The sequence below is a fragment of the Rousettus aegyptiacus genome, unplaced genomic scaffold (assembly GCF_014176215.1).
Source record: "Rousettus aegyptiacus isolate mRouAeg1 unplaced genomic scaffold, mRouAeg1.p scaffold_m13_p_6, whole genome shotgun sequence".
NCBI lineage: Eukaryota > Metazoa > Chordata > Mammalia > Chiroptera > Pteropodidae > Rousettus > Rousettus aegyptiacus.
The window spans coordinates 66,931,452-67,003,540 of NW_023416309.1; the positions used below are offsets into that span (position 1 = coordinate 66,931,452).

General features: G+C 39.5%; 1 protein-coding gene and 1 pseudogene across 2 annotated transcripts; one reads left to right on the top strand and one right to left on the bottom strand.

Moving 5' to 3' along the window:
• The first annotated feature begins 1,280 nt into the window (after nucleotides 1–1,280).
• LOC107519068 (Golgi apparatus membrane protein TVP23 homolog B) lies at nucleotides 1,281–21,072 on the top strand. 2 transcript variants are annotated; one of them, XM_016161314.2, is made up of 7 exons: nucleotides 1,281–1,415; nucleotides 5,266–5,348; nucleotides 6,501–6,645; nucleotides 11,553–11,642; nucleotides 12,755–12,886; nucleotides 18,459–18,587; nucleotides 19,901–21,072. In XM_016161314.2, the coding sequence occupies exons 1-7, from the start codon at nucleotides 1,404–1,406 to the stop codon at nucleotides 19,925–19,927; spliced, it is 618 nt and encodes a 205-aa protein (XP_016016800.1). In that variant the 5' UTR covers nucleotides 1,281–1,403; the 3' UTR covers nucleotides 19,928–21,072. The 2 variants fall into 2 exon arrangements, with proteins under 2 accessions (XP_016016800.1, XP_016016809.1); XM_016161323.2 differs by lacking the exon at nucleotides 1,281–1,415 and adding an exon at nucleotides 1,679–1,791.
• Nucleotides 21,073–52,939: 31,867 nt separating this feature from the next.
• On the bottom strand, nucleotides 52,940–53,058 carry LOC118604673 (annotated as a pseudogene).
• Nucleotides 53,059–72,089: the final 19,031 nt, after the last annotated feature.

The window sequence follows — 72,089 nt, forward strand, 5'->3', positions numbered from 1 at the left end:
TGAGAAAAACCTCCATACATTTGGTGACCAGAAGTGAAGTGCTTTATGTGTAGTAAAGAAGACACACAGTAGAGAAGCACAGTAGGGAAGGACTGTTTTTTGTCTTTTTTTTTTTTCCTACACAGGAGATAAACTGAGAGTTTTCTATACACATGGAAATGAATTCAAATAGAATGCAAAACAAAACCAACAAAAAAGAAAACCCCACAACTCACACACTGGATGGGCCACCAAAAATATGGCATGGGCAGCCTAGGTCACCTGTTCCAAGCCGCCGTTTTCATTTCCAAGTGCAAGAATACAATTGTTTCCCATGCTTTCTCTCCTTTGAGAAATTTTTCATTATTAATATATTAGGTTTAAAGTAGCATTGGCAAAGAGCCATGTAAAAAAAAATCGTAATTTTAATAGAATCTCCTCAATTAAGGAAATATGCTAATATACAGTATTCCATGAACCTTCCACGGCAGTTCGATGTAGGCCAGTGCAGGCAGGATGTTGTTATAATTGGTTTCAAAGATGATTTACAGTTCCTGAATTTCAGGTTCTTCAAATGGGCAAGGTCACACCATTAGCAACTAAACTTAAAACAGTAATAAGAATACCATCTCCTATTTACTAGGTCCTTAACCAGTAAGATGCTATTATCATCCTCACTTTACAAAAGAGGAAAGACTTCCACAGAGGTTTGATAACTGGTAAGTGGAGGAAGCGGGGTTCAAATCCAAAAGCTTAAACTCCAGGGCCTACGCTCTCAACCTCTCTGTTCCTTAAGAGTTTCCCGGTGTCTTGCACAATTATACTGTCCATTGTTTACTTGAGTTCTCCTGCTTTGCTATTAATAACTTTTACACCTTCGCAGGCGCACATTTTTTTCAATGTAACACTGTAAAGGAAAACGTTGTAAAACAAAAATGCAATATGAAATAATAAAGCCCCAACCCCGCCCTTAGGACGTTGGTGCGGGGAGAAATAACATCTCTTAGGTAGCAACAACATCTCTACGTGACAAGCCACGAAGCTTGCAACCTAAATCCAATCGCCGCACTGGGCTCCTTTCCCATCTGGTTTTTCTCTCTGGCTAGGACTAGCTCCCGCCCCAGTCTGCGCACCTAGCCCAGCTCCCTGGGCGCCCCGCCCACTTTCTCGCCTCGCCCGGTCCCGGTCCGCATAATACAGCTCACCGGGATAGCCCGGACCAGGCGCTCGCCCCGCCCCCACGCTGTCCCCGCCGCTGCGCTGGCTTCTCCCGCAAGGCGCCTGGAAGCGGAAGCGTGGACGTGTGGGGGCTTGTACTTTGGCTCCTCCTGGCCTCTGGAGACCTTCCCGTGTCAGTTCCCGTCCCCGCCTTGCTGCTGTCGCGCTGACGTGGCTCCCGGAAGTGGGGCTGGCTCAAGGCCGCCATGTTTCAGCAGGTGAGGGGCTGTGCCGCGGGGTGAGGGCGGCGGTGGCTGGGGTCTCGGCCCGGAGGATGGGCGGGGCGCGAGTCGGGCGTCTGGGGCCGTCATGTCCGCGTCCCGGCTCGCTACGGGTGTCCGAGGAGGAGCGGAAGAGGCGGGGGTTGGAGGAACGCAGGCCGTTCGTAGCCCGGGGCCTGGACGCCGTGAACCCTCCGGTGGCGCGAGACCCAGCTGTGCTGAGGGAAAACAGCTTCCGGGTGTGGAAAAGCGCATTGTCTACAAACGCGGAGCGCCCGGGGCCGGGCTGCAGAAACGCTGTCCTATATGAAATTGCGCTGGTCTTTCTCAACCATTCCTGAACAGCCGAGGGGTAACACCCTGACATTTAGGGGTGCGCTGCGATTATGTCGTAATAGGAGACACTGCCAGGCCCTTGTATTCGTTTCTGTTGTCAGACTAACATTGAATTGGTGGCGGTTAGTGGCTAACCACATCTGTGCCCTTAGTCCTTTTAAAAAAACTTTTACTGTTTATAATGCGCATTCACTTAGATCGTCATAGATGTGTGTGTGTGTGTGTGTGTGTGTGTGTGTGTGTGTGTGTGTGTGTATTATTGATTTGTATGGCTCAGGCACTGTTTTAGGCCTTGGGATAGGGCTGTGAACAGTACAGTTTTCTTGCCCTGAATTGTCGGGTATATTGTAGGGTGCTGAGGGATGGGAGTTTGTCGAGGGGTTGGAGTGGGAAGATATAATAAGTTACGTAACTAAAGATATTTTCAGATAATGATAGCAAAGAAAAGGTGGTGTAATAGCAAGTATCTGAGAATAGGGCAACCTTAGGATTTATGGTCAGGAAAAACCACTCAGGAGGTGACTTGAATGGACAAAATCCAGGGATGGTTAAATTAGGCTTTCTCAACCTGCACCCAGGCTGAAGGAGGCTGGAAACACACACATACACACACACACACACACACACACACACACACACACACACACACACACACCCCACCCCCCGTACTGTTCCCACCTTAAGTTTGTGATCATGGACCTCAAGTGAGCCCTTCATACTGCCAGGCACTCATTACTACATTTCCATTGTTCCCCCACTCTCACCCTCCTGGGCCACTAATAATACCTCTCTCCTCAAACTGTTAACATTTCTCCCTTATCTTCAGTTAGCTTGTTTCGCGGAAAATGGGAGCCATCAGAAGAAAATTCACACCACCTGCCATCCTCATCTTTGCCCATAATTCTCCTATACTCTTCCTCTCTTTTATAATAATTGAACTATCTGTGCTCCATTCCTAGGCTGTGCCCTCTTCTTATGCACTGATTTCCATCTCATCTGGTTTGCTGGAAGGCATTGACCCAGCAATTCTCCCTTCTCTTGGCATCATTTTTATCCCTTTTTGTAAGCTTGGTTACACAGCATAGAAATGTGCTCTAATTGCTCCTACTTTAAAAACTTCACATGCCCTTTTGCTATCATCCCATTCTTTGCTTGTTAAGAGACCTGTCTACACTTATCTCAATTCTTCTATTCTTTCTTCTGTCTATTCTAGTTCAGCTTTCTCTTTCCTTCCTCTGCCATATTGAAATGCTCTCATTGAGGTCATTGATGACTTGTTAGAAATACAGTAGTCACTTTTCAGTTTTCATCTTACTTGTGAGCAGCGTTTGACATAGTTGATTGGATCCTTCTCCTGGAAACATTTTCTTTTTCTGGTTTTCAGGATACCACCCTCTTTCCTGGTTCACCTCCTACTCCATAGCACCCCCACTGCTTATTCCTCCCAGATCTTTTTGACCTCTAAATATTGGGATGCCCAGAGTCTGTCTTTGGCATCTTCATCCTTTTAGGTGCTAGGGACTAAAAGTTTGGAATCTTCTTTGACTCCTTTTCTCCTAACCCACATTCAACTCATCAGCACATCTTTTCAGTTCTACCATAAAATATGTTTGTTATCTGGCTGCTTTTCACCCCTTCCACAGCATTCACTTTAGACCAAACCATTACTATTTGGATTCCTTACTGGATTAGCCTCCTGACCAGATTTGTGCCTTTGTCTTTTCCCTCTTGCCCTCTTATGTTTTCTCTCCAGATTCTTAATACAGTAGCCAGAACTTTCCTTTAAACACATTTCACACCTTCTCTAATTCTGACCCTTCTGTGTTCCTCTTATAAGGATCATTGTGATTACATTATTGGGACCACATAGATAATCCAGGATAATTTTCCGATCTCAAGATACTTAATAACTTCTGCATTTTTTTTTTTTTCCCAAGTAAATTTACCTATTCACAAGATCCAGGGATTAGAGCCTGGATGACTTTGGTGGAGTGAGAGGAAGCATTAGTGTACCTACCGCACTAAATAGAGGGAGACGGCCTGAGACAAGTGCTTAGAGGTGGACCAGGACCAGATCCTGATATGTCATGATAAGGAGTCTGTTTTTCAGCCAAAGTGCTATGGGTTTTAAGTAGGGGAAGGCACCTCAGGTAATTCTAGCCTGTAGCCAAGGCTGTGAGAACCACTGGTCTCAGATTGGAATTCCTTTTACCTTTCAAGCATTAGTTCCTACTTCACTTCTCCCACCTTTCACTTACTCTGTAGGCTCTCTGGCCATTCCTTGTACATACTTTGCACATTCTCACTTCTTTCCCTTTGAAAATATACCTAGTCAAGGGACTAGAGTGAGCAGGAGGCCTCCTTGCTCTGTCAAGGTCCAGCTGTTAAACTCTCCTTCAGGAAGCTTCTCCAGAGCCCTTTCTTTTCCTGTGCTCCCATTTGTACTGGCACTGATCTCAATTTGCCTTGTGTTATAGGTGATTGCCTCCTTTTGTGTTCATGCATACCTTCAACAAATATTTTACTGCCTTGCCTGACACTTCTAGACACTAGGGTTTATTATAGTGTAATGACAGACTGTGCCTTATAGTAGCTTAGAGTTTGGATGGAGATAGGAGTAGATGTACAATAAGAATATCCTGAGATAATTGTTCAAATGGAGATTTGTTCAAGTGTTATGGGAACAGGGGAAATAGTATTTATCATAAATTTATCATAGGAAAATGGAGTGACATAGTTTCCATGACAGGAGGATTACAAAGTGGATAATGAGAGGATGATGTAGAGCTGAGGGCGAGACTAGAGATAAAATCAGGGGCTGGTGAGGGGCTGGCACTAGTAAAAGTATAAAAAGCAGATTCATGTGGTTGAGGCAGAAGGTTAATTGCAGTGAGTTGAGGTGTAAACCACTCTTAGAAACCTAAAGTCGTGAAAGGAAGAAACATTATGGGAAGGAAAGTAGAAGATACAAGGGGAGATTCAGGATCAGGGTTTAAAAAAAATCTTCGTGCAATAAAGAACACTTGAAAAAGTTTATATACTGATTAGAAACATCCAATAGAAAGCTTTGATCATATAAGAAAGTGTAAATAAAGGGAAAATTGATGAACAGGCCCCAGAGGAGGCAGGAAAAGAAGTGATTCCAAGTAGTTGGTTTTGCTTTGGATAAAAAGAAAGTTATGAGAAGGGGTCGGGGAAAGAAGTATGCAGTCAGATGATTCTGTAAAGGAGCCCCAAACATTGAGTTTATCTCTGATAGCCTCAGCATTCTCTGTGACTTTGCAGCAGCAGCATCTGTACGCTGGTGGTTTTCTCACAGGGCTCAGCAGCTTGGGTATTGATAGATGACCACACGGGGGTAAAGGAACTATACGTGCCCTTTTCCTAGGTTATGAATTCCATTTGTGACCATATCCCCTCTCCCATTTTGACTAACATGGTGCCTTGTGTGTAGTTGGCATGCACATACTGAATTTCATTTTGCTTCATGGATGTTTAATTTTCCTATTAGGACAGTAATGATGACACTGAAGATGTTGCATTGTTTGATACAGAAGAAGAAACAGCTAATAGACCAAAAAAATCCAAAATCAGGTATGAGGATACATTTTAAGAATTGCGTTAGTGTCTAGTGCTGTTCTGGTGCCAGCGGTTCTAATTCAAGGCACAGTAGTTGTGATATACTTGTGAATATTGTATATTGCTAGTGTGATCTAAAGATCTGAGACAAAGATGACAATTCATATTTTCTTTGTGAATAATTGGTATGTGGAATTTTACTCAGAGTTTTCAAATCTGCAAATCCAGTTATGTGAACATTGGTGTGTTAATTCTAGCTACTGTTTACCAAGAATGCACTGTTTCTTTAGTTTCTATAGATAAATTGCATTTTGATTTATTGTGCAAATTTCAGAATTGCATTTTTTTGTATGAACATGAAAATATCAAGCCAAAGATATTTCTATTCCAAATTTAGTTCTCTCTAAAAAAATTCACTTAATGAAATCAAATTCTATATAAACCTTAAAAACATTATACTGAGAGACACCAGTCACAAAAGACCACATATTGTACAATCTTCTTAACCTTAAATATCCAGGATAGGCAAATCTCTAGAGGCAGAAAGTACATTAATGGTTGCCTAGGGCTAGAGAGGGGTGGAGTTTGGGTAAATGGGTAGTGACCGCCCGAGGGGTAAGGGTTTCCTTTGGAGGTAATGAAAAGTTCTAAAATTGATTGTATGATTCTGTGAATACACCAAAAACTATTGAATTATATACTTTAAATAGGTGAATTTTGCATGGTATATGGATTAATCTCAATAAAGATGTTAAAAACAACAACAACTCTACTTGATGGTTGCTTTGTCTTAAGCCTGAAGTGATTTCTGAGGGCCTACAAATTCTTTTGTTATGATTTTTGGACGTACAAGAATAGGATTTAACCCTAAGAGTATGGTTTCCTTATTCCTTCAAGCTTGGTAAAGTTTCTTATATATTTTGTGAAAGTTTATGTTCAACGAATTGTTAAAGTCATGTTTTCATAGTGTATTTGCTATGACAGCAGGGCCTAGTCAAAGAATGGGACTTAGGAACAAAGAGGTAGCAGATTGCTGCCTCTTCAAATCATCTCTTTTATTTTGACCAAACTGCATGATTATGCTGTGGCTGAAGCATCTTTCATCTACATCTGCAGTACCAGTGTAAAATGTAATTGTATTTCTTTTATTATGTTCTTGGTTTTCAGACACCCAGTGGCATCATTTTTCCATTTATTCTTTCGAGTCAGTGCAATTGTAGTTTATCTTCTCTGTGAATTGTTCAGCAGCAGCTTTATTGCCTGTATGGTGACAATTATCTTGTTGTTGTCATGTGACTTTTGGGCAGTCAAGGTAGGTTTAATTGTTTATATTTTGAAATCATATTTAATATGTTGGGATTGAATGATGTAAGACAGTAAAAAAAATGACAGCATTTTGGATTGACATTAGTTTATCTTTTTGTTACCTTAGGCCTCATCTGGGTTAGAACACCAGGTATATTTAGATTGCGTATAGGTTATTACATTACACACTTGTCTGTGCCTTATGTCTGTGCGTAGATCAGCTTTAAAATTAAATAAAATGTGACAAGCAGCTAAAGATCCTATATATACTTCTAATTCACATCACTGGTTTCGCTTCAGGGTCACCTCCAGCTGTGTTGTGTACGATTTCTAGATAAGACCCCAAGATAGTTTGTCTGCACATACTTAAGGAGTACCCACCATTTGCAAAGGCTCTTATGTGTGCTCTAGGGTAGTATTTTTCAACTAGGGCCAATTTTGTCCCTCAGGGGACATTTATCAATGTCTGAAGACATTTTTGGTTATCATGACTGAAATGGGGAAGTGTCTTTTGGCATCTAGTGAGTAGAGGCCAGGGATGCTGCTAAACATCATATGATACACAGATAGGAGAGTCCCCCACAACAAAGAATTATCTAGTCTCAAATGTCAGTACTGCTGAGGTCGAGAAACCCTGTTGTAAGGGATAGAAAGGAGTGTAAGAAATGCTTTCAAACTTAAAGGCATTGATGAGTAAAAAGGTAGATAGGTACATAGATAGATACATAGATAGATGGACATGCGATAAAGTCATTATATTAATATAGTATTAATATAGACTCTAGGTGGTAGATATATGGGTGTTCACTGTAAAACTTTACTCCTGTGTGTTTAGGAATTTTCATAGTAAAATGGGAAAATATCAGAGGCCAGAAAAAAGCAAAAGCTGGTTAATTTCGGAATTTCAGAGACGTGTATGTTAATTCAAAGACCAGGAAGATGTTACAAATCTATTCACACCATCAACTTAGCCATTTTTAGATTTTTCGATTCTTACAGATATCATAAGTGGTTGGCTTGGTGGTGACTATTTTCCATAGGCCACAAAATGCTGAGAATGAAGATTACAAAGGTCTGTTTTCTTTAGGCTTTTCTTTTGTACAGTCTTGGCTTATTTTTCCCTGAAATTCTTCTTTTGCTTTATACTCTGAAGTGTTTACCATATCTTAGTCACAGTTTTGTTTTGAGGAAAGCTTTCTTTTTGTTGTTCATATAATTTCTGTTTAGCCGAATAGAATACAGCCTTCGGTTAGTTCTTCTTGGTAATTTCCAAACTCTTATAATTAAATAATTAAATCCTGGATTTAGCATTTTAAAAAATGTGGCCAAAAAGTATATTTTCTGATAAGCTGGGTTTTTTTTTTCTTTTTTTTAAATGATAGTTTAAAAACTATCACCTTTTTATCTTGGTTAAATTACTTATAGATATCGAAACAATTGAGATATGAAGCAAAATTAAAGTCAAGTTGAGGAAATTATTAAATAAACTTGGGAAAAGGCGTAGCTAGGGTTCTGAACCTAGTTAGAATAGAGATGTGTCATAATTTTTATAAATCTTAATGCGGTTATCAAGAGAAGAGATAATTATTAAAAAATAAACAATATAAAATTATTTTAAACAATTAAAAAAAACCCCTATATGGGGCTTTTGTTTTATTCCTTCCCCTGACAGGTAGAGTCAAAAAGGTTAAATAATGGCTTAAAAAATTTAGTGGTAATTATTAGTAAAATTTAAAATAAGTTGTCTTCCACACTAGAGAAGATAGGAGCAACTAAAACAGTTCATACAGCAAGAGAAGAAAATGAAATATGTTGGAAGCTTAAATTTCACAAGGCATAGTACAAAGTGATGGAAGTAGTAGCAAATTATAACAGTAAATGTAATTTGATTAAACTCTTTTATACGATAGGAAGTCTAAGATTGGATCAAAAATCAAAAGTCCAACCAAAATGTTCTAACTAAAATTGTGACATTAGAAAAAGTAAAAAAAAAGCAAAGATAACATCAGACCAATTCAAACAGAAAGAAACTTGGCACTATAATATCATTAGACAAAATAGAAATGATGGTAAGACAGCAGTCAATGGAATAAAAAAGATCATTTTATGAATCACAGTGAGGCTCATTCACAGAATGACATTACACAAAACTATGTATAGTAAAAAACTAGAGACACTAGAAGATGGAGGGAACATTATTGTGATAGACGTTTAACACTGTCCTTGACAGATCAAAGCTACAAGAAATAAAGTCTAAAGGATCTGAATGAAATAACAAGGTCACTGTAATGGCAGTATTTGGAACTTTGTATGTAAAGAGGTAATTTAGTACCTTCTTGTTCAGTTCCTGTTCAGCAGCATTTACAAAACGTTCAGCAACATTAACAAAAATTGATTAAATATCACTAGTAATCAAATTCAAATAAATTGCTCAAAGCAGCTACGTTTTCTAGTCCAGTGCAACAAAACTAGAAATTATAAATAATGGTTTGTCAAACTGGAATTACGAAAGCCAGCCTGCCAAATATTTTGGCTTAAAAAGGAAACAAAAACTGTAAATAATAGATTATACACACCTAATAACAGTGATCTTTTACACTCAAACTTTTGGAATGTGTCTAAAGCTGAATTAAGAGGAAAAACAATAGACTTAAAGGCTTTTATTATTAGAGGTCTAGAAGTTTCGAAAACAACAATAAGCTTGAGAGAAGTTAGGAAAATACACTAATATTGACAAAAGCTGAAAGTAAGGAATTGGAAAATGGAAAAATAGAAGAGTTTGAAATATTCTAAGGGATGTTATTTGAAAATGCCAATAAACTAGACCTCTGGCTAATCTTGGTCTTTGCCAGCTCTTATTTTTTATTTAGCATTTCTTTAAATGTTAGCATTTCTACAAAATGAATTTTGGTTTTTAAGGTATCTTCTTTTATTCTTCTGTATTCCTTTCCTAAGCAGTATCATCTGTGCTTCTGATTTCAGTTGCTTATCTCTAAGCCTGGTTGACTCCCAGATCTCTTATCCATCTGTCTTAACATTTTTACATTGCTGTCTTCAAGAGACCTCAAATTCAGCATGTATAAAATACTCCTTGTCATCTTAACAGCCCCCAAGTGCTGCTCTTCCATCAGTGTTCCTTTTTGCATGGCCTGAAATCACTATTTTTTTACTTGAGCAAACCAGAAATATATGAGTTGCTTTCTATCCTACATCCAGTTAATCACAAGGTCCCATAAATCCATAGATTTTACATTCTCCTTGAGAACTTTCAGGCCTACTTTTCTACCTGGAGTGTTATCATTCTCTCATTATTTTAACACAGGGATTCCTTTTTGGGCCATGGACTCCTTTTCATAGTCTCTTGAAGCTGTGACTAATATTTTTAAAAACACAAAAGCAAGTACATAAGATTATAAAGGAAATCAGTTATACTGAAATATAACAAAAACATTGAAAAGGCAAATTCCTGATTTAGTGATATCTATTTTATTAATGCATTGAATTGCAAAATCTAGCAGCAGGTCTAATTATTTCGAAAGCATCAATGAGCATTAACAATATTTTATGATAACTAACAAGTATAGTATAATATGAAAAATCTTTTTATTGTGACAAAATCACAGGTACTCTTAATTCTACTGTGGTTGATTGTATACATCCATAATTTAAAGATAAGCTAAATTTTAGCCATAAGTTAGTGAAAATAAAGATAAATTTTTTTCCCCATCCAAGTTCACAGTATTCCTGAATTTATTAGTGGACACCACTAATTAAAAATTTCCTGCATTATTGATTCCTACCTATTCTTTAAATTTCATTCTAAATGTTAATTCCTCAGGAAGACTTTTTCTCATTCCTGACTAGATCATATTTCTCTGTTAGATTCTTAAGGCATCCCATACTTCTCCCTCACAGTACTTGTCATGGTTGATAGTGGTACATATGCACATTATTTGACTGCCTCTCTTATACACAACACTTGAAGCTCCATGAGGTCAGGGAATGTTTCTGCTATCACCATTTTATTACCAGCACATAGTAAGTGTTCAACAAATATTTGTTGAGTAACATTAGGAAATCTACCAATGTAATTTGGTAACTTTAGTAAGAGGAAAAGAGCTTGGGATATTTGAGGTACTGAGTGAAGGCCAGTACCTGTAACCACTGTCTTAGTCAGTTTGGGCAGCTGTAAAAACACCATAGACTGGTGGGTTATAAACTACAGGAATTTATTTTCCAAGTTTTGTAGCCTGGAAATCTAAGATCAGGGTGCCAGCATGATTGGCTTCTGGTGAGGATCCTCTTCCAGGCTCCAGACTGCCAACTTCTCCTCGTATCCTCACATGGTGGAAAGCAGAGAAAAGTCGAAAACTCTCTCTTCACTCTTAAAAGGGCACTAATCCCATTTGTGAGAGTTCTACCCTCATGACTTCATCTAATCCTAATCACCTCCCAAAGGCCCCATCTCCTGACATCAATGGTGGGGGTTAGAGTTTCAACATTTTAATTCTGGGGGACACAAACATTCAGTCCATCACAACCATTTTTACAGATATACAGTTTTAAAATAAATATAGCTGTAATCAAGATAGATAAGAACAAGTCACAGTAGCTAAACAGCAAGGGGTTTAAGAGCATGTTAGAGAACTAGAGAAAGGACAAGAGTTCAATAGGGAAAAGAGAACGATAATGTTTAAGGATATGCTTACTCTGTCACCTCCACCTCTGCTGGTCCTACTATTGCCATTTTGTTTAATCTTTTGTCCAGGCTGGTATGTCATGGTCTTTAACTAAATATTGTGGAGGTAAAGCTGATGTTATTTTGTTTGTGAAATGGTACAATGAGATATGACCTATGGTAGATCTTTTAGATAATGTTATTAAAATGTGTGTTTATATATTAATCTTTGCTAGAATGTCACAGGTAGACTAATGGTTGGCCTACGTTGGTGGAATCATATTGATGAAGATGGAAAAAGCCATTGGGTGTTTGAGTCCAGGAAGGTAAATTGCAACCCCCTTTTTTTAAAGTGTCATTCAGTAAATTATGTGTAGATTAGGTTTGAATATTTAAGGATGCAATATTCAAGATTAAAAGTACTACCCCAAAACACTTGGCATGTAAACCAGGTGGTCTTCTAAAATTTACTACATTTTTTGACAAGTTCAGACTGGAAACAAGCATGTACAGGAAAGAATCCTCAGAGAGTACACTTTGGATCAGAGCTTACATAGTGTGCTAAGCTGCCTGTCAGGGGCTGCTGGGAAAGGATCTCTTTCTGATGGCTTAATGTTGCCTGGCCTAATATAAGTGCTTCCAATAGCTTGTTCTGTCCTTGCTTGCCACGGTCCTCTTCTGTTTCGGGGCTAGAAAAAGAAATAGAAGGATTGCAGCTGGATAGAATATGAATTCATCCAAGTAGTCTATTTTTAAATTATGTCTTCAGGAGCCCTACGGGACCCTGGTCTCTTTGGGGTTAGCTGCTCATCAATAGTGGACTTCAGTTTCCTTGTGGAAATCAGTGTGGGAAGCAGAGGACAAAATTCCTGGAGATGGTACCAACGAAATTGGCTTCTGCTTGAAAGGGCCTTGACAAGTACTCAGAAAGCAGCATTTATATTATAAAATCTACCTTGGAAACAACTTACCACCTTTTTAAATTCCTGGGTTTTGCTAAGACATTGTGATCATTGTCCAGAATCGCTAAATTCCATTTTTTTCCTCTGGATCCTGGCTTGACCTTTTTGGATGATCCTCATCCAGGAAGGTATCATTCAAAGCTTCCTTATGAATAAGCAGGATCTAAGTGCAAGAAAAATTGAATAGAAGCCCATCAGAGACAACCCTTAAACTGCCTACTCTTGATTTAAAACAAAATGTATTAAAACCAGTTCCTAAATTTACAATAGTGGTAGTACTAGATCTACTGTTATTTGGCAGGGGGCGGGAGGGGCGGTGGCAGGGGTATTCTAACCTTAGGGCTTGGGCGGTCTGTATTTATTTGAATTTGAGGGTAAGGTGTTTTTTAAAAATGGTAAATTTTTTACTGATAGGTATCACAAAATGTTGGTTATTAAATTCATGTTTTTTTGTTTGTTTGTTTGTTTTTTTGTAGGTGTCCCCTGAAGAGAATAAAACTGTTTCAGAGGCTGAATCAAGAATCTTTTGGTTAGGACTTATTGCTTGTCCAGTGCTGTGGGTGATATTTGCCTTCAGTGCTCTCTTCTCCTTCAGAGTGAAGTGGTTGGTGAGTATCAATGTGGAACTATTGAATAATCAATCCATTAAGATGTCTGATGGATAATCATAATAAGCAGCTATCTTTGTTAACATCAGGGATTTATCTTGAATAGGCAGCTTCATTTTGTATTTTCCAAATTCAGCTTCTCAACTCTATTTAAGTCCTGGCAAGCAGAGTCCCATTAAAGACCCCGCCCATTTCATCAGTTCTCCAGGTGCCTAGCAGAATTTTGATTTAGCCCACCTATAGAGATTACCATATTCCACTCACAGAGATTACCATATTTATCACATTATTATCTTGTTGTGTAGGGATGTTCAATAAACTCCAGACAAACATGTTTAGTTTAATTTGTAACTAACAGAGTGGTCTTTCTGAAAATACTGGTTGTTGACCTGTTCTGGCCATCTATTGCTTATATAGAAAATCTTCCCAAAATTTAGTGGCTTAAAACATCACTAGTCATTTTATGATCTCATAGTTTCTCTGGTTCAGGAGCTTGGAAAGGGCTTGTCTGGAGGTCTGGCTTTGGATCTTATGTAGTTACAGTCAGACAACTGCCACTGTGGCTGGAGTGGCTGGCTGGGGGCTGGTTGGGCATTTCCTCTTTATGAGATCTTGAGGCCTCCCACACAGTCACAACACATGGCTAGTTTGGGCTTCCTCATTGCCTGGTGGCTTCATGGCATTTAGACTGCTTTACTTGGATGGTCACAGCTCCAATTAAGAGTGTTTAAGCTCACAACCTTAATTACTTTTTTATATCTTTATTAGTTTGCTCAGGCTACCATAACAAAGTACCATAGACTGGGTGGCTTAGACAACAGAAATTTATTTTCTCACAATTCTGGAGCCTGGAAGGTTGTTGGCAGGGCTGGTTTCTTCTGAAGCTTCTCTCCTTAGCTTGTAGATGACCATCTTCTCCCTGCGTTTTCATATGGTCTTCCGACTGGTTTGTCTATATCCTGATTTCCTCTCCTTATAAGGACATTAATTGTTTTGGATTAGGGCCCACCCTAGTGACTGCATTTTATTTTAATTACCTCTTTAAAGACACCATCTCTAAATGCAGTCACGTTTTGGGGTACTGGGGTTAGGACTTTACATATAAACTTTTTGGAGAACAGAATTCAGCCTATTATAACAGCCTCAGAAGTCACTGTATTACTTTGCCACCTATCCATATTCAAGGGAATGGGAATTGAGCCCTACACTAGTGGTCCTCAGCCTTTATGGCACCAGTTGACCTGTGCTTCTATGAGAATCTAATGCCTGATAATCTGAGGTGGAGCTGAGGTGGTGATGCTAGTGCTGGGGAGCTGCTGCAAATATACATGAAGCTTCGCTCGCTTACCTGCCACTCACCTCCTATTTTGCAGCCTGATTTCTAACAAACATGGACCAGTACTGGCCCCAGGGTTGGGGAACCCAGTTTTACACCTTGATTAGCGGGTGGAAAGAAGTGTAAGAAGGTTTTAGAAGAACATGTAGAACAGGAGATATTGTTGCTACCACCTTTGGAAAATATAATCAGTCACTTGACACAAGCTATGAGTCTTATTCTTTTAATAGTTGAATTTGTCTTATTTAACTGTTGATATTCAGATATATTTTAGCCTAAATTATGTTTTTTCCCCTATTTTTAATATTTCCTTGTCTCTGTAAATAGGTTCTCTTTTTCTTTGTGTGTACACATGTATAAATATTTTCCTCTTATGAGTTGGAAGGTTTATTGTCTATTTTTAGTTTTCCTACTAGTTATCTTTATTACATACTAGTATCATACTCTCTTTCATGAATTAGGAAATCTATTTAATATCTGTTGATTTCCTGCTATGAAAGATGGTAAAATTAACACTTGTGCTTCCTCCCTGCTTTCACTTCTGAATTTTTGTTGTATAGTCGACCCTCGATTAACGTGGGGGTTAAGGATGCCAACCCCCCATGTAGTTGAAAAACTATATATAACTTTTGACTTTCCCCAAACTTTACTATGTAGTCTTATTTTAGTTATTTTAAGTAATATACTTAAACCTGTTTATTGACTTACAGACTGTTTAGCAAGGAAATGAAATACTATTATTTCCTCTTTAGTTTCTTCCTTTTCTATTGCCTGAGTTTTGTTTGTTCCAGTATTATTTTTGTTGTCAAGATTTATAACAATTACCTTTTGAAATGGTATTTCTTATTGGTTGTTCAGTCTTTGATCTATAGTATTTTAGAGTATATTGATATAGTCTTTTTATTGCAGCTTTTTTTTTACCGCCTGGTTGGCTAAATATTGTTGTTGGGTGATTTTTTTCAAAAAACTTATAGGTGTTATTTTTCTTTTTGGCTCTGCCATGTTTAAGTATATGAGCCTATTGACTATTTTTGAATGACAACTTGGCTAGGTTGATATTTTGGGGTCACAGCTTCTTTCAGCATTTAGAGGATTATTATTACTTTATAATTTTCTTACATGGAATTTTGCAGAGAAAAAATTTTTTTTTCTTGTAGTTTTAAAATGTAACCAGAATGTTTTTGTGTTTATCTTTTTCTATATTGATTTTTCTGGCAACTGTATGCCCCTGTAGTATGCAGATGCATGTTTTGCTTTGAATCAGGAAAATTGTCTTCTATAAACTCTTTAAATTTATTTATGTTCTATTTTTTGGCTTCTCTAATTCTGAGGTATCAGTTATCTCTGTTGGATCATTTTTATCTGTTCTCATCTACCACTTTTAATTGCTTCGCTTTCTCATCTTTTTCCTTTTTATTTTTTCATTCAGCAGATATTTTTAAGAGTCTGCCATATGCCAGAGCTGTTTCAGTTCTGGGGCCAGATAAACAAGATAACTTTTCTGATAGTGCTTATGCTATAGTGGAACAGAGTGTAGACAGACAGTAGATAGGAGAAGGTGGGGAGCAGGGAGGATATTAGAAAGGTAATGATACAAGGTGAGGGAGTGGAGAGTGCAAGGGAGAGAACAGTGGGTTACTTTAGGTTGGATGGTCAGCAAAGGCCTCTCTATTTCCTTAACTCTGCCAGCTCCATTTTCATCTTCTGTTGTGTTATCCCACTTTTATTCTCTTCGAATTCTCATCTTTAGATTCTTCTGTAGGGTGAAGTATTCCCAGGAATGCTTTTACTTTGGTGGATTATATTTCATTGTAGATTTTTCACCTATCTTTTGCATACTGTGTTCATTTCCTATTTTTGTTTTTTGCTATAGTTTTACATAGATGCCTTTCCCATTCTCCCTAATTTTGCTCTTGCTTACAGTGGCAGCTCTGTTTGGACCTTCTTTTTATGCTGGTTTAGTGTGAGTGAGTTCCCCTTGACTGCCTTCTCGTGTTGTCTGAGATATCTGGGCTCTGCTATGAGCTAGAGTTTGAATGCTGTCTTTGGCGGCCTGAGGAGGAGAATGTAGCTAGGCCTCTAGCTGCCATGGCTGACTTGCTGGAGTTTTTGCCATCTTTTCTTTAGTGGAGTTCTTGTCTCCTGGTTGGGTGTGTTCTCTATTCTTATTATATTCTCCTGCTTTATATTTTGCATGAGAATCTGGAGCCTTAGCATCCATGTGGGAGAGTCAACCCAGTCTTTCTTTAGCGGTGTTTTCTCTAAAACAGAGCAGGGAAGGTTATGTGAAAGATGGTTTAGGCTCCTAAGACCACAGGGTGGGAAGGTGGCATCACTCAGGCACTCCATGAGTCTCTCCCCACCCTTAAAAACCTCTTAAGGTCTTCAGCTTGATGATTGGGTATACTCCCTCTCCCCCTATCCCACCAGGGAGGCATCACCATGGCAAGCTGCTGGGATTTTCCTACCTCTGTTGGGTTTTTATTGGTTGGGAGGGACTTCCACTCTCATGTTTGTTTCTGCATTTTTTCTTAGAGCTATCTGTGTCCTCTAACTTGTGAGTTGTAAGGGTGATGGTTATTAGTGAAATTTCCCTTAGAACTTCTTTGGAGAGTTAGGAGCTGTGTAGAGCGACACCAAGCTGGCTCTTTCTCTGAAGACCAGCCTTTTTTTTTTTAAATCTATTGGTGCCAGCTTATTTGCCTTAAAAGAAAGTCTGTTTGCTCTTTTTATCTTAGGGGGAGGAAAATCTTGATAAATAGCTTCTTTACACCATTGTAAACCAGAAGTCTGCTTGTTTTAACTTATAAATTTGTTTGTTACCATTGAATACCATTGATGCCTCAGCAGTACCCATGCTTAGTCTGCCAATTTAGGTGCCTCTGGCTTGTGGGTACATACATATCAAGGAGTGTCCCAATTTGAGCAGCATGGGAAGTTGAAAGAAATTGACTTAAATAAAAACATAGTTTTGTGTTTATTTAGGTAACTAAGAACCTTATATAATTCTAATGTGTTTATTTTTATGAAATGTAAGTTTAGAACAGAAAGTACAAGTCTACTTTCTTTGCTAGGGATTTGAACCTATTCCTTAGTTAAACATATAAATCCTGTCATTTGCTTAAAATCAGCTGTACAGCTTGTTAGGAAAGTAAATCTCGATTAGAAAAAGATACTCTGTTTAGCTGACTTGTTTTTTACAGATATAAATGTTTTCCAGGTAATCCTTTAAATAACAGATGAGTTGAGTTTTTTTTAAAGAATAGGTTAGCAAACTATGATGTACAGGCTAGATCCAGCCCAACACCTGTTTTTATCAATTTTTGTTGGAACATACCTTTGCCTATTTTTTGACATATTGTCTGTTGCTGCTTTTGGGCTAGAATGGCAGAGTTGAATATTTGCAAGAGAGACCATATGGCCCACAAAGCCTAAAATGTTTATCTGGCCTTTTACAGAAAAACTTTGCCAACACCTGTTCTAGAATATTTAACCATAGGATCCCCCCGTGTTGTCCTGATTATCTTTATGTCTATAGCATTTAAAGAGTAGGCTTGAATTTCTTATTCTCAATCCTTAATGATCTTAGCAGGATCGCTTATAGGATTTCTGATGTAGCCACAAGGTAGAAACTCTGCCAAAGGACATTTCCTCCTAGTGATCTGCCCCCCCCCAACCCCCCACTTCACTCCACGACTCCACCTCACTCTGTCCCACCTCCACCTCACTCACAGAAGACATACACCTGATCATTGCTGCCTGGAGGCACTATTTGCTTTCCCAGAAGCTACTGGACACACACGAGTTAGCATAGATAGATTCACCTCTGCATGCTCAGTTTATTGAACTTGATCTAGCTCTTGATCATTCTTGTGTAATTCTTAAATAACATTTGAGCCTCTTGGGTCTCATTTACTTTTTTTTTATATCTTTACTCACAGACCAATGGAAACTATTAGAGAGAATGGTCCCTCTACTCATCCCCAGGGGCTAGCATGGTGCCTGGCATATATCATATGTGTTTAATAAATATTTGTTAGGTGGGTGATGTAGAGCCTTGTGCAGAGCATGTGTTAAGTCTATTCTGGCAAATGAAGGACTTTTATTGGCACAACCCCCAATTTGCAAAGTCATTTTCCTTCTTTCCTGTGACAGTCTGCCTTATGTCATTTATGGCATAGAGAAAGGTCAGTCAGTTTTAGGCCAGTAATCATTGATTATTTATCTCTTTCGCAGGCAGTGGTTACTATGGGTGTGGTGCTACAAGGTGCCAATCTCTATGGCTACATCAGGTGCAAAGTGGGCAGCAGAAAGAATTTAACCAGTATGGCCACATCTTATCTTGGAAAACAGTTTTTAAGACAGGTAAGTTTTCTCATTGTGAGGGTAATTTTGATGTGGTCAGTGACTAATGCAATGATTTCTAACTCTTGTAGAGTTTAATTTTTATGAAATACTTAAAAGTTTTTTAAGGTACATATTTATTTAGATATGAGATGATGATAAAATTAATTACTTTTCAGAGGCTTCGAGGGCATTTCAGATATGTATTGTCAGTGTCCTGAAATTATTTTAAAACCAGAGAGATAAACAATCATTGACAATAATTTATTTTTAAAAATTAAAAAAATTACGTTTAGTTCAATTGCTTTCCATTAGTTCTGGTGGCTCTAACAATTTTGAAGAGATGTTGTATGGTTTTTAGGATTTATACTAAGAACAAGTAGAAATCAAATAAGACTTATATAATTAAAGATTGTTTTAAAATACTCATTTTTTTTTAGAATGGATTTTACTACAGTTCTCCAATGTGAAGATTTAAATTAGATTTTTAAAGGTATAAGTAATATTCATAGGCATATAGTTATTGGTTAAATGTCTTGGAAAAATTGATTAATGTCTGTGTTTTCATGCAGTAGGTTGGGCAAGTAGTAGTATACTGGACAGTGGTTCTCAAACTTGAACGTGCGTCAGAATCACCTAGAGGGGTAAAACACAGATTGCTGGGTCCCACTCCCAGAGTTCCTTATTCAGTTCATCTGAATTTACATGTCTAACATATTCCTGGGAGTGCTGATTTTGTTGGTCCAAGTACTGCATTTAGATAACTAAATCCCTGACAGATTGACTACTCAAGTATGCATAGTTAATAAGTGGTATAAAACTGGGCTTATCCCAGCTCTTCTCTCCTGAAATTCATTGTTCTTTCCATATACCGTATAGTTTCTCTTGTATAAAAGATAAATAGACAAAATGGATACTCTTGATGAAGGGACATGGTTCTCCTCCTGAGGGGTTTTTCACAGTTCCAATATACTTTTATTGTAGTGCACCTTATGTTAGTTGTCAAGTGTGTGCTTAATAGGTTTTTCTTTAGGATTTTCAGAGTTTTTAAGTAGAGATAGACATTGTATATGGGTGAAACTGAATGTTGAGCCTGACGTAATGTGGATAGGGTTAGTAGACTTATGTGGCACCTGGTGATGCTCTGCTAAAATGAGACTGACTTGTTAGATATTTGGGTGGATCCATTGATTTACTTCTTCTGCATGTTCATAATTTTTACTATAATTGGGCCACTGAATGTAAGTTAACATTGTAGCTGGCTCTGTTTGCAAATATGGAATGTTTTTCTAGTGTTTGAAGTCTAGTTTTTTTAAGTTCTCACTTTTTTGCAGAACACTGGAGACGATCAAAGTTCCTGAAGAGGGAGAGAAAGCCTGTGCGTTCTGTTACGTTGGGGAACAACTGAAGAGATTCTTGGCTCTGAACCTTTAGAACTCAGTACACATGTTGCAGAGAGGAGTGTTGGGTTTGTTTTTCCATTTTTAAATTTACTTAAGAAAAAAAGGAATCGTAGTTTTCATATTAAGTTTTACTTTCTAGCATTTGGGACTTCGTATAGCCAGAAACATTGTCAAAATTTGGTTAATGGTGTACATATGTGTATGCACCATCATGTAACATCCATATACCCCAAATTAATGAAAGTGTTTGTGTTCATGTACACACATAATGGAGACCTTTGCATTTTGATCCATAGAACAAAGAAGGACGTTCTCAAAACTGTTTGTTTACATATTATTCCTGTAGATTATTTTCAGAAGAAAGTTTTGCTTCCCTGGTGAGAGTGAGTACTTTGGCTTATGTATAAGTTAGAAATTGTTAATTTTACAACTTAATATGTACTTCATGATAAAATTTCTTAGGCATTCACAAGCAGGTAAAAATCAAATTCGGGTCAGTGGATGAACTAGTTTCTAAAATTTTGTTTATTTTTATTTGTAACAAGCCATATATTTAAGGTTCAATTAATATAAATGGATTTTCATAGTTTATGTTTAGAGGATACCTAGAGATTCCTGCTGTTCTATTTATTTTTTTGGAAAGGGTAGCCAGATTTTGCTTTGAAACTTCCAGAAAGAGCTTCAGTGGTCCTTGGCCTAATGAAATATATCTTTTATCATGAAAAAAGTATTATTCTTATGTCACAATGAGAATAATCATTTAAATACTTGGTATAGTAAATGCCTGAAAGACATTTTATTTTATGAATCTATTTTTTCTCTTGCTGTAATGGGGATATTGTATGTAAATCATGCATTTGTATAAATAATATTTCTTAAAAAGCGATCGATATATGTAATGGTCTACAAACTGTTATAGACATTTATAAATTCTGCTGTACCATAAGGTTTGTTGGAATCTTAATCAACAGATTATTTCGTGAATGTATTTATACACTGTTAAATTTTTTAAAAAATGTTTTGTTCAATTGATTGTCTTTTTTGGAGGAATAGCTTTGAAGGTTCATAACTTTATATTTGTATAAAACTTTACTTACAAAGCATTTTGACGTGTAGTCTCATTTGATCCTCACAACAAACTTGTTTTGTGTGACACCTGTTTGCATATGATGAAATGGAACCTCAGGTTATTGAGTGATTTGCCCAATGAAACAGATTACGGAAAGGCCCATCAGGTTGTATTACTGTTTTTAGAAGAAATATTTATCTCTAATGTCTTCCTTTATTAAGAATCACTAATTTATTAAGTCTGTAATTTATTAAATGCTTGGTTGCCATTTTACTTATGCTTATCTGGTGAGGAAAACCGATGTTACATGAAGACATTTAATTTGAAAGATTTAACCTAAATCTTTAGAGTTGAGAGTCTAACAGGGACCACACTGGTTGTAGGTTTTGATGTAACTATGTTGTTATTTGAACCTGCAATCCTAAAAACCAGATATGAATTGAATTTTAGAATATGTGTGTGACAGGATTTACCACTTATCTTCCAATATCTATTTTTCTCTTCTGTGTGTTTCTCACTTATTAGCTGGGACATGGAACAAAGACAGCTTTTCCAAGATTTTCTTGCCGCAGCTTAGTGGGATCATGTGACTGATTTCTGGCCACTGGGTACACTTCCAGTATTCCTAAAAGGATGAGCATACCCATCCTATTCCTCTTTTTCCTTCCTGCTAGCTAAAATATGGAGATAGATGGGATTGAGCCAGCCATCTTGGAATGGGGTGGAAGCCTCATTTTGTGAATAGCAGAGAAATAAGGTAGAGATTGTCTGAGTCACCTCTGATGGGGATAGCAGCCCTGAACTGCCTATCTGAATTTTTAAGTGAGAAACTTCTATCTTGTTTAAGTGTTACTGTTTTGGCTTTTCTGTTTCTATAGCCTAACTGAATTCTTATCAATACAGTATATTTGTAATATCCCCCATAATTATTTCCATTAGTGTAGTATTTAAGATTTAATAGTTCAGTAATACATATTCGGCTGTGCTAACTTTTGCCATAGCGCAGTGATTTTCATACTAGTGAAACTTTTTCTTCTACATCTTCTGTCTATATCTATAATAAAGCAGAGCTGCTCTAGTGGAAACAGGGTTGGAGGATCTGGAATCACCTTCTCAGCCTTAATTACCGATTTTCAAGCAGACTGCTGAGCCTCCTTGTAAACCACTGCTAGGAAAAGTGAAACTAAACTCCATCCTGGTTTTGAAGAACGTAGTCTCATATTGTATGTTAAATACACTTTTCAATTAGATATTCTTTTGATTTTATTTTTAAGTCTTGTGGGAAGCAGGAAGCACTCCTTAAACCTTTGTATTGTTCTGAAGAAGAACGGAAGAAGCATATTTCCATAAGTTATAATTTAGTGCCAAGAAAAAAATATAATATGTAATTTTCCCCCACTATGATTAATATTAAAAAAAAAAAAAGTGCTCACAGTCAGAAAATCATGGTCAGAAATCCATTCTCAATGCTGCCCAGAAACAAAGATTTTCAACTGCTTAGTCTTTGTATTTTGGGGTATTTACTTCCATACCTCTAAATAATATGCATAATTGTGCTTACAGTTGACTTATCAACTTTATAATTAGCTGTTGACTTCCCGCTATGAAAAATGAAAGTTCAACTCAACCCCTTCTCCCCACATATAGTTTGAACACTGTTTTTGTCAAACAGGTTGTAATATTTAAAGCTTAACATAAACCTCCATTTTTAAATCAGTTATCTGTTGTGATTGTGAATTTCCTCTGTTAGTAATTTGTTCAACTAAGTACCAGAAAATCCTGCAAATAATAGTGGCTTAAACAAAAAAAGAGTTTGTATGTTTTTCTACAATTCAAGTCTGAAATTAGGCAATTGCTGGTGTTGATGCAGTTACTAAACAGTTCTTTAGAAAGCTGATTTTTGTCCCTGTGCTCATTGCCTCAGGGTTACAAGATGACCTTCACAGCTGAAGATGACTCATTTACTTTTTAAAATTAATTGGGGTGACATTGGTTAATAAAATTTTATAGGTTTCAAGTGTACATTTTTATAATACATCACCTTTATATTGCATTGTGTGTTCACTCAAAGTCAGATCTTCCGTCACCATATATTTGACCCCCTTTACCATTTTCTACCTCTCTCCTCCCCCCTTTCCCTCTGGTAACTACTATACTGTTACAATTCATCAATTTTTAAGGAAGGAAGAAGAATGGAGGCTTTGGTTGCATCTGTTCCCTCGTATCAGAAAAGCAAAAGCATCTCAGAAATGACAGGAAACTTTTTACTTCTATTTCATTAGCCAAAATGGTGTCACTCAGGGGTAAGGAAGTCTCTGAGAAAGCAGGTTATTAAGGTAGGCTGCCTTGAATAAAAGAGATTTTGTTACCAGGGAAAAAAGAAAGATAGGCATCTAGCGTGCTTCTCGTGGGGGCTTTCTGTAGAGGACACCAGCTGCTGTGGTGGCTAATGCGCTTGGCATCATTTCTATAGTAAATGAAATAGCCTTTGATCTAGATAGCTTTTTAAAGTCCACTTTTGATGCAGAGCCATTAGAGTACAACTTAGGAAGATAGTTATGTGAGGACGTAGGCTGATGTACTCTTATATTTGTATCCTTACTTTAATGTGATTTGGGGGTGGGATTTAGAATATTCAGAGTAGTGGTTCTCATGGGGATGGCACCAAGGGAGGGTGCTTTTGTAATTTGGAGAAGGAGGGGTTGGTTAACACAATGATTGGTTATTTTAGTGGGTGGAGCCTAGGGATGCCAGGCACTTGTAGAGCGTAGGGCAGGACCAAAAATTGTCTTGCATTTCTGATAGCTTCCATATTCCATGAATAGTTACGTACGTGAAAATCCTGTTTATAATGAGAAAGGAAAAGCAACCCCTGACAGCCATTAGCTGGAAGCTGACCTGGCTATAATAGCTAGGCTATGGTGTTTTCCTGTTGGATATAAACAATTTTATGCAACACCAACATCCGACAAGGCCACTCTGAACATGAGAGAGCAAGACAAAAATAAGGAAACTGCGATCATGATAGAGCATAGAAACAAGAATACTGTGCAAACCACAAAATATGACCAAACATCCCCCTCTTGACTTAACATGAGTGCTGCTGCTTTACTCTATATATACAGCTTTAGACCATTCTGTTCTTCTTACCTTATAGATTAAAATGAAAATATTCACTCATAGACTTGCTTTACTTTCTGAAAGCACCCAATCCAGAGTAAAATTATGGCTCATAGAACCCCTCTTGAAATCATCTAACAGGCCCAAATCTTATAATAAGCCCTTTTATAGCACCCTTATCCTGAGATACTCCATGGTGTGTGATATCCCTTGTGCAAAAAGTGCTGACAAACCCAACTTCGTTCAGTCATGTGTCTTCCTCATCGTCTCTACCTGGTGAGCATTGACAATAATTATCTGAGCCTGGACTATTAGTTTCATTTTACATTTAAAAACTTCATTTTACATTTGTTGTTGCAGATTTGCAATATTTATTGAAAAATGCAACTATCATGTGAAGGGAGGTTGTACTCTTTATTCGGTACTTTACTAAGAGCATTTCACCATTTTGAAAGCTGTTCCTAGTGGCAAAATTGAGTTGAAAGTCAAAACTGCTGTAGCTGCATTAGTCTGCATTTGTAATGGCCATATTCCTGGTAATTATATATGTACATATGCAAGCATCTGATTATTGTGTTTTCAGTAGTTGTGGCCACTTATGTTTATATTGAATTACGTATTTCCGTAAGTTGTTTCCTTTTATTTTTCCTGTATATTATAGTTAGACATCATATCGATTTAAAAAAATGCCTGAGATAAGTTGTATTGTCTATTCATCTATACATTTTTTAGAATAATAAAAAGTGTTTAAGAATATTTGTAATAAAAAGTGGCTGTGGGTCTGAAGGTGCCAGGAGCATTGGTCTGCAGTTATTGGTGGGCAATCTGTCCCTTAGGCCCTCTTCGCTCAAATGGAGCTAGAAAGCTGGTAGATTTGAGCTTGTACTATGGTGTTCTAATATTCTGTGCTCTTACTGAAGGTGGTGGATTCCATAGACTTTAGAAACTAGTGCTGACATTCTGCTACGAAATTTGAGAAGCCAAACGATTTTCTCATTTGGACAGTATGTTATAGGTGGAATGTCTGATGTTTTAAGTGAATTCAGTATATGCTGCTTACATTAATTTGAGAGGAACCCTTTGTGTCCTACTTTCTACTTAAAGAAATCCTGGAGAAACATTTCAAGAATGGTAGAGTAAGGATCTCCAAAGATATGATCCTTCATAAAAGCAATGAGAACACTGGCAGAAATTGTCAGAATCAACTTTTTCAAACTAGAAATTAACCAAAGGATTGCAGCAATCTGAGGAATGTGTATTTAAGAAAAATGGTTGAATCTCGGTAAGAACAATAATCTTTGTGGTGGTTTAACTTGTCCTGATCCCATCTTCATCTTCCCAGCTCTATGGAAACCTTGAAAATCAACAGCTTTGAACCACAGTAGCTGTGAAAAACAGCAGCCTAGCAGCTACTGGAATAGTTTGGAATTTCCCCAGATATATTTGGAGTTAATACAAGAAGCCCCATACTCAGAGAGTAGACACTATCTGATTTTTCTGGCAGCTCCCTAGAAAATTCCCAATCATAGGGTTTATCTTTATTAAACCTGACTCAGTGAAAAAAAAGCACTATCCTCAGGTTGTTTGTTGAAAACAATCAGTGGCAATTGTTTAAATAGCACAGCTCTCTGAGATGGTGATACTGGTTGGGGTAAACAAGATATTGGTAAAAAAAAAAAAAAAAAAAAAAAAACTTAAAAAGATGGAAAGTGAGATCCATAGGAGGCTTTAAAATCCCCAACATATTCCTAGGAGTGTAGAAAGCCACATGCATGTGCAGGGATGCTTGCCCAGGAAAAGACTTGAAAAGGCCCTAATCTCTCAGCTCTGGATGATCTTGAGGCTCTGCATAAACAGGAAATAAGGTTTAGGTAGAGTCAGTAAACTTCTGGTCTTGAAGATGTGCCCCAATCACATGAGCCCTTCAGCAAAGGATGGGAGACTTACTGTTTCAGGCACTTAAGGAAATACCTATCTAATTATTAGCTGAAGTCTAAGCTAATTGAGTAGAGAGTTAAGTGACTGCACATGACAAAGGATAGCCTTTAGGGAATTAGTACAGGAAAGTCACTAAAATATCCTGCAGCAACAACAAACCTTAAAGGGAGGGGGCAACGAACCTGACTGCCAGAATTGCCACCTTATAGTTTTAAATCGTGGAGTTTTCAATAAAAAATTAGACAATGAAAGAAACAAGAAAGTACAACTCATGCAAAGGGAAAAAAGTCAACAGAAATGATTCTTGATGAAGCCCCAGTCATTTAGAAATTTAGACTTTAAAGTCAACTCTCTTAAATATATTCAAAGAGCCTAAGGAAACCATGGACAAAGAACTAAAAAATTAGGAAAATGATTTATGAACAAAATGAGTAAAGAGATAAAAATTACAAAAAGGGGCCAAATAGAAATTTTGGAACACAACAATTGACATGAAAACATTACTAGAGGAGTTCCACAGATTTGAGCAGTCAAATAAGAGTCAGAAAACTTGAAAATAGGAAAATTTGTAATTATCCAGTTGGAGGAGCAGAAAGATAAAAGAATAAAGAAGAATGAACAGAGCCTTTGGGGCCTGTGGGACACCATCAAGTGTGACAATATATACATTAAGGGGGTCCCAGAAGGAGAATGGAGAAAAGATAGAATATTTGAAGAATTAATGGCTAGAAACCTCTCAAATTTTATAAAAGACTTGAAGAAAGAACAATTTACACACCCAAGAAACAACAGATTCTAACTAGGAAAACTCAAAGAGATCCACATCTAAACATATAGTCAAACTGTCAAAAGCCAATGACAGAGAATACTGAAAGCAATAAGAGAATACAACCCATCACATATAAAGGACACTCAAGATTAAAAGCTTGCTTTTCATGAGGAACCATGTAGTCAGAAAGCTGTAAAATGACTTATTATATATAGACTTTAAGACAAAATGTTAAAAGCGATAAGGATATTATATATTGATGAAATGGTCAATCCATTAGGAAGACATAACAATTAAAAACATATTTTTACTTGACAAAAAGAGCCCCAAAATACATGAAACAAAAGCTGAGAGGATTGAAGGGAGAAATAGACCATCAATTATTATTACTAAATGATTCACTATTATTTATTAGTGATTAAGTGAGATAGTTATGTAAAATATTCAGCATAGCCCTAGGCACATGGTAATTAGAACAACTTATTTAGAAAGAAAAACTTAGTTGCTCTCGTAGTGAAGAGTGATGTGGTCAGGAAATCTAATAATAGTAGTTGGAGACTTCAATATCTCACTTTTAATAATGGGTAGCCGAACTAGGCAGAACAACAAGGAAAGAGAGGATTCAATACAGCTACAAACCAACAGATCTAATAGACATCTATAAAGTACTCCACCCAGTAACAACAGAATACATGTCTTACTCAAGTTCATATGAATATTCTTAAGGATAGACTATATGTTAGGCCATAAACCGTCTTCGATAAATATAAAAAAGATTATAAGTATACAAAGTATGTTCTCTGACCACAATGGAATTAAAGTAAAAATCAACAACATAAGGAAATTTGAGAAAGTAACAAATATGTGGAAATTAAACAACACATTGAAATAACCAAGGGTCAAGGAGGAAATCACAAGGAAAATTAGAAAAACTTTGAGATTCATGAAAATGAAACCACGAAATACCAACACTTATGGGATGCGGCCAAAACAGTGATTAGAGGGAAATTTATAACTTAAACCTCTATTAAAAAACAGAACTCTCATTTATTGCTCATGGGGATGCAAAATAGTACAGCTATGTTAGAAGACAGTTCGGCGGGCTCTTAACAGAACTAACATACTCTAACCATATAATCTAACAGTTGTGCTCCTTGGTACTTATTTAAGTGAAATGAAACTTATGTCTACACAAAAACTTGCACATGGATGTTTACAACAGCTTTATTCATAATTATCAAACTGGAAGCAACCAAGATGTCTTTTAGTAGGTGAGTGAATAAATTGTGGTACATCCAGAATGAGGATTATTATTTAGCACTAAAAAGAAATGAGCTGTCAAGCCATTAAAAAAACTCTAAATGCATATTACTATTTGAAAGAAGCCAGTCAGAAAAGGATGCATATTGTATACTTTTGACTATATGACATTCTGGAAAAGGCAAAACTTGGAGACAATAAATTTTATCAGTGGTTGGTAAGAATTGGGGTGGAGGAAGGATGAATAGGAGGAGCACAAAGGATTTTTAGGGCAGTGAAAATGTTCTGTATGATACTATAATGGTGGATACATGTTATACATCTGTCCAAACTCAATAGAATGTGCAACACCAAAAATGAACCGTAAGGTAAACTATGAACTTAGCGTGATTATGTGTCAGGGTAGGTTCATTTGATTGCAACAAATGTGGAGGATGTTGATAAAGGAGAGCCTATGCATGTGTAGGGAGTATATTTTTGTATCTTCTGCTTGATTTTGCTATGAATCTAAAACTTCTCTAAAAAGTAGTTTTAAAAAAAATCCAAAAGAGATTTCAAATCAATAGTCTAATCTTTCATCTTTTGAAACTATAGAAAGAACAAAATAAACCCAAAGTAAACAGAAGGAAGGAACTGACTAGGAAAAAAAGACTAAAATTACTAAAATCAGGAATGAAAGAGGGAACATCACTACTGAGAAAAAGCAATTCTTACTGAATACTTTTGTAAAGTGAATGGTTTTCTCAATAGACTGTAAAGCATTTTGCACATATTTGTGGTGTTAACATTCCGCTATGTAAGTTTTCAAATATTGTGCTTTCTCCTAAAAGTACTTTAAGTGACTTATTACATATTTACAACATTCTTAGAATGCAGGAGATATTGTATGCAGGAAAATGTAGTCATGAAGAACTTGTGTTTGAGTCAGGCTGACTTGGGCTCTGGATCCAGTTCCATGTCCTGATTTTGACATTGAAAGCCACTTATCCTATTTTTACAGATGAGGCAATAAGCTGAGAGTAGTCATAAGTGAGATAACCTACCGCTTTTTGGGTAGAGGGAGAGGAATGGGGAGAAGGGATTCATAAAGATTAAATAAGATAGATAAGCCATGTAAAAGCATTTGGCATAGTCCCAAGCACATGGTAAGCACTAGATAATGGTAACTTATTTAGAAAGGAAAACAGTTGCTTAGCTAAAGGTAGAGCCATCCAGAAATCTAACCCCTTGTCAAGTAGCTTTTCTTTCATTTAGATTCACATCCAACATATGGCATGGAAAATTTAAAAGGAGCAAAGCAGTCAGTTGCAGGAGAGCTGATTCTTTTTCATTTTATATTTTGCCTTAGAACAAGTTACAGACTATAAGATTATGAGCTGGTAACTCGCTATAGTGTTCATTTATAATTTAATACATTAGACACATCCTGTTATTTATGTTTTTCAAGTAGTTGTTGAAATCCAACAATGCTATAGATCAGTCTTCATACCTGTAAACATTTATTTTAGGATGTTGCCTTTCCTTGCAGGCCTTCTCTTTTTGCTTGTAACTTGCGCATCTTCCACTAGATGGCAATACACTAACATAAAATGGAAATGAAGCAACCGTATTGCAGCACCTAATTCACTTGGTCTCATGAGAAATGATGGTTTTCCTGGAAAATTAGCTTGTAAGTAGTGAGTTAACACTAAATCCATGTATCCTGTTGTGCAATTAATTAAAATTAGTGCTGATGAATGAACAGTGGCTGAATGAATAAGCACAATAATGTATTTAGTATCTATAATGTATCAGACACTGAAGCAGGTACTACAGACACAGAATGTAGGAACTAGCTGTGATATGTGTCTGCCCTCCTCATATCATCAAATACACTCACCTTCATTGAACAAATGAGAACTCTGAAGATAAGAGGGTGAATAGATTTCCCAGGATCATACGATTAGAGAGTGGTGAAGCCAGGACTTATTGATGGTGAGGGAAAAAGATGACTTTGAATTTAAGATATGTTGGTTTGAAGCCAATGTGCCAGAATGTAATGGAAACCTTGAATTTTACTCTAGGCTTGGGTCAAGGTATAAATTTGAGAGGCATCCCTGCAGAACAGAGCTGAAGCTGTAACAGTGTATGGGGCTGTCTATGCAAAAGTGTCTGTTAAAGAGCAAACAGCTGAAATGTAATCCCCAAGGAACAAAGTGACAGGGCAGAGGGTTAAGGATACATGCACTGGAATGTAAATCCTGGCTCCATACTTATTGGCTGTGTGTTCTTGGGCAAAGAACTTAACCTCTTTGACCCCTTGCAATAACCCTATGAGGGAGATGCTGTATGTAAAGTGCATACAGATGATAAACTGAGGCTTCGAGAATGTAGGAATTGACCCAAAGTTATGGTGCATCTCCTACACAATGGATCCAAAATTCAAATCTGGGAGTCTGACTTAGGCTTCCCCAGTCATAACACTTAGGACCCTGTCTAGCAATTCCTCTGAATGTGTGAATCTCCTTGGATCAGTCAGAGTTCTCCAGAGAAACAGAACCAGTAGGGGAGAGAAATATATATTTATATATCTATACCTATATATCAGTGGGATATGTTCCTTAACCCTTTTCCCATTTAGAATAAAAAAGTGTGACTTACTGCCAGAGTTAATTTACTGTCACGTGTAGGAATGCTACGTTTTCTGGGATTTGACATTTTCAGCGATTAAGAATTATGTTTTGTAAATGGAAATACCACTACTTAGAAACGATGCTATAAATAGAATGTCATTTGTTACTGAAGACTATCGATATACTAGAGCAATGCAAACATAATAATAAAAGTGAGATATTTTGTGGCAAACTGTGGGGGTGAGGTTAGGACTGTAACCCTCAAGCTATCTCGGGTAAACACTGCAGCTGCAAGCGCCACTGGCGAGCATTCTTGGGGCAAATGGGAAATGAGTTAAAATAAATCTCTTTATATATGTATATGTATACTTAGTATGTATACACACACATACATGAAGAGATTTATTTCAAAGAACTGGCTTATGCAGCCGTGGGAGCTGGCAGGCCCTATTCAGTAGGGGAGAACAGCATGTTCAGACTCTCAGGAAGGCATGTCACAGTTTCCTTAGGGAACTCTCAGTTTTGTTCTTAAATCCTTTTCACTAATTGGATTAGACTCACCCACATTATCTAAATCACTAAGTAAAAGTAATCACTTTTACTTGAAGTCAAAAGTTGTAGATGTTAACCACATCCACAAAACACCTGCGTGGCAACACCTAGATTACTGTTTGATTAAATAACTGGACACTATAGCCTAGCCAAGTTGACACGTAAAACTAACCATCACACTCCTCTAGCTGTCTGTAAACTTTGTGACAGCAGGAAGCCTAGCTTTCTTATTTGTCTTTACGTTCCCATGGCATAGACCAATGCTAGGCTCTAGTGGCACTGAATAAACATTTATTGAGTGTGTACCCACCCTCTAAGAGCCCAGAGAATGTGAACTTACACATTCTGTTTTCAGCTGTAGACCTGGGCTAGGCTGCAGACTTTCACTGTTTTCAAATTACATATTACTTTCTTCAGGGCCTTTGATGGAACAGCAGGAGATGAAGATGAAACAGCTGATGGTCATTGCCAGCTAGGTCCTTGAACAGGGCTGCCACCACCAAGAACTGAGTAGGGGCCCTTGTAGGACACAGTGCCTATACTGTCTTTGTAGATTACTGCTGGCATCTGATGCTCTTTGCAACTTTGTCTCTTGGGATGAGGGCACAAATGTTTCAAGCAGCAAAGCCTGCTGAAGTTAGCTGTGGATCTATGAGTGCCTGCGGTCACTGAAAGACCAGCCCTGCAGCCCCTTCTGAGAAAAGACAGAATAGCAGATGCCACCCAGATGGCGAAAGCATCTACCAAAAATTAGACTAAAAATGCACTCCCCTGTCCTAGGCTTGCTGAGCATCTGATTTTATACCTCCATCCACCTCAATGAGAATGGTGTCACCTCCTATTTGATGTGAATTTAAACACATCTTGGAACACTCGCTTACATTTTTTTTCCTCTCCTTTTTCTAGGATCATAGGATGCTGCCTCCCAAAATTCTTTCCCCTGCTTTCTTAGATTTATGTACATAATTAGCTGGTCAAATACTCATCTTGATACTTGACCATACCCAGGACAGAGGTGGACTTGAGGTAGATGCTCAAAAATTTGTACAGATTTCAAAGAACTGTTTAATAAAACAGGAGTAGAAGAGGTAGAATAGTTGCTAGGACTCAATTGTGTCCCCCTTAACCCTCCGATTTATAAGTTGAGGCCCTAATCACTAATGTGACTGTATTTGGAGATAAGGCTTTAAGAAGCTAATTATGGTTAAATGAAGTCATAAGGATGGGGCCTAATCTGAAAGGACTGGTGGCATTATGAAAACAGGAAGAGAGAGATCTCTCCACGTGTGCACACCAAGGAACGGCAATGTGAGGAAACAGACAGAAGGTGGCTGCAAGCCAAGAAGAGAGCTCTTATCAGGAACTGAGTTGTCTGGCACTTTGATCTGAGACTTCCGGGCTACAGAACTGTGAGAAATAAATTTCTGTTGTTTAAGCCATCCAGTCCATGGTATTTTGTAACGGTAGCTCAACCTGACTAATACAATACTAATCATAGTGAATTGTAATATTTTAAAACTTGTCTAATAGAGGATGCAAAATGAGTCAGAGAAGTATAAAGGAAGGAAAAACTAATTTTCATAAAGTTTTTTCAATTCCAGGAATAAAATAGGGAAAGAACATATTCTAAGTCAAAGGAATTACTGGTGCAAAGTTGTGGAGAGTAGCATGCAGGTACATATGTAGACACACACACACACACACACACACACACACACACACACACACACACACACACACTCTGTGCTACAACCACAGGAGACATTTGGTTCATCTCTAAATGTTGCCAGGCTTTCTTCAGCAGTGTTTTGCGGTATGTTTAAGACATCTTTTAAATATTCTGGATATTGATTCTTTGTCTTTGACATATGGTAAAAATTTCTTCCAGTTTATAGCTTCACTATTAACTTTGTTTAGGGTGTTTTGTCATACACAAGTTTTTTTTTTTTTTTTCAATATTGCCAAATTTACTCACCTTTCTTTTTATGACTTTTCAGTGTTCATTTAAGACACTCTTTCCTTAAGCAGTGCCTAATGATGTTCTATATTATCTTTAAAAATGATAAAATGTTGCTTTTCATATTTAGCTTTTTAAATAATACAGAATTTATTTTGGTGTGTAGTATGAGTAGAGAATCTCATTTTATCTTTCCTCATATAGACAGCCAATTGTCTCAGTGCCTTGTACTGAATAGTCTAGATTTTTCTCACTGATTTATAATACCAACTCTGTCAAACGCCAAGTTTGCCATATGCATAGGTCTCTTTTTCTTATTTATTTGGAAAGGTGTTATATATATACTGGATTCTAATCCTTTGCCATTCATATACACTGCAAATGTTTTGTCTCACTTTGAAATTTTTATAGATAGAGTTTTTAAATTTTAATGTTAAAATTATCAATTTTTATAGTTTTTAAAAAATATGTCATATTTGGAAATCCATCTCTTACCCTAAGGATATAAAAATATTCTTCTAAAATGTTCATGACTTTGTCTTTTACATTTATGTCATTAAGTCTTTAAAATTAACTTTTTTTTTTGGTTTGGTGTGAGGTAGAGATCTATAATAAACTATATTATTCACTCACGATTCTTTCTTTCCTCTCTGACCTTCCCATGGTTTATTGTAAGCAGAATATACTCCACTTTCCCACTCTCTCTGAACATGGTGCATTGAATGTGAGTAGATGTTATGTATGCCCCATCCAACAAGAGACTTTATATGTGCTGTGTTGTTTAGTTTACCTTCTTGAATCCCTTACCTGTGACATGAGAAGTGCATGTCCCAGGTAGCCACTGCTCCTTCAACCTAGTTCAGAGAATGATAGACGTGTGGAGCAGACCTGAATCTGAACTGATATATGCAATAGCTAACTAAGGATGTGCATGAGAAATAAATATTGTTTATTGTAAGCCACCAAGATTTTGGGAGATGTTTGTTATACAGCATCATTTCGGCAACACAGCTGACTAACAGATTTTATTTTGTTCTGTTTTTTAATATAGATAACCAATTATTGAAATGTCCAGCCTTTCTATATTGATTTCCAATAAACTCTGTCATTAACTAAGTTTCTGTACGCACATGGGTCTGTTAATGGGCTTTCCCCCCCCCCTTTTAAAAATTCTATTTCTCTATTTGAATATCCCTGTACCAATACCACACTAACTTAATTAATACAGATTGATATGTAATAATTGCTACTCTTGTAAGGAGCAGTCCCCCAAACTGTTTCTTATTCTTTAGAAGTATTATTATTATTATTATTATTATTTATTATTGCCTTCTTACATATAAATTTTAGAGTCAACTCATTAAGTACCCAGAACCCTATTGAGACTTTTATTAGCACTTTACTGAAACCACATATCGGTTGGGGGAATTCCCATCTTTGTAATATTGAGTCTTCTGTACTACAAACCTTGTCTATCTTCACATTCCTTCATTTCTTTCAGTAAAGTTTTTATAATTTTCTCCATAAAGAGAAAATGTTGTTATGTTTGTTATAACAAACTTTTATATATTTGTTAGCTTTATTGTTAGGTACTTTTTTGTTGCTATCATAAATCTCATCTTTTACCATCACATTTTCTAAATGTTTAAGTTTATATACTGTAGGATTTTTGTGTAGATACTTTGAGATTTTTATGAAGACAATCATACAAAATGCAAATAAAGAGAAATTTGTTTTTTCGTTTCTAGTTTTTACATAATTTAGGTATGCTTTAACATACTGGCTAGGAAATCCAGTATAATGTTGCAAAGATGTGGGGATAGCAAGCACCCCAGCTTTTTCCTAATATTAAAGGAAATGCTTTTAACATTTTACCATTAAATATAATACTTACTGTATGATTTTTGTAGGTACCATTTATCAAGGTAAGAAAGTTCCTATTTATCCCAAGCTTGCTGAGAGATTTTGTCATTAGTGAGTGATAAATTATCAAATATTTTTTTCTGCCATCATATGAAGGCCATTTTGTTTTTCTCTTTTAGTAGTAAATTATATTAAATAAGTTTCCAATGTCTCTCTAACCTTACATTCATGAGATAAATACAATGTGTTCATGATGCCTTACCATTTTTATGTGTAGCCAAATCGAATTTGCTTTTATATTTCAGAGTAAGTTTTTCATCTTTGCTTATCAGTGAGATTGATCTGAAAAATTTTTTTCAAACTCTCCTGTTGTTTCGATATTAGGGTTATAATTGCCTTGTCAAGCGAGTTGGCAGTCATTCCCTCTTTTCCTAATATCATAAACTTTGTGCAACCTTGGAAATACTGTTTATTTAACAGCATTCCAGATTGGTACTGGAGCAACTACTTGAGCCTGTTGTTTATTTTGTAGGAAGGTGTCAAGGTTATATTAGCCTCATAAAATCAGCTTGGGAGGATTTATTCTTTTTTCATTCCTCTGGAACAAGTTTTACAAAATGTGGATTATGTACGCCATAAATGTTTGTTAGAACCTGTTTGTCAAACTCTAGTCTTGGTGAGAGACTTGTGTGTGTGTGTGTTTGTTTTAAATTCCTAATTTAATTAGTTTTATTGTTATTGGTCTTTTTAGGTTTTCTATTTTCTTGAGTCTGTTTGGTTCTTATATATTTTTGCCCAGTTTTAAAACATGGAAGTACAACGTGACCAGGCTGGAGTTTTAGAAAGATCTTTTGGCCAGGTAAAGTCACAGTCACTAGGTAACACACATTTCTCATTCAAACTTTAGTATTATGTGTATATTTAGGAGGTTGGGACTTAGAGGGATGAGCTCCGCATCTTACTTGGTCTCACCTAAGTTTTTAGGCTTACCTTGTTGGATCTGGGGCTTGGTCACTTTTTAACCTTGCTAGTCTCTTTTAGCCTGGTTTCTTCATCCAAAAAAATTGAATAATAATACACACCTGATAGAGTTTTGAGGATTAAATGATAATATATGTGTAAATGTTTGGTAATACATAGATATAGATTCAAACATACACAAATCTTTGGAGAACTTCTGGAGTAGGCATTTTTACACATTGCTGATGGGACTCTAAATTAATAGGTTTCTAAAAAGGCTCAGAAATAACTTTCAAAATTACAGATGTTTAGAAAAATAATATATATTGTGAGGACTTCCACTTCCAGCCATGCTGTGATAACAAGGACTAGACTTAACCATCCATAGTAAATAATTAGAAAGCTGGGCAATAAAATAACTTTTTGCAGGGCATTGGACAACAGGTGGTATACAATTGTGATGCCTGAGAAGAGGGAAATAAATGAAGCGAGCCTTATTATTGCTGGTCTGGTTTTCTGCCTGGAGGCAATTTCCGGCAAACCCAAAGAGAGCTTGGCAGCCTCTCTGAATTGAGATCAAAGGTGATCCAAAGAAGCCAGTCCAGGATAAGTTAGGTGATCTGAAACCAGGTGACCTGGAAAACAGTGAAGTCCTGGGGCTATTTAACTGGGAGGAGGAAAGATTTAAGGGGAACCTGCAAAATATCTTCAGAGCTTCTAAAGACTGTCATGTTGAACAGAAGTTATTCATGTTCTGTATGGCTTTGGAAGACAGAATTAGGATGGTTGGATGGAAATTAGAGGAAGAGGCTTTAGGCTAAGCCCAAGGAAGCAGTCATGGTTGCAGTCATGGTCGATCAGGATGGAGTGGTCGCTTGGCTGGGATGATGAAGGGACTGAACAAGCATGGTGGGCTGCTGCCGAAGGTATTCCTGCAGTGGGTAAGAGAATGAACCAAATACCATCCAGGGCCCACTGTCAATATTTTTTCATTGTTGGGGGTTTATTGCTTGGCCTCTATTATAAGAGGCAGGTGACACCAACTGACTGTATTTTTAAGCATGTCGAGAAAACTAAAAGTCTCTGAAAACCACCCGCCCCATAAAAATAGAGTATAAAGCATTTTTTAAAAGAGCAATTTTCCCTACACATCATTTGTATTCACATTTTTATTTGATTTCTGACCTCTGTGTGCCTTTTCTTGAAGGCAAGTCCGTGTCTTATCTACATTTTTTGTGTCCCCCCTGGAATAAACCACAAAGATACCAGGTGTTTTCACAATACCTGAGTGAATTAGTAGTGGTTTGGCTTGAAGAAGGGTTGGCAAACATGCATCTTGTGTGCTGTTTTTCCCTCCCATGTCCCTAGCAGGCATCACTAGTCAAATGCAGAGCTTTTTTCCACTGAGCTCATTCTTAGCCGTGGTTCTAGACCATCACTTCTAATAAATTAAGATTAAAACCGACGGTGTATAACATTTGCCATCCTGGGGCTGGAGGAATGCTTAGGATTCTTTAAGGTACAGTAAAAACCTGTCCTGGTCCTGGCCTATGTTTTCAACCAGCTGCTGGGGAGCCCAGCTGCCAACTGCTTTCCAGATGTTGGAGCTATGTGGACACAGCCTGCATATTGATGGTTTGGCTGAGCACCAAGGGGGGCATTTTGGACATACTAAATGCTAGGGATGCCTTCTGGATGATATAAATGAAAAAGCTTTTGAGCTTGGATGTGATGTTGGAATAGTGTACAGGGTTGCAACCATACAGAGTAGAAGTTGAGACATGATCACATCTCTGAATCCCTTAGTTTTGGGCAGAGACTAATGATATGCTGGTCCTACTTTCTGAATGACTAGGGATGTTCTTCTTGACTGTGGGCTATCTTCAGCCTAACTTGTGGTGCAGTAGAAAGAGAACGGGCATGAAACTCAGCTCTGAGCTCTCACTCAGTCTCTGCCAGTTTCCAGTTGCATGGCACGTTGCTTACATTTACCGAACCTGGCTTCTTCTTCTTTAAGGAGGGGATGGCAATATCTACCTCAAATAGTTGTTTAGAAATTTAATGACACAACCTAGGTAATGAGTCAAATACACTGCGGATGTTAAAAATAACCAGCACTTACATAGAGTTTACTGTGGGCCATGCACTGCTCTAAGCCCCTTACGTACATTAATTCACTTAATGTTCGTAATGACTCTGTGATGTAGGTGCTGTATCACCTTAGTTTGATCCGATGAGGAATTTGAGATACGGAGTGGTTGATTCTACCCAGAGTCAGTCACACAGCTAGTACTTCATAGAGTCAGGATTCAGATCCAGAAAATCTGACCCCAGCAGGTATTCCTCACTCCTTATGGTGCACCTCTTGGAGGCCAGTCTGTGTCTCGCCTGCACCGACACATATTTTTGACTACCTGCTTCGTACCAGAAACTATGTTAGATGCTGGGGAAGATACGAATATTAATAAAATACATTTAGAAATGAAAGATGCGAAATCAAGTAGGATACTGTTTGGGGGCCACGGAAAGCTTATAATCACTGTGGGATGATAGGACAGGAACAGAAATCCAAATAGTCAGCTGGAAAGGAGTGTCCCATGGGAATGGAATGACTGGCACTCATTATCCATCTAGAAATCTCTGTGAGTAAATTATTAAAAAGGCATTCTTATTTACACAGCAGTCTCTTTTGAGTTTGCTGGACATGAACTGACTCACTGGGACTTCGTAAGTGCTGAGTAAACAGGTACCACTAAGTTTCTGAACTTGTATACTTGGGGTGAGATGCTGTGCCTGGGCACTTCCCCTGACAGCACATACTCTGAACTCCCTGCCTGAGTTAGACAGGAAAGCAGGCTCTCCTGCTCTCCTGTGGTATGCAACCATGGCCTCTCCTGCGATATTTTATGCCCAGACCTGCTATATAGCCTGCTGGATATTTATGCAGACTTGGGAGGTCTAGCCATCATCTGAAACTCAGCCTTTCTATAATCAAACTCACTGTCCTATTGCTAACTGTTATGGACTAAATTGCACCCCCCCCCCCCGCCCTGCCATTCATATGTTGAAGTTCTACCCTCAGTACCTCAGAATGTGACTGCATTTGGAGAGAGGGTTTTTAAAGAGATGAATAATTTAAAACGAAGTCATTAGGGTGGCCCTAATCCAATATAACCTTATAATGAGAGGAGATTAGGAGACAGTCATAAGCAGAGGGAAGATCATGTGAGGACACAGGAAGAAGATGGCCATCTATTAGTTAAGGAGAGAGGCCTCAGGAGAAACCAACAATTGATCTCAACCTTGTCCAGAACTTTGAGAAAATAAATTTCTGTTGTGTGAGTCACCCAATCTGTGGTACTTTGTTATGGCAGCCCGAGCAGACTCATACACTTACCATCTCCATCTCACCTCTCCCACCAGTTACCTAGATCCCTAGATTTCCTTCACAACAATCACCAGGACTTATTTCCTGCTCTTGCTATTGCTTATGCTGGCCTGCTTGTGTGTGGCCCTGACCTCAGTGTAACTGCAGTTTGTCTTGCTCATATCCACAGTCCACTGGGGAGACAATGAGAGACCTCAGGCAAGGGAGACAACATGATGAAAGCTGGGTTTTAGGATAATTATGGTCTCAATCCCTTGATGTGGTGGTGTCCAGAGACTTGTCTTCTATTACTTGGCCATTCTAGGTACTGGTTCTCCACAAACAAAAACAATTAAAAAATATTCCATTCTCACTCTCCTCTACATTCAAATGACTTTGGTGACATTTGCATAAAATACATGTCCAATCTAGCTCATGTCTCATTTCTCATGTCTAAGACTCCCAAAGAGGCACATAGACTTCCTGAGTGAAGAGAAGGTGCTCCTCTGGGCAGCAAGTTCTCCACGGTGCCTGCCACACAGCCCCCTTCATCTGGATGCTTGTCATGGGTCAGGTTTCCTCAGAGCAGACACTGAGATAAAGATTCCTGTGCAAGTGGTGTATTCCTGGTTCTAGAGGAGACACCCAGAGGAGCTGGAGAAGCAGGGCAGGATCAGGTGTGATTTTAGGCTAAGTCCTGTGGTGGAGGTAACTTCAGTTAGATTCCACAAGGGGAGCTCTGGAGTATAAGTTAGGTCTTTGCAGGTTATGAGTTTGTCTGTGGCTAAGGGCCACACCCATGGTGGGGATGGAAATGCCCACCATTTCTGCCTTCTTTTGGCACAGAGGATTCAGCAGCCCAAGGCCAGCCCTCCAAATACGAGTTTCAGCTGTGGGCTGTTGGGAGGAAAAAGTTCAATGAAGCCAGGAAAAGGATGTACCTACACAGTAAAAGGGATTCGAGGTGATGTGGGCTAGGCATGAACAGTGTCAACTGCAGCTGTGTGTACATAACAGCAGTTTGATCCATTTGAGAGCAGGGCTCACAACTTGGACCCTGTTCCTCAGTCTTGCTCTTGTATTTGTCCTGTAGCTTTGTGTTGCATGTGTATTTCTGGAAGCAGCCATTGTGGAGCACAGTAGAGGCCTCATATACCGAGTAAAGTGAACTTTCCCCCAAATGATTGGATTTTGTGTATTATTTGATGTGTTTCACCTTTGACCACACTAGTTCACCATGCAGAACTTCCAGTTTTACCATAAATTGCCTGCATTGCTCTCTCGCATGTTGAGAACATCACTGATCGGCCCGAGGAAACGAAAATGAGGGTGAGATTGAGCCAAAGTGAAGCATAAAACAGGCTTTATTAGGGTCTGCAGGCGAGGTTCACTGGTCCTGAGGAAAGGGGCCAGAGAAGTTGAGCGTACGTGGGGTACAGGCGCGGTTTTTAAAGTCCTTTAAGTAAGTAAGGAGACCCTTAGAAATGTATATAGATCTTACAAACATTTTAATGTCTGGGACTAAGTTGAGAAGACGTGATGTGTTTCATGTTACCTGTCACAGAAATCTTAAGATTTTTTTCAGGATTAAGTAAATCAATGTTTAGAAACATAAGCAGTTCTTTAAAGTGTTCCTTCTTGTCATTTGCCTTGTCAATATGTATATCACAGATATACTTTTCTTTTGAACATGAAATTTCTGTCTGTTTTGAGAACAACACCCAGCTGAAATGTGGAGGAAAATACCTCTGCCCTTTGGACTGATAGAGAGTGGTGGTTGAAGGCACAGGTTTTTGGGTCAGACCACTTGGGTTGATTCTTGTGTCCAGGTTTACTGGCTCTGTTTATCATCTTGGACAAGTCACTCAGTGACTCTAAGCCTCAATTTGACGATTATCAAATGTGGACAACAAAAGCCCCTATCAACCGGCATAGACTCCTCTGGAATTTCACGCCCTCAGAGCAATCCATGCCTGTGGCCGAGGGTCTCTTGACTTCCACAGCCCTCGCCATCACTCCAACAGCCATACTGGCACCGTGAGGTCATCTAGTGAGCTGGCCAAGAACTAGCAGCCTGGGTTCAAGTTTACCACTTCCTGCCTATATGGCCCCGAGCCAGGATAAAGGAACATTGATGGAAAGGGAGGGGGTCCAAGTTCCAGCAATGGTTAGGGAAGCCCAACAGCCCCACCCCAGCCAAAGCAGTAGACTTTATCAGGTCCATAATGACCTTCAGGAGGATAAAGTGTAAGATATGCCCTTAACTGGCTTGGACAGACTGACCACTCTGGACAGAGTACTGTGGACAGCGGCAGTTTCAACACTGGCCTGTTACCTCCATTGCTCTGGGCAGAGCTTGCACTCTGACTGCCCCATACCTCCCACTCCATATAGATTAGCCATACCAGATACATGGTGCCTCAGACATACCTGGACCTCTGGTCCCCTGCCTGCTCTGCCCTTCCCTGTCCTGGGCCACCTGGATAAAGAAGAGACTGGCTGAGATGTCTTGCAGGCTCTGGATGGCAATCTTCCATCTTCTCCCATCTGTACCAAATGCTTAGATATGTTTCCCCAGATTTCAGCTGGGGCATGAAGACCACCTCATTAGTGTATAAAGTTGACAATGAAAGTCAGGAATTGAGAACTATGTTCACTTCTGAGCCTGTCAAGTAGTCAGACTTTGGACAATCTGCTCATATCTAAAATCTATTTAGTCATAAATAGCTGTTGCCACTCTGTCAAGATTTTGATCACCATGCTCATCTGAGAAGACTGAGATTGCTAATTGAAATAAAGTTGAATGAAAAAAATGAGTAAATAAAGAAAATACATCAATGCTTTAATGGTAGCTATGGAGATCTGCCAGAGAGGCACGCAGCTACTCCAGTTACAACTAGTTAAAGAGAACAAGCTGGTCCTAGGTGTTTCATTATGGAGAGATGGCTATGATACCGGGTTAATTGAGTGAGTTAATTAAGCCAGGTGCAGTGTGATGTGCATAGAATATTTTCATTTTTTAAATAAAATTAAAAAATAGACTCTCATATATGCGCCTATTTGTAAGAGCACAGAAAAAGGTTAGAAAAGGCCCATACCACATTGTTAACATTGCATAGATTAGACAGGTGAGGCTGTAGGCAGAGTGGGGAAGATAGATTTTTAAAATCAAGTCTACATTATTTTCTTTGTCATACTGAGCGCAATTATATTTTGTATAATAATGATTAAAAAAACCCAGTAAAATGAAGAGAAAGAATGACTTAGTTTAGATGCCACTTCTTCCAGGAAGCCTCTCTGATGCTCCCAGCCTCTCTTTACCCCCACAGTATAAATTCGTGCCTCTATTATTGTAACTTCTGTGCTGAACTGCAGAAATCTGTCAACTCTCATGCCCCTACTGACCGAAAGCTCTTTAAAGTCAGGATCTATGTCTTAGTCATATTTGTATCTCTGGCACCTAGCACATGTCTGGCACATAATAGGTGCTCAATAAATGGATGCCGAATGGATGAGCTATGGACTGAATTGTGTCTCCTCCCGAATTTCATATGTCAAAGCACTAACCCACAACGTGAAAGTTTGGAGATGGGGCTTTTGGGAGATAATTAGGTTTATAAGAGGTTATAAGGGCCCTCATGATGAGATTAGTGCTCTTATAAAGAAGAGACACCAGAGAGCTGTCTCATTCATATTCTCTCTCTCTCTCTCTCTCTCTCTCTCTCTCTCTCTCTCTTTCTCTCTCTCTCTCCCTCCCTCCCTCCTTCTCTACCATATGAGTACACAAGCCAGGAAGAGACCTCACCAGAAATTGACCGTACATACTGGCATCTTGATCTTGGGCTTCCAGTCTTCAGAACTGTGAGAAAATCAATTTCTATTGTTTGAACTACCCAGTCTATGGTATTCTGTTAGGGCAGCACTGGCTGACTAAGATGGGATGGATAAAAAGCCTGCTCCAACCTAAAGAGTATGTTTGCTGCCAGGTTGATGGTCCATATTCAACTTTAGAGTCCAGCCTCTGCTCCCAAGCCAGAAGTCCAAGGTAAGGAGCTGCACCTCATGGATGGTAAAAGCAAAGTTCTCTTGGCAGTGAGCAAGGCTGCTTCTCAGTGCTGTGGTTTTCTGGTTAGTGACAGAACTTGGGTTTCTGGGCCCCTCTCTCAGTCTGCCCCTAGATTCAGAGGACATGAAAAAAAGTCACAGAGGGCACCTCCTCCTTCTGGCTCCTGTTTTATGATGAGATCCAGGCAGTAGTTTACCTGTTTCAGTTTTCAGTGTCAGAATGTTTGCCTTTCTTATGTCCCCAAATGTGTTTTAGTGTGAATTAGGGAAAGGTTGCATGGGGTTGGTGGTGATGATACTCTGGCACATGTTTTACCTGCTTCAGACTGCTTGCAAATCTCTTGTTCACGTCTCACTGGGAGAAGGCAGGTAATACTAAGAACTAGCATTTGGAAGATGCCAACTCCTGGTTGAAAAGCACCCTTTGTCCTGCCAGTTGATGCTGTGAAAGAGAATCCTCAACTATTAGTCACAAGGAAAAGAGTAAGCATTTTATGTCTTTGCTTTGAAAATGTACATTGAGAGATTTAAAGTTATAAATCTCGGTCCTCTGGACAGAATCTTAGGAGTGGATGGCCCTTTTGTCCACGATGTTCAATAGGCTTGAACCCCCTCTATATTTCTTATATTTCCAGTAGTGAAAATCTAAATAAAGGAAATGCATAACAGTTTTAAAGAAGAAATACCCAATTGTTTTCACAATGAAAGGTTATTAAAGCATAGTTTAAAATTCAGTCCACTCTCGGAATATTTTTAGTCTCTTGAGAATATTCCAGACTGCTGACTCAATAAGCCCAGGCTCTTAAAAATGTGTGTTTTTAAACTCCACAATGTAACATTGTCTAAGCTCCCTGCCATTTGAGTCTGACCATACAGCTTAAAGTCTGCCTTGGTTTCCTAGGGGCTGTTCTCAGTGTTTCTGAGCATCCAACACCCCCTAACTCAAATCTGATGATAGTGCAAGTTCCTAGCATAGTACAGGAAAAAGGGACCAGCAGTGAATGGCATGTAGAAGAACAGAGAGTTACTGTGTTTACGGCAGTCAGAGCCGAAAGGGCTCCTGAGCTCATGGAAATCAGTATCCTCACTTTGCAGAAGGAGAAATGGAATTCCAGGGAGAAGAGGGCGTTTGCTCAAGATCTCGTACTACTTCTGTGCTCTCTCCTCCTCAACCACATCAAGCAGGAGGGTAGATGGGCTGTCTCCCTCTTGATTCGGTGTAGCTCCTAATCCAGGCACTTTCCTTTGGTGCGGTTAGGTTTGTTCATGGTAGCAGAGCTGGTTTGCTTAACACAATGAATACTTTAGAAGTTGGTAAGCAGGGAGTATCCATGGAATGTGTGTGTGTGTGTATGTGCGCATGCGTGTATCTATATCTATATATCTATATCTATCTAAATTATATATATATATATATATATATATATATATATATATATATAAAAGTTTATCCAATAAGCAATACACACAGCAGAGGGAACACTCTCAAGCATTTCTGATTGTAGCAACAGAACTTACTTCTTACTCAGGGGCTGGGTACTACCAGATGGGACAACATAATCTCCTTTTTTATAAACCCCTAAACATTGCAAATGGTTGTGTGGGTGCTGTCATAATTACTGGTACTGGCAAATTCCCCTGGATCCTTGGCCCCTTTCAGTTCAGTCAGGGGAAGTCCTTTTGGGATCCCAGGGAGACAGACAAACCCTAATTTTCAAAGAAGAATCTTAGATCTCACGATCACTAGCTCGCCAAGGGAGAATACCACGGCAAGTATACAACCTGACTTAAAAACTGGCAAAGATTTTAAAAATGAGACCCATCACCATACCCATCTCTTCCTAACCTTAGCCCACCATCATAACAACCCATAACTCAAGAAAAACAAAAGAGAAGGCTTTGGTGGTTTGTCTTTTCTGGCTCTTCCAATAATTATTGTTTAAGTCAGTGGCTCTCAGAGTGGGATTCCCAAACCAACAGCACCTGCAGCACCTGGGAAGTTATCAGAAATGTAGATTCTGGTATTCCACTGCAGTCCTAGTGAATCAACATCTGAGGATGGGCCCAGTGGTCTGTGTCTTAACAAGTGGTTCAGTGATCTTGATGCTTGCTATAGTTTGAGAACCAAGTGCTTTAAATAACCACTAATGAAAATTATAATCTCCAACTCCTTGAATCTTCTTTGCACTTCTATAATTTAAATCTGATATTAAGCTTTAAAGATATCAGGTTGCTCAACTTTTATATATTACATACAAATTATTTTTTCAGAGTCGCAAAATACCGTTGAAAAGGATATTGAAAAATATAACAGTGCTGTTCTCAAGCATCCAGTGGAGACAAGGGAAGCCCATTTGCTACACTGAGGATTATTCTGATTTGGAGAAGGACAGGGACTGAAAGACTTTTCTGATTTGAACAAAGAGAAATGTGAAAATGTGATCCATTAACAAACCTTCTCTCCTCCAGTTTATTAATTGTGCAGAGACCTAAAATTGTAGGACTACCAGAAACTCTATTGGTACTTTATATTTCTTAGTGATTTCGTTTCTTCAAGATTTAAAACCAGTTCTTTTGGGTTCTTGGAAACTGTAGAAACATTTAGGATGATTTCTATTAACAGCTTATGATCTGGCATTCCTTGAAGGCTTCAGTGGGGCAAATTTATGCCTTGAGATCAGGGACTCTGTCTCTAGTATGGTGTTAACACTGGAGTGGAAGAGGATTCTTGTTCTTGATGGCAGTGAGTGCTTTCAAATCTGTAATGTCATTGTTTGTCCATAATAACCTCTCATGTTTGTCTGGCTCTGCAGTTTTCAAAGCTCTGTGATATGTGGTCCTGTATTTTGTCTCCATAAAACACTTCCAGTGTAGACCGAGTACCTATGATTAACTTTTGAGAACCTGTTTCCTTAGTTATTAAATGCAGAAAGTGGCTTGTTTAAGGTCATTATCCTTTTTAAAATAAGAAGGACCACTGACACTGGCTTTTCATTTTTTTTTTTAAAGAAAATATGTTAATATAGCATTTGGTAAAATATCAGTTGTTATTTTTGGTCATCATTCAATATGGAGAATCTCAGAGGGAATAAGTATATTTTGATGACATCCAGGCCATCACAGAGCTGGAATTTTGGCTGAGATGACTGGGCTCTTGGCACTAAACTCTTTTCCTGAACCACAGTGAGCAGAGAGCTTCAAAAATTTCAGTTCAAGTCTTTGCTCCCTCCATTCTTACCTCGACCTTCCTTCAGCCCTTGCTCTCCTCCACTACTGCCTCCTCTGGAATGCTACGCTAGAACCTCCAGCAAAGCATACAAAAATGTTTACTGGGTATGTATTGCATGCAAAACACAGTCTTAGACACGGGGATGATGCAGATAGAAATTCGGCACTGCATTTCATTAACTCTAAGTAGCATTAAAAAAATTCAGCACCTCTGAAATCAGGGTACGTCTTACAATCTGTAGCCTATTGTTCTTTATTAGAGGCACATATAGTCAAGTATTTTTTAAAAATTCATGGCACTGGTTTTCAACTTATGAAAATATAGTAGTTTCTCCTCTGAGGGAGGGGGCGGAGAGAGAGAGAGAGAGAGAGAGAGAGAGAGAGAGAGAGAGAGAGAGAGAGAGAGAGAGAATGCTAACCACATACTAGATAGAATACATTAAGCATTAATTGAGAGAGTGCTGTATGAACAAAGGGAGGAGTACCTAGTTCTAACTAGAGCACCAGAGGGTTTTCTCTGAGGAGGGAGAATCTAAACTAGATACTAAAAAGTGAGTGGAATTTTATAGGAGAGAAAAGGTGGAAGGGAACAGTGTAAGTAAAGGCTGAGAGAATTGCAAAGGTGCAGCTGATATGAACCACCTACTGGAAAGAAGCACGTAGCTGGCTGTTAACATTTTGAAATAGTTTCCGACTTGTTCTAACCAGCAGCTGCCCCAGGTCACCCAAGTGCATCTCTGATGCTGGGATGCCCTCTCCCTTCACCGGGAACAATATGACCTCCCCATTCTAGCAACTAAAGGATTAATGCTGGCTCAGTCCTGAGCCCCTCCAGGTCCCTTACATGGTTGGTGGGTGGCAGGTCCTCCATGCAGTTAGAGGTTTTGAAGAAGTTCCTGGCTGGGAGAACTGCTCTGGGGGTTGATGAAACAGGATAAGCCCCTCGGTGCCAGATCAGCAAACGATGGATAGGAACTGAGGGCAGGACTGTGGTCACCAAACTTTTAACATTGTGCACCTCCACGTTTGAACAACAACCCCAGTAGCTGTGCATTTATTTATAAATCTTTACAGTTATTACTGTACTCCTACGTAAGATCTAAAACATACACAAAAATGGAAGTTAAAAAAATGAGATAAAAACAAATAGAAATTGAAGATGGAACATCTTCTAACCACACTGCAGTGACTTGTTGCAGCCTCCCCCTGGGTGAGTGCACCCCACTTGCCAGGGCCCAGCCTAGACAACAGAGAGACGGGCTGGGAAGTAAATTTACCCTTCACAATAGAAAGAGGCAGGAGAAACTCTGGGGGAGGAGATGGCTATAAAAGACATGACCAAGAAGTAGGTCCAGAAATATAAAAAATATTTTTAAAGATTACAATGATGCCTTGTCCTGTACCCATTTGTAAGCTATCATTGAGTCTATTATAGGGTCATTTACCTGGTCCCAAAGCAACATCGCATGCAAGTGCATGGCTCACTAAAGTGATGGGGCTTTGGTGTGGTGAGAAGCAACAGGGAAGCCACAGGGAGGGGAATGGGGCATAAGAGCCCAATGGAAAGAGCATCTGGAGGCTGGGAGCCCAATTCCTGAGGAACAGGAGGGGTGTTCCTGGCCAGATAGGAGCAGGGCATGTAGACAACTGCAGGGCCTGACCCATTGTAGCTGGGGCACTTACGTGGGGTCTGAGCGGACATCAGTGGCCTGTAATGTGTGCCTATTCCTTCTAGAGGCTTTGGGAAGAGGACAAAGACCACAGCTGCCTAGAGCTACCTGCCAACATCCTCCCTTCCCAAATGAGGGCAAATGGAGGACTGCTACAGGAGGTGGGAAGGAGCCAGCATGCATCAGGGTGGGATTAAGGACATGAAGCCAGGTCCCTCATAACCCCTAACTCAGAGATACCTTGGACCTAGTAGAGGAGCTCCCTGGGTTGATCTAACTGGTCAGACTACAGATATTTCCTAAGGCCCTCAGCCCGTTCATTTCTGAAAACAATTCTCTCTGCTAGTAATGAACATTTAATAAACATTTACAGTATGGTGGTCACTGTGCTAACAACTACACATATTTGCTGATTTGATCCATATACTGACTCTAGACCAAAGGGGGTGGTTTTATTTTTATCTCCACCTTACAGATAAAGAAGTGGAGGCGCAAAGAAGAGATGTGACTAGCCTGAGTCTACAGGGAAGAAGTAGCTGTGCTGGGATTGAGACCCAGGGTGTCCCGATGGAAAACCTGTACTCCTAACCACTACACCTCACTGCCCAGGATTGGTGGGGAAGCACTGGCACGACCCCCACGGACTCAAGCCCCACTCACAAACTCCTACCCCCACCCAGAGGCTCATCCACAGTCATGTACCTTGGACCAAAGATTTACAGGCCTTTTGAAAGATAGTCTAGATAAAGAAATTGACATAGGTTTGTTTTTTCTGTTTCATTGGACATGTTGGCTTGAAATATTAAAGGATAAAAACAAGTCTGTGACTCTAGCTCTATATCTGTCTTTATTACCACTACTCTGCAGTGCTGACAACATACATGCATCAAACGTGTAATCAGCATACAATTGGGCCTGCGTGGCCTAGTCCATGTATGATGCTGACTCAGAGAAACAGCAGTCTTATTCGCCTCTCTCCTCCCTGCAAAGAAGCAATCAAAAGTAACTAACTGACGTTTAATCCCTGACTTTTAACCCCACTAAAAGAGAAGTTGGGGAAAGAAAACACATTCTAATGTATAACAGATCACCTTAAAAATCCTGTCTCATTGAATCAGTTCTCAGTATCTTTCACATTACTGCCTGCTGATCTCCAGAACTGCTCTATCTCTCCCAGTCTCAACCCTTCCACATAAACCTTGTTCAAAAGCTCCGCCTGCGTAGCATTTCTCTTCAGGCAGAGCCTCTTTTTTTTTTTTTTTTTTAATATATTCTTGCTCAAGTAACTCTTGGCCTCTTCCAGAAACAAAACCCCGCTGCTCCTGCGGTTCCGCCTTTCTCTGCCTTTTCTGTCTATGTCGTCTCACCAAAGCGCAGGCACAAGCTGGCAAAGGTAAGTCTCTTTAACAAGAACACAAGTGAGAAAGGGTGAGAAAACCCATATGTTCAACAGTTCTGTCCCTGTTGAAAATGCACGAATAAAAAGCCCTGGATAGGATGCTTCACACTATTCAAGCCTGGGCCCTGGTTCCTGGGCAGGCTGGGGAGGGAATGCCTAGGGCCTGGTGATGTTTCAGGAGCCTTGGTCAGGCTCGATGTGATGGGAACAGGACCTTATTCAGATGAAATACACACACATCCAGGGGCTGCATGCTCTGTTCTCGGGAAGACTGGGCTCTTTATACGTTTCCCTAAAAATTATCATCTAAGTTTTTGTGCTACTCACCCATCCCCCGGTGGTGCCTGGCTCCCTGGCACTGGGACTTCATTCATGTGCTTTCCGGAATCCTCCCCATTTCTCCCTGTCCCCACTTCGAACTGACTTTGAATTCACTCAGTGCACAGCTCTGCCATAATTAGCCATTTTGAAGAACTTTCTTTCTGTTTGATTAGAATGTCAATGGCCTATAAGCTAGCCAGAAAATCCTCATGGTGGTTTTCCATGACAACAACAGAACCATTTATTTCCACTTGCTTCATTTACTTTAAATTTCCCTCTTCCTCTGCCTACTAGATTTTACCAAGCCACAGACTTACTAGCTAAGTTGTACAGTCCTCTCTTGGCTTATTTTGTTTAACACAAGATTGGATGCAAAAATCTCCATCTTCAAAGGATTCCACATTAGAAATAACCCAGCTGGGCTCCAGACTGGAATAAAAAAAAAAGTTTAAATAGAACATAATGAAGGAGCAGATTGAGACAGAGGGCTGTTCGAAAGCTCCCATAAATCTCTAGTCTCCTTCGTCGTTCATTTCCAAGAACTGAAGCGTTCTAACTTATGCAATCTTTCCCCCCAAGGACTTTTCATCAGATAAACTGAATTATTCCACCAAAACTTGAGAATTAAGCTTGTTACGGGAAACCTCCAGCCCCACCCTAAAATCCTCCTCCTCCTCGCTGGGCTTCAGACTGCTGCCAACAGATGGCGCCAGCCTGCCTGTTTTCTCACCGGGCCTGTTGGGCGAGCGGTGGGGTGGGGTGGGATGGGGGAGACGCCCAATGGCAGAACTGCTGAGCCTGGGCCAAGATTTCTTCTGGCATCTGGAATCCATTAACAACAGCCCACAAATTCAAATCTCATCTCCTTAGGAGAGAGTGTGAGAGAGAGAGTGAGAGAGAGAGGCAGAGACAGAGAGGGAGGGAGAGAGAGAAAGGGGCGGGGGAGGGAGAGAGGAGGAAAGAGAGAGAGAGAGAAAGAGAGAGGGAGGGGGAGAGAGGGAAGGAGGGAGGGAGGGAGCGAAGGAGAGAGAGAGAGAGAGAGAGAGAGAGAGAGAGAGAGAGAGAGAGAGAGAGAGAGAGAGAGAGATAGAGATTGAGATACTGGGAAGGGGAAGAGGGCACTCATTCCTGGGAATGGTCAGTCCAGCCCCCTGCACATCCGCTCCGGGTGGACAGGAGGGCACAGGGCCTGGCGGAAGGAAGCAGTGAGCCAGAGGGTTCTAAACAAAGGATGGCATGACTCGATCCTCGGAGCTCTGGGCTTGCCTGTCCTTCTTTTACCGGCATGCTGTCCCTCCTACGTGGAGACAAAGAAGGAGGCGTGGAGGCCTGTCACCTTCCTCCTTTGCATGCGACTTGGTCAGTTTACAGAATGATATACGGTTGCTTCTGTGGGTGACAAATGGGTAAGACTAAATGGGTCCAATTCCAGAAAATATGTTTTTCCATCTTTTTTTTTTCCCCCCTGGCCTTTATGATGAAAACGGTTGACTAATTTCACTACTCAGTGCCTCCATGCTGGCATATGAGGTCCAGATACTGCTCTGGTGGAGAAGGAGGTTGGAGATGGAAGGACATGAAGAGAGATGGAGGGGACGGCCCAGCTGGGCATCCTCCTCAGGTTGTGCCTTAGTGGTGCCAGCACTCGGGTTTGTGGAGTGAGGTCTGTTTCTCTTACTCCTGAGGCCAGAGACACCTTTGTGGCTAAGGTGAAGAGGAGCTGGGCTAGCCTGTGTATAGCTTACTGAAGGGTTACACTTGTTCTCAGGTGAGTGGCAGCCCCTGAATCTGATCATTTTATACCTTTCCAGCTAAACCACTTTGTTTCTATCTCAAGCCCACTGTGTCTGGCTGCCTCACTGTGGACAACTTCATCATTCTCGAATTGCTCCTGAAGCCTGTGTTTTTGTGGAATTGTGTGCAGGGTCAGAGCTGTGAGGCAGAGCCATCAGGCCAGGCAAAGCTGACCTTTCCTGGGGGACTCCCTGAGGAAGGATTATTAGTAGCAAGTCATGAGGCTTCTGATTGGAGGCATTTTGTAGCCAGTCCCACAGTGTGATGTTCCCCTCTTTCCCCAGTGACACATTGGATGAAATAGAAACTGTTGTTAATAGGTTGTCAAATCAGCTGACGATTGGGGAGGTAGGCATTGTGAATACAGAATTAAATAATCTCCAAGTGGTCAGAATGAACTCCAAGAGGCATAGAGAACAGAAGGAAAGGATCTAGTGATCATAGTGAATCTCAAATTAAATCAGTGGGATGAAACAGAGATGAATAGGGAGAGCCACTGGGAACATCCTGACAAAAATGCTTCAGCTGCATTCTGGACCTTCCCACTATTATTAGCGGACGCTCAAGTCTTGGTCTAAAAAATTTAGGAGGAAATAAGTATTATAGGCTAAATAAGTTATAAACTCCTTAAAGGCAGAAATTATGTCTTCTACATCTTTTGCATCTCCCACAAGGCTTAAAAATTAATAATTACATATATCCTTAAGGTATAAAGTTTATAAGATTTTCAACATGATAATTTTTCAACAAATTCTTATCAAACTGACTGAATAAATTATAGAATGAAAAATGTTTTTTGCAAATTCCAAGAGATCAAAAAATTAAGAGCCTGCCATAATAATAGTTATATATTATAGAGTCTGGATTGTCAAACCATCCATGACTCTGTCCCCTCCCTTCCCCTCTTTCTTTCTTGTTTGTTTGTTTATTATTTTTTTTTTTCAGGCAAGGCAATCCTTGGTTGACCTCACAGATTGCAAGGACCTTGTCAGCTTGCAATCCCTTATTTTTTTATTTTATTTTTTATGCCTACAGCACCTGGTCTTCCTAGGTGGTTTCCCATCCAAGTATTAACCAGGCCCAATCCTGCTTAGCTTCCGAGATCAGACCAGATTGGGTTTGTTCAGGGTAGCATGGCTGTAGACCCCTCTTTCTTTTCTTTCCACTCACCACACACCTCCTTGGTTTATGTTACTTTTCTCGATGATGAGGCAGAGTGAGGTGAAAATAGCTAAGATTTGTAGTCAAGTGATTCCTAAGTTTGAACCCCAGAATAGCCAAAGACTGGCTCTGAGAACTTGACCAAGTCACTGCAGTTTTGTTATCAGTAAAATGGGGATAGGGAGATGTCTCTCCCAGGACTGCTATTAGGGTTAAATTGGATTTCATGGGTGATAGAGCCTTGAAAAGTGTTCTAGGGTTGGCTGATGATATTCCATAGTGCACTGTAGGACTTAGCACTTCCTTTTCATTCTTACTGTATCAAAGACAAATTGGTTCAAACAAATGGTAATCTGCTGGCTTAATAGGTGGGGCAATTAAAACAATCAAAATCAAAGTGGAAAAGGCATATCTTGCCTTCTTTCCTGAAATTGGGTCCCTGGTCCATGTTGGATTTCTGAACAAGAGTGGAGCTCCAACCTACAGACGTTTCCCTCAGTAGGAGAAGTAACAGCCACCAGAGCAAGGAAGCTCTGTGACCAGGCTAGTGTGGGCTCTGTGATGTTCTCAGGCACACTGGCATCGGTGGAGATGGGCTTCTCTTTTGTGAAGGCAGATGCCAGGGATGCCTGAGTCTCTCAGTGTAAATTACAACCCACATATCCCCAGAGGAAGACCCATTCACCAATTTGAATAAAGACTCAGCAGTTGTGAGGCGAAGAGACACAGAACTAGTCAAGAATTTCCTTGGGGGTTTGGGTCATTACGTTTACAAGCTCATTTTAGTGTAAGGAAATTGAGGCACAAAGCTAGGAAGTGATTTGCCTTAGGCCTGACAGTTATGGCAGAAGCAACACTCAAACACACAATCTGACAGAGTCTGTATTTCTTAGCAATGAACAGACCAACCCTGATCACAGTCAAAGAGGAGCTGAAATCCAAGGTCATACAACCCACTAGCTGAAGCAATAACAGTGGCGATAGTACCTTGGAGCCACCAACTCAGGGCTTCTTATCTAGGAAAAGCAGGTCCAGGACAGTATGGTGACCAGGACAGGGTGGACTCTCTAGAAGGTAGTCTGAAGAGCCAGGGCACTGGAAGAGTCAGAGTTCACTTCTTCCATTGGCTGAGTCTGGAGGATCTGGCTTATTCAGGAGCTGCCACACCCCACACCCTGGGTGATACTTGAGCAGTTCACGACTGTCCCATGGGCCATCTTATTCCTAACTATTATTCTGAACTTAATCAAGGAGAGGCAGCAGCTTGAAAGGGGATCCCACAGGCAGTGGGCACTACCTGGGTCCTCTGAAACCTTAACTGCTTCTTGAATGAGCTTTGACAGCCTGATTTTGCAGGCTCACCCTGCTTTCTTTATCCCCTGTTGCCCACCCTCTGGCCTCAGTCCTGTCCATGGCTGCTTCCACTCTCAGGGCGCCATCCACCTCATGCCAGTTGCAGCCTTGCTCTTCACTTGCTCTCCCTCTACCTGGTGTGGAATGCCTGCCAAGAGATGGGAGTTAATCTCTCATTTTCCCTCTGGCTGATAGCATAGCCTCTGGAGCCGGTGTCTGAGGTCAAGTCTTATCCATGCTGCTGTGTGATTTGGGACAGGTTACTTAATTTCTCTGAGCTTTGGTTCCCTCATATGAAAAATGGGAAATAATAATAGCACTAATCTCTTTTGTTTGTTTGTTTGAATACAGGAGTTAATGTATGTCAGTTACTTAGTTAGTGCAAGACACAGGTTAAGTGCCCAGTAGCATTCGATATTATTAACATCTTCCAATGTTATCCCAAATCTGGTTCTTCTCAGCGAGTCCTGTTCTGTGGGAAAGGGAAGTGGGGGAGGCAACAGGATTAGTCCTCCAGGCCAGTGGTTTCCAAATTGGGGAAGCATGTACCTCTCAGGGTACTCAGTAACGTTTTGGGATAAGGAGAGTGTAGGGAGACTTGAACTTCCGTGTCATAGCCTGCTATGTGTTCACTAAACCCCATTGCCTTTTCCTCCGAGGCACAAGCTGGACTACATTTTCCAGCCTCTCTTGCAGTTAGCTGGGACCACACGACTGCATTCAGACCAGTGGGATCAAGGCACCCATGATACCGTGATGCTGCCCTTTCCAGGTCTGATTCATTACCCTCCTCCACTGTGCAGTCCTCAAAGCTCCCTCTCTTTCTTCATCAGCTTGTTGAATGAAGAAGACCCCAAGGCCCTGGAGGAGGGAATACCCATAAAATGGAAGGGTCCTGAATCCTCAAGTGAATGCGAGGAGCAGAGCCCCACTGACAAACCAACACTGGACTCTGACATGAGCAAGATATAAGCTTTATTGTGTCAAGCCATTGAAATTTGGGGGGATATTTGGTTATAGTGACCAGCCAATACTAAGTCAACTTCTATTAAAATTCATTTTAAAAATAATCTTTAAAAATTTTCAATCTTTGGTATACATGTTTCAGTATGTACATAACATATCTATACAATAGGACGTTTCTATAATTTAATGCTCAGGCTTTTTAATGACAGGTGATTTGGAAAGCACTGATTCAGGTTATTGGAACCAACTCTCTTTCTCATCCAGGGCCAGTTCCCACCTAGGTACTTGGTAGCCCCTTGCCTCCTTCTCACCTTCCAGGTCACACTGTTATGTTTTACTTCCTCGTCATGCTCTGCTGTCATCCTGAAGGAGGTCAGCACAGAAAAAGAACCCAGAAAAAGGACTCAACATTTTTTTGGTTTTGTTTTTTAAAATGCATTATCAGTAGATAAAAGCAGTCTGCATTAGGAATTAGAGGACCAGAATTTTATTCTCAATACCTAACGTAGTAACAAAGATTAGGGCATGTCGTCTCTGGGTCTCTGAGCCCTCATCTGCAGAATGAATTCGCCAGACTGGATAATTTTGGAAGCACTTCTCAGTCTAACATTTGATGAGCTTTGTAGTCTGTTGTTTTATGTGGGTGTGTGCTTAATTTTGGAGTAAGCTTTAAAAGATGGCTTTGAAAATGATTGTGATTCTATACTTATGCCCTCTCCTACTCACCAAGAGAGAAGGACTTTAGCCACAGCTGCCACTTGACAGTGTTACCCTGTTGCCTTCTGGGGATTCACATCTGTATGGAAATTCCAAGACAGGACTTTGAAACTTTTTTTTCTATTGAGAGACTTTGCAAACTCCTTGGAACTCTAATTTCTTATAACTGTCTTCTTTTTTAAGTTCCTGGCCTCTACTTTGGTTTCCATAAAGGAAATTCTAGTGTTTCTGAAGCCCCAAATGCCCAAGTAATCTAGTTCAAGGAAATGTCCTATGACATGTTTTTTCTCAGTGCTCTCCAAATGTCTCTTGGCCAGAGCCCTCCAAGCACAGGCATCTGTGTGGTAGTTAGGATGAATGTCAAGGCAAGAACAGCTGTCCCCACGTTTGGATTTTTAATTGCCTGATGTGGTACCTCAGGAGCAAATATTCTTTCTCTTGAGCTTTGCCTCCTCTGTAGAATCTACACTGTACTTTGAGATTCTATATTTCCACTAAGTTCAGGAGCACAGTGGGGCTCAAATTTTCAAACTTTGTATTCAGCATTGTAATATTAGTAGCATTATTAGATTCTACTCTACATTTTGGTCTCTTCTTCACCTTTAGTGACAAAATTCTTTTTTTCCCCTTGAAAAACATGACTGCACTTTTTGTACAAAAAATTAATTGATTTACCTGCGAGTGATTTAATAGTTTTTTAACTGACAATCCACTGGAGATAAGACTGGATCACTGTTCCAATGAAATTCAACTTTAAGATATAAAGTGCCATACTTTTTCATGTTTTTTTTCGGTCATTGTGTAGGAAATTAGTGAATTTGTAGAATTACTAGTCACAGTATTTATAAATTCTCAGTATAATTTCCCATTGAGGCCATGCTTACAGTTAATTATTCCTATTATTCGAAAATGTACTCTAAATTTCTGTCATGTTATTCTGAATATACTTTATGTCACTGCTTTCATCACAACTTTATTCCACAGTGAATTGGTTTCGAACCCTTGATTCATTTTGCATTTTGGGGCTATACTGAGAGACAAAAGTAACAACAGCAAAAAAGAAACCTAAACCTTGTAAGAAATAACCTGCAAATAATAAGAAAATATTTGTTGAGATAAACAATAGCTTATCAAATTAAAGTTAGTCAAGACGAGTGACCTAATGCAGCCTGTGTAACTTGTACCCAGACTTTAGGTTTTACCATTTAGGTTGTAAGAACTACTAGAAACATACTCTTAATTTTAACTTTCAAATGCATAAAAGGTAGTGAATGATTGGTTTTATTATATCTTCCCAGGATAATGTCATTGTCATTACCATCTTCCGGTTCCTATCAGGAGGCCTCCAGGAGTATAGTTGATTTTCAAGGCCCATTTTTAAAAAGGCTGAGCTAGTGTTAATAATGTCAATTTAGATGAAAATGACAGAGCTCAAGAAAGACAGTACTTCATTCTTATTACTTCAGACACTCTGGCTTCCTTCTCCAGGGACGATAGTAAGCTCCCTGTGGGCAGGGGCAGGTTTTCTGATTTCTGCGAATCTGCTCACTGCCCCCAGTACAGGGTTCTGGCCTGAATCACGCAAAGCTCTTGGCATAAAAGGGTGAGGCTGCTTGTTGCTGCTGTTTCTGCTCTGGCTGCCTGTGTGACCGGAGAATCACTTTTACCAGAGGGTGAAGCCCAGAGTTGAAATGCAGACAGACAGGTCCACAATACCCAGGCCCTGTGGGGTTTGAGCTGCCCAAATCCATTCTTTTGACAAAGACTAGTGCTCTCAGGGTGCAGGACAGCTCAGCAGTGGAAGCTGGCCCCCAGCGTTGTCTCTGGCAGCCACCCAGGGGCAGGCTCTGGACCCCATACCCTGCTCTCTGGTGCCCGGAAGGGCATGCGGCTGTCCTCCCCAGTCAGCAGCTCTCCGTCTTCCAGTTGATTAGCTTCTAATCGAGAACCAGGCTTGTGTGGGGGTAGTCTCCTCCCTCCCGTGAAAGGTCTCCAAGAACACACTTGTCTCCATTTCCTTCTCTGATGACGCCTCCATGCCCATCTCTCTTTGGAAGTTAGAGGGTCCATTTGCAGGGGGCTCCACATTGATGTTCTTTTGAATGATCTCCTTGTAGTGACCCCCCACAGAGGAGGCAGGATTGTGACTGATGAGTTTCCATCTCTACCATCAATAGGTCTGGACAAAGGGGACTGTGAAAAGTTGAGGTTAGGTCTATTTAAGAACTATTTTCTAATACCTCCATTTTTGAAAAATATTACAGAAGGGTATAGAATGTCAGTTAAGAATATGGTTAAGCTGTGGTTCTGAGGGAAGGACTTGTTTTTGGGGAGATCTGGGTGGCATTATGATTATTGCTATTATTGTTATTATTATTATGCTAAGATGTATTGCATGGTTGCAATTGCTAGACTTAGTATGTATAGTCTCATTCATTCCTCACAGTCCTACTGTCATCCCCATTTAACAGTTGAGGAAACTGAGACCCCAGTTGTTGTGCCCAAAGGCATGAGCTATGAAGCTGAGATGCCAGGTGCTACTCCTGGCTTTAGGAACTTGGAAAGATGCTAAAGTCATGGTCTCCCTACTTTGAAAATCAAGGGTAGATTAGTTGATTCCAATGACTCTTTTTGCTCTAACACATAGTCCCTTTATGTAATAATCTCTGAAATCCCTTTCCTTAGGCCACATCATAACAAAAGTATGGAATAGAATCTTTTATTCATGCTTCTTCCCTTCTCCAGTTCTCACCAGGGCTTACTCTATCCTCCAAAGGGAATTTTGTGTAATTTATTGTTAGTTCTGCCTCCATTAGAAATCCACTTGGATCCTTCACTTATACTAAGGAGTACATGAATGATAGCAACTTAAAGTATTTATTTACTATCTAATGATGGAATCGCAGGTAGCAAATCATTTGCATAAAAGGTCCTAATATCAGTCCGGTTCTAAAAGTCTGTTTTCCCCAAATTGTTTCATTCTACCCTTCACCTCCAACTGGTAGATGAAGAAATTAAGGCTCAAAGAGGGGCTTTGACCATGATTGTCAATAGTTTGTAGACTGGACCAGGGTTCAGTTCTCTGAATCCTTCATCATAAAGAGGGGTAACATGAAGCCTCTCCCACCCCCAGAATGTTCAGATTCCTGGCACAGGGTGATACAAGGGGCTTGGAACATTCCATAGGAAACAAACGTAAGATGAGCAGAGAGGACTATTAACATCAGACTCACAGTACATGAGTGAAGGTGGTGGGAAACTTCCGAGGGGTGGTGGCTGCCCAGGTCAAAGGACACTAACAGGAAATTCTGACTCTCAGGGTCCCCAGGCTGGGAGGAAGTGCTGGCATTGCTTCTGGGCTGCACTGCTGCACGGTCTCCAAGATTCCAAAGAGAGTCTGCCCAAGGTGACTCAGACTTCCTGAGAATCCACTTATCTCAGCCAGCACAGACATCTGTGCCTTCCCTTGCCTGAGATGTCAACCATTCAGAGCCACTCCCTCTCTCAGCCAGATCAATGGCTCTCATTGCTCTACAGGGAGGGTCCCGGGATCAGCCCCATGACAAAGGCTCAGATGATTCTCTCTTCAGGATTTCTGTTTGTTTCCTCTTCCCTGTCCTCCTCCCTATACTCAAAGCTCCTTCGAGTCCAGGAAAAATTGACTCATTCTCCCCTTGAGCTTCTTGCCTGAAGGGGGAACAGCACCATCACCATAGGAACTATTTTTTTCCAAATTAAATCAGGACTGGAGGCCTTGATGAAGAGAAGGTACTGATGGGACAAAAGACCATGTGTTTTAAATTGGCCTTATGAATGGATTCTCTGAATTTGGATTACCCATAATGAGGCAGTGTAGGGTGGGTACAAGTCACATTCAACTCCTTCTGACTTGACTCAGCAATATTCTACCCAGATAGAACTATTACTACTGCATACTGTAACAGTGTAGAAGTGCATTTCAATAACATCTTCCTTGTTCACATCTTCCCTCTTTATTCTAGCCGTGACTACTTTGAAAAATATGTTTTTATGGTTATTGGTATCAATTCCTCAGTAGGTCAGCCCCAAGGACAGGGTGGAGGGTGATATCTCCAGGCGCCAGCTGCCTAGGAGAAAATAGCTCCCAAGGCTCCCCAGGAGAACAATAAAACAATATTGCCGCCGGAGTATAGATAACAAAACTAACCGCCAACATCTGCATCTGTAATCTGCTTGCTTGCATAATCAAGGACCACCAAGACATAGTTTTAGGTTTTATAAACTGCCTCCTCCGGAGGCTCAGGGCTGATTCTCTAGTGGGGAGAATCAGTTGCCGGCCAGCTAATAAAGGCTCATAATTAATCTCAGTTGGCTCCGTGGGTCTTAGATTTGAATGCCCCACAACAATACCTCCTCAAAGACCACCTTGGAAGAGACTAGCAAGGGAGATGATAATCCTATCTAATTTTCTTGTTAAAGGTGGTGGAGACCATGGAGCTTTACTCAGAAGATAGTAGTACTATATGGTCACTAGACTATTTGAAAAGAAAATTCTCAGCAAACATATATCCTTCTCAAGGTCATTTCTTTTAAGTTGATCTTTAGTCTTAGAGCTGTAAAGGATCTTTAAAATTTTTTCATTTTAGAATTTGAAGAAATAGAGTCTCTGAAGAGTTAAGTGATTGACTCAAAACTCTTATCATATTAGTGACATTGTTAGACTCAAATAAGTGAATTTTCCCCAAATCCCAGTCCAGTGTTTTTCCCAGAAGATCAACCCTCCTCCACAGACTGGGTGGTTTTATTTTCTAAATAGCTCCTTTTTCAACTAAAGCTAGTGTAAGATGTCAGGCTCAATATGACAAGATCGTAGTTAGGCCAAGTTAAATCCAGAACCCAGATCATCTGATTTAAAAACAGATCTTTACTACAAATGGTCAACAGGTAAACAAAAAGCGCTACATGTGACTAATCATCAAGAACCTGTATATCAGAACCAGAATGCAATACCATCTCACTCCTGTTAGAATGGCTATTATCAAAACAAAACAAAAACAAAAAGACGAAAACAAAAACAAAAACACTGAGAGGTAATAAGTGTTGGGAAGGATGTGGAGAAAATGGAATTCTCGTGCTTTGTTGGTGGGAATGTAAATTAGTGCAGCCATTGTGGAATACGGTATGGAGATTCCCCCCAAAATTGAAAATAGGACTACTATATGATCCAGCAATTCTACTTCTGGGTGTTTATCTAAAGAAAACAAAAACAATAACTTGACAAGATATATGCAGCACCCTTATGTTAATTGCATTTTATTTTCAATAGCCAAGATATGGAAATAACCTGTGTCCATCGATGGATGAATGGATAAAGAAAATGTTCTTATGTATATGTGTATACATATGTTATGGACTATTATTCAGTCATAAAAAGAAGGAAATCTTGCCATTACATCAATGTGGATGGACGTGGAGGGCATTATGCTAAGGGAAATAAGTCAGACAGAGAAAGGCACATACTATGTGACCTCACTTATATGTGAAGTCTGAAAACAAGCATAGATAAAAAGAACAGATTGGTGGTTACCAGATATAGTGGGTGGGAGGTGGGGCAAATGGGTAAAAATGGCCAAAATGTACAAACTTCCAATTATAAGATAAATATGTCCTGAGGATTTAACGTACAGCTTGGTGACTAAAGTTAATAATACCAAATGATATATTTGAAAGTTGTTGCAAGAATAGATCTTCAAAGTTCTGATCACAAGAAAAAAAATTATAACTATGTGAGCAGTGAATATTAACTAAACATTGTGTTTATGATTTTGCAATGTATACATATATCAAATCGTTATGTTGTACACCAAAAATGAATAAAATGTTATATGCCAATTATAACTCAATAAAATTGGAAGAAAAAAGCCTTTCTAAGAAATTCAAAACATAAGCGAATAGCTAAGTTAAAGATATCCAGAACACTGAGAAGGAAGTTGGAAGGATGCATACATAGAGTTCCTCTCCAGCCTTCTTCCAGGCTGCTTGCCACATGGTGGGAGGCCCACGTGCCTCCAGAGTTAGTTCCAGGAGCACAAGCACTTCTCAAGCCCAGTGCCAAGCTACCTTTGGGAAACTGTTGCAAGGGAGGTCCCACTGCTGCCCTCAAAGGGCTCACGGTCTGGTATTGAAGACATTTAAACAATTGGTTAGAGCTCAAGCAACGACTATAACACAAGCTTTAATCATATATATATAGTACTGTATAAACACAGGGGAGTAAGATGTTAATATAGGAGATGGGGGAAGGTTTCACAAGTAGGGCATTGTTGGACTGAGTTCTGGGGTGAGTAGGGTCTCTACAAGCAGAGATTCCAGCAGTGTCATCTTGAGAGAACAAGATGGATTGCTGGGAATCCTGTTTGCCTAGGGCAGTTCTCCTGACTTGGTCCAAGGAATTATAATTCTTAGAGACCAGCCACTAGCAAAGGGTTCCTGGGTCAAATTTGTCAGGGAGTATTGCCTGCTATATGGCCTTCACAGAGTTCTACCACTCACAGAGGTTTCTTGATTTTTAGCAAAACAAAACAAAATAAAATAAAACATGAAACAAGACAGAACTGGTTTAATAGTTCTTAAGCAAAGGAAATGCCCTCTTTTTGTTTCAGAAAACATTTACTTTCATCTCGGGGAACCAGAGCTACACAAGACTCATTCTGGCCAGGGGTAGGGAGATGATGTGGAGTTTGGCTTTTAAAAAATTCAGGATCTGCTGAGGAATTTAGAATTTCACCTGTGGTCTGCAGAGAGCAGTGGCAGGATCCCCACCACCCCGTGCCCCACCCCTTATCTAACATTCCCACTCCCCCCACTGCCCCGCCGCCAAATATATAAGTAATGCATGTTCATTATAGAAAACTTGCAGTGGGGGGGGGCGGGGCGGGGAGGGGAACTCAGAAAAGAAATCTGGATGTACGCATAAGGCAGCACAGAGAGATAACTATCTATTCATTCAAGATATATTTATTTATTGCTGCCTTCTGGCTGCCAAGCTCTGTTCAAGTCCTGTGGACTTGGCAGTGAACAAAACCAATACAAATTCTCACCCTCGTGGGAGCTTACCTTCTAGTCAGGATACAGGCATTAACCAAAATGGATAAATAGATAGTGGGCTAGATGATGAGAAGGGTAATGGAAAAAAAGGCAGCAAGAACATGGTAAAGGGCTTCAAAGCCACCACAGATACATGTGGGCTGCCAAGGAAGGCCTTGTTGGCAGAGTGACAAAGTGATGTTCTAGTGAAGACCTGATGGAGATGAAGTAATAAAATATGCAGATAAATGGAGGAAGAAGGAATAGCAGGTGCAGAAAGAACTGAGTCAAAAGTGTGCATATTCAAGGAATGATAAGGAGGCTGGTACAGGAGGAAGGAGCTGCAGGATAAGAGGAGTAGAGATCAGAGGTTAGGCAGACAGTGGATTGCAGTGGGGGTGGGGAGCGGTGGGGAGGCTCGAGTGACTAGGCTTCTGTCTGCATGAGATGCAGACCCGTGGCAGGGTTTTTATTTTATTTTAATCAATTAATTAATTAATTAATTAATTATAACAGTAAGGCATATATATGTTTACATTGTATGTTCACCTCCCATAGTTAGATTTTTTTCTGTCACCACATATTTGACCCCCTTTACCCTGTCTATCTCCCCACTTCCCTTCCCCACGCCCCTCTAGTAATCACTAGTCTATAGTCCATGTCTATGAGTCTCTTGTTTGTTTGGCCTGTTTATTTGTTGCTTTTAGATTTATATCCCACACATAAGTGATAGCATGCGATTTCCAACTTTTCCTTAGTCATGTAGAGAGATAATGTATGGACCATACAATTTATCCATTTAAATTGTACCATTCAATAGTTTTTAGTATATTCAGAATTATGTGACCATCACCACTATGTAATTTTGAAACCCCTTCCCTGTTAGTGTTCAATCCTCATTCTTCCCACCCTCCAGCCCTCGACAACCATCAATCTACTTTCTGTCTCTATGGATTTGTTTATTCTGTCCCTATCATATAAATAGAACACATAATATGGGATTTTTCAGCTGGCTTTCTTTCACTTAGCATAACATTTTTGAGGTTCATCCATGCTGTAGCACCTATCCACACTTCAGTGATTTTTATTTCTGAATAATATTCTATTGCATGGGTATGCCACCCTTTGCTCATCAAGTCATCTATTGATGAACACCTTGGTTGTTTTTCATTTCAGAGTTTGAGCAGAGGAGTGGTGGGATCTGACTTTAAAGGGACCACTCTGACTGTTGTGTGAGCAGACTTAAGGTGGACAAGTGTGGCACCTGGGAGGCTGGTTGGAGGCTGCTGAAATATGGTTAATGATGGGTTTTAGAACAGGATAGAGCCATGGGGGTGGTAAGGAGTGACATGTTGGAGAACCCCAGGCTCTGTTCTGTGCTCTCCATCTGTACTCGCTAAGTGATCTCACTTGGTTTCATGGCTTAAATGTCTTCTATATACTAAGACTCCCAACTTCAGATCTCCAGCCCAGACTCCCTCTAGCTGCCTACTTAACATCTCTATTTGTTAGCTCTTAATAGGCTTCTCAGACTCGACACCTCCAAAACTGAACTCCACCCCAGTCTGCTTTCCTGCACACTTTTATATTTCAGTTGATTGCAGGTATATCCTTCCAGTTTCTCAGGTCAAAAAGCTTGAAGTCATCCTTGATTTTTATTTTTCGCTGACTGCATACCCAATCTGTCAGGAAAACCTGTTTATTCTATCTTCAGTATGTAACTAGAATGAAGCCATTACCATCTCTTGCTTGAATTACTGCGATCATTGTCTCCTTCCTTTCATTCTTCATGACAGAGTAGAGGGATCATTTTAAAATGCAAGCCAGATTATTTTACTCCTCCACTCAAAACCTAGCAACGGTTCCCCATTTCACTAAAGAAAGGTTCAAGGCCACACACTGACCTACAGGACCTTATAGGGTCTAGCCTCCTGGAATCTGGGACCTCATCTCTTATTTTTTTCTCCCTCACTCTTTCTGTTCTAGCCACCTGGCCTCCTTGCTGTTCCTCAAACTTAACAGGCATTTCCCTACCCCAGGGCCTTTGCACTGGCTGCTTGCTTTCCCTGGAATGCTCTCTCTGATATCCACATGGCCGTTCCCTTCCCTCCCTTAAGTCTTTGTTTAAATGTCACTATCAGTGAAGCATGCCGTGGTCTTCCACTTGACATCACAAACCGGGCATTCCCTTACCTTGCTTTACATTTCCTTTTCTCCTAGAACTTGACCATCATTTTAGTATCTGATAAAATTTACTTGTTATATTTGTATTTTATTCACTATTTCTTCCTGCTAGAATACAAGCTCCAGGGAGGCAGTATTCTTAGTGTGTTTTGTTCACAGCAACTAGTGCAGTGCCTGGCACATAATGTAACTCATGAAATATATTTTGAATGAATCAAAAAATTTGTCATGTGATATTTATATAAATGCCAGCATACAACTTATTAGACATCTAATTCATTTGGTCAACAAATATTGATTAAACATATATTCATCCGTAGGCACTGGATTAAATCCTGAGATGTGACTTGCTCCTCACTGCTCCTCACCTTTGGTTTCAAAGGTGACTCTTTAGAAGTTTAGGAATTAAGTCTTTGATAGGATAGAGAACAAACTCCTCACCCAAAGCCACAGGCCCCGAATAGACTGTCTGTGTCCTGTTTTCTCTGCTCCAGCCATGCTTGGTCTCTCTTGTCCCAGGACTGTTATTATTCAGCCATAAAAAGAAATGAACTATCAAGCCACAAAAGACATGGAAGAACCTTAAATACATATAGCTAAGTGAAAGAAGCCAATCTGAAAAGACTATGTACTGTATGATTTTGATTGTCTGATATTCTAGAAACCACAAAACTATGGAAACAGTGAAAATGTCAGTGGTTGCTAGCTTTTTGCCGGGAGAGAGGGATGGATGAATAGATGAAGCTAAAAGGGGTCTTTCAGCCCTGTGAATCTATTCTGTATGGTACTGCAGTGGTAGATATGTGACATTACACATTTGTCAAAACCTAAGGAGCTATACAATACAAAGAGTGGAACCTAAAGTAAACCATAGACCTTAGTTGATAATGTTTTAATATTGATTCATCAGTTGTAACAAATGTACCCCACTAGTGCAAGGTGTTAATAATGGAAAACTATGTGTGGGGAAACTCTCCGTGCTTTCTTTTCAAAGTTTTTGTGAAATGAAAACTGCTGTAAAAAAATAAAGTCTATGAATTGAAACAACAACAAAAACTCACCAACTAACTTCTCCTTAAAACCAGATCCTCTTCCAGTGTGTCCTATCTCAACTAATGGTTCCATCGAGCATCCAATTACATAGACCAGAAATCCAGGAGTTGACCTTCATACCTTCTCATGCTCAATTCTGCATCCAATTAATCAGGAAGATCTGCCACTTTGACCTCCTAAACAATTTTGAATTCATCCTCTTCTCTTCATCCTCTTCTACCATCATGCCAATTCATCAGCCATCACAAGGACTACCACAATAACCTCCTCAATGCTCTACCACCTTTCCTCTTGACCCTTCCTTTCTTTTCCATGTTGCATCAACCATGAAATTCAAAACACAAATCTGCAAGTACTCACTTTATCCGTGTATCATGCCATGCTTAAATCTTCAATGCCTTTCTATTGCTCTTAGAATGAAGAAAAAGCTTCTTCACGTGGCTTCTCTTCAATGTTTGTCTCTGCCAACTTTTCCAGACTCGTCTCCTAATGCACTCCCCTTGTGTATTTCAGGCATGCTTAGGGTCACTCTTTTTCACTACTAACCTTTGTGTTTTCTGTTCCTTCTCCTGGAATGATTCCTTCTCTTTTCTTTTTCACCGAATACCTTCTACTCAATACTTTAAATTTCAGTTGAATGATCACTTCTCTAAAATTATCATTTATCAGAAGTCTCCTCTCATATTGGGTCCAATCACATTTATGCTCCATGCAACTTGAATTTTATGTTTATTTGTGATCAATTGATGCCACTCTGTAAGCTGTAAACTGTAAGCTAGGATAGACTATCAGCTCCATGAAGGTAGAACTGAGTCTGTTTTTTGCTGACCATCACTTCTCATGCTTGGAGAAAGTGCTCAAAAAATATTTGTTGATGAGTGAATAAATAAATGAATAAAAACATTGGTGATGATTTTGAAGGTGGTGAATATCCAGTAAAGCCTTCACCTTAAATTAAAGGCCACCATTTTTGCCTTTGCTTTAAAGCCAAAAAAGAGACTGTGTCTTTTGGTTGGGGAGCAGGTACCTGTTTGAATGATTCAGATTTCAGAGGGAGCTGTATGGGTTAAAGCTGTTATTTTAGAATTTTGCTTCTTCTGGAGGCTCATCAACTTAGCTGCAAGTACTCACTCCATGAGTGACTCATGTAGGGAGGGGGCATTTTGGATCTAAACACATTTGGCTGTTAAAGAATCCTGACTGCAAAATAGGTTGACTTCATGCTCTTCTTTCTTCTTTCTTAGAATAAGCACAGTTCTCTTCGCATTGGGGTGGCCTGGCAAGGAGTTCCCTGAAGGAATAGGAAGACAATATTTAGGAGACATCCGGTTTTAGACATTCATGAAAAGACCACTGTAATAAGGGTTTTCCATGTCCATTTTTAAAAATAAATTTTCTGGATGCCTGTCACAGAACATCACATCACCAGGCATTAGGTTCTCCAGTATGAATGAAGTTATTTATTATCACCTTCCTGGGGTTCAGAGATTCATCTACCTCTTTTTCTACTGAAGTCCCACTTTACATAGCATTTAGTAATCCCATAATCCTATTTTCACAAGCTTTCATAGGTAGCTGGATTTCAGTTAGCCGATCCGCTTATTTCCATTCATTTATTCATTCAACAAACATTCAGAGCCCATAAGATGAGTTTGCCACGGTGATTTCCTTGGCTTTTAATGACTTACTCTTCCTCCTACCAGAGTGTAAGCCCCAAAGGCAGGGATCTTTGTCCATTCTGCTCACTGACATATCTCAAGTATCTAGAATAATGCCTTGCACTCAATAAATACTTGATTGGATGCCCAAATCCCTTATTTTAAAATGCAGTGTGAACGCCTTCTTATGCTATGTTATCCCTGCGTATAATTCAGCATCCATTACCCGCCCCCCTTTTTGGGGGGTGGTTTAGAGCCCAGTTTTTTTTATAGGGAAAAGTTCTTATCCCACTCTCAGATCCTAAAGTATGGGTGAAGGCTAACCTTACTCCCAAGATTCAATTCACTAAGACTCGATTCCAGGTCTTTTGTTGGAATTTCTGGGAAAAGAAACTCTCTTCTCAGAGGACTTGACACTGGAAGGTTTTAAGTCTGTCACTTCTGGGGGCCACCATGTATTTGCTAACTTGTCTGGGAATGGAGGGAGCCCAGACTGAGGAAAACAGAGCTAGAGAAATGGAGAAAAATGGAATCCTCATAACATTGCTTTTTCTGCTTCAGCTAGTGTCTATGTGTACTAATTTCTTAGAGGTGTTGTAATAGAGTACCACAAACTGGGTGGCTTAAAAATCCAGTTATTTTAGATTAGCACCCACCCTAATAACCTAATTTTAACTTGATTACTTCTGTAAAGATCTTGTTTGCAAACAAGATCACATACACAGGTACTGGGGGTTAGGACTTCAATATATTTTTGGTGACACAATTCACCTCATTACACACTTCTTGCAGCTGAGAGTCTTACCTGTTTAATGTTTCTTTTTCATAAAGCAACTATATTTTGCAGGAAACCATCCAAATAAATAGCTAACTAACGAAATAATTAACTAACTAAATAAAATTTTCATTTTTTCTATATAATTTTTTATGTAATTGAAAGGAGGCCAGAAACAAAATGAATAACAAACTGAATTCAAGCAGACGAAAGTAACACTTTACATTTCTTGCAATATACATATTATATATATATACACTCACATATAAGCACACATATATGTATACAATATATATGAATTCTATGTAATTTTATTTGCATATCTACTTATCTATCTATCTATCATCTATCTATCATCTATCTATCTATCTATCTATCTATTTATCTATGTATCTATCATCTATCATCTCCGTATTTATGGTACAAAATGTTTTACTATTCCTATGCTTTCTTTCTCCTGTGTTAACTCTGGGATAAAAATAATCTAATCTGACAACTATAGGTCCTCCCAAAATGGATTCCCTAATTTACTTGGATACCGTTAAAATTCTCCCATTTACTCTGGCCTCAGGTGACTGACTGGTTCACCAAACTTAGTAGGAGCTAAGACCTGAGAGAGACTGGAAGAAGCTGGAGTTGGGGGCTGTCCTAGCATGGAGAGTTGATGTCGCAGATTGGCATCTCCATTGTGACAGATGCATCAGGAGCTGAACTGGTGAATGATGTCTGATGTCTGCAGTTCTCTCTTTGGTCAGTTTCTTAGTGAGTCTACCAAAAAAAAAAAAAAAAAAAGCAAGCATCTCTCCTGTGTCAGGCACTGCTCTAGGTACTGAGGATGCAACAATAAACATGAGAAACACAGAGTTGGATGTCTTGGATGTTAAGAAGCTTACATTCTAGTGGTGTCAGCAGAATCTCTTTCATTCTAGGGAAGCCAGGCCAATATTAGAAGCCCCTGGCCCAGGTTTTAGTGAGAACCAAGGCAGAGGAAGATCTCACTTTTGTGTTACTCTTGGGGTGACTGTGCCGTACTGGGATTCTGGTACAGATGATCCTCAGTGTTCCCCTAGAGTGGGGGTGCCAGCGCTCCCATGGTCTGCTTTTGCCTCCGAACTGGAAGATATTACGGCACCTTCCTAGCTTCTCCTTTGCCTCTTTTCACCTTGCCCTTCCTCTCTGAAAGGGGACCTTGGCTTTCTTTAGTCCAGTCTTGTGTGCTCTCTGCCCAGCTATGGATGACAATGACATCTCTCCTGCATCCAGGTAGGTTTTCCTGATTTTTTGTTTCTTGTCATTCCAGCTTGTTTGTATGAGGATTTGTATGTGGAGTTCTTGCTCTGGTGCCGCTATTTCTCACCAGGTCTCCTTTGAATTTTATATCACCTGCACCCACCTACACAAAGTCCAGTAACAAGTCTGTATTCTTTGGTTGCTATTGCTCCTGTAACCTTGATGGTTTAATCTATTTTCAATATTTTCCGTACCTTCAACCAACGTACACCATGAGAGTCTCTATCCGTTTATGTTCAGCAGCTTTTAGCTCCATTGTAAAAGAAAATTTCAATTTTTAAGCGTTGGACAGATATTTTAGACATGTAATAAATGCTTCAAACATAGTGTGTTTTGAATTTTTCTTGAAAGTCTTTTGAGTTTTCAGGCTGGGCAATGACTAATTCCCCTGAAGGGAGCTGGGCTCTCAGGAAAATAAAAATGATCTCTGTTCTGAACCAGGAAATGAGAGTTCAGGGAGGCTCCTCATCCAGGGCTGGACAAGTTTCTGAATGGCCCTGGTAATCTCAAAGTCTCTCTCTGGGATAGGGGCAAGTTAAGGCAGGAAAAGACTGTGGCTCCAACAATACCTGGATTTGGCTCTCAGTCTGGCTGTTTCACAATTATGTTGTTTACAGGCCAGTCCCACTGGACTTGATTTTTCTCAGCTAGGAACATTGAAAAAACAAAACAAAACAATTTCTTGGGATTGTTCGGGAGGACTCTGTGGGGTTTGAGTGGGTATAAGCAAGGGGCTTCTAAGAACCAGTGTCCCCAGAGTAGCTCTTCTGCTCAGAGTTGCTGCCTCACCCTGTTCCCAGGTGGGCTTCCTATTGCAGCAACTCAATCTGTAGATGCTCCATATGGTTTACCCATTGTTAAATAAAACCCAATTGAAGTTGATTCAAATGTTCAATGTTATGTTAGGAAGCTGGCTAAACCTACCTGAATTTAGAGACTAAAAGTCTGGCTCTGTCACTCTCTAGTTGCATGCCTGAGCAAATTATTCACCCTTTCCATGCCTCAGGTTTTTCATCTGTAAAATGGGAGAAATATGAATATGTGTCTAATAAAGTTGTTGTTAGTTACTGAGTCAGCATTCATAAAGTGTTTAGAGCAGGGCCTGGCACATATTAAATATTTAATAAATATTAGTTATTACTATAAATATCTCACTTAGAAGTAGCTAATAACCCCAAGAGTGGCTTTCGGATGGAGGTAGGGTGGATAGAGGATCATATAAGAATCATGATATCTAATTTATGTTATTTATTTATTTATTTGAAATTTCAAATAACATTAAAGAAAGGAATTATATTTTAATTTTTCAAACGAAAGAGTCATTTTAAAAAAGTTGCCCTGCTACACGATAAGATTGGGCTTGCTTATTATTCTGTATTATTTAGCTCTTCCTTCATATGGTAGTGAGTGTATTTTCTATCAAATATTTTTTTTTGCATGTAAATGAAACTATTCTCCATAACAAGCCTGACTCATTCACTTATAAAGAGGAGGCTGATAGTAGAACTTTTACATTTGCATAGCCCTTGGACAGTTTAGGAACCTTTCAAAATCTATTCCTTAATTTGATACTCAAAGCATCCTTGGAAAGTGAATAGGGCAGGTGTTCTTATGATGCCTCTTTTATAATGAAGAAATTGTGCTCTTAGAGAAGGAAAGGGACCTTCCTCAGGCTCTTAGGTTAATAAAAAACAGAATTAAACCTTTCCTATTGTGCCGCAAGGTTATTGGAACCAGAATACTTACTGCCTGTGACTTATAGGTAGGTATTTAGTAGCTATTGGAGAAATATGTTAGGAAGTGATTGCTGCTGTGTTGTGTTAGCAGGCAGAGACCTGTGTTAGATATGTGTGGGTGTGCAACATCCTGTAACTGAGGGCTGGGAAGGAAATTGAAAAGTATCAAATTTCTCTTCCCACAGAAAAACCACCATCTTCTGGCACTGGTCCATCTT

Excerpts from the sequence above, each read along its gene's own strand:
- LOC107519068 (XM_016161314.2), top strand. Across the intron at positions 6,646-11,552 it reads GTGACTTTTGGGCAGTCAAG|AATGTCACAGGTAGACTAAT; the intron begins GTAGGTTTAATT and ends AATCTTTGCTAG. Across the intron at positions 11,643-12,754 it reads GGGTGTTTGAGTCCAGGAAG|GTGTCCCCTGAAGAGAATAA; the intron begins GTAAATTGCAAC and ends GTTTTTTTGTAG.